This window comes from Portunus trituberculatus, chromosome 50 (genome assembly GCF_017591435.1).
Source record: "Portunus trituberculatus isolate SZX2019 chromosome 50, ASM1759143v1, whole genome shotgun sequence".
NCBI lineage: Eukaryota > Metazoa > Arthropoda > Malacostraca > Decapoda > Portunidae > Portunus > Portunus trituberculatus.
Window position 1 is genome coordinate 26,604,685 of NC_059304.1, and position 72,089 is coordinate 26,676,773.

The 72,089-nt window shown below is 45.9% G+C and overlaps 1 protein-coding gene and 1 long non-coding RNA gene across 2 annotated transcripts; both read left to right on the plus strand.

Annotated features, from left to right (window-relative positions):
- Positions 1-35,691: 35,691 nt before the first annotated feature.
- Positions 35,692-36,914, plus strand: LOC123500109. The gene is made up of 3 exons (XR_006673176.1): positions 35,692-35,924; positions 36,455-36,511; positions 36,844-36,914. It is a non-coding gene; the product is annotated as an uncharacterized LOC123500109 (long non-coding RNA).
- An 8,593-nt stretch (positions 36,915-45,507) lies between these two features.
- LOC123499930 lies at positions 45,508-45,963 on the plus strand. The gene has a single exon (XM_045248462.1). It carries the CDS (start codon positions 45,508-45,510, stop codon positions 45,961-45,963), a length of 456 nt encoding a protein of 151 aa, XP_045104397.1.
- The last annotated feature ends 26,126 nt before the right edge of the window (positions 45,964-72,089 follow it).

The following is a 72,089-nucleotide window of genomic DNA, read 5'->3' on the forward strand; positions in this document are numbered from 1 at the left end:
GTTAGCTGACTCCGCCTTTTCTTTTGTTGGGAGATTTTAACGGCCGTCACCCATTGTGGGATGAAGGTGCTAGTAATCCTTGTGGGGTTTTAATCGGTTCTTTTATTATGGATGAGGGATTGGAGATTTTAAATTCTGGAGATGTCACACATTTCCACAGTTCTACTGGGACTTTTACAGTTATCGATCTTTCTATTTGTACATCTAATTCTTTCCTTGATTTTAATTAGCGGGTTCTACCGGATTTACACGGTAGTGACAACTACTGTGAACTCTGAGCCACAGTCCCGGCCCCCACGCTGGGTTTTAGATAAGGCAGATTGGCCTCGATTCACAGACCTTAGCTCTTTTATCCGTCCGCTGCCTGACTTTTCTACTTGTGTTATGGCTGTTGATTATTTTACCGATTTTTTAAATTTCAGTAGCGCTTCAGACAATCCCTAGGACGTCAGTTCGCTTTACTAAGCGTCCCGTTCCTTGGTGGAACGCAGCATGCACTAAAACTGTGCAAGAGAAACGAGCGGCTTTCTCTCGTCCACGGCGACATCGTGGGGACCCGCAGTGCCTGGAAGCTTTTCGGCGCTGCCGAGCTCGAGCCCGCCGCGTTTTGAAAGAGGCACAAAGAGCCTCTTGGAAAGCTTACGTGTCTTCCATTAATGCCTACACCCCTCTTACGGATGTCTTTAATAAAGTCCGCCGAATTACTGGAAAGTATTCTGCTCCTCCCCCCACCAGTTTTGTTGTCTGCTGGGCGAATGGTGGCTGACCCTAAGACTGTCGCCGACCTCTTCGCGGAGCATTTTGCTAGTGTTTCCCGGAGGCATCCTGGAGCCCCCGGCGCACGTTACCGCCAGAGAATGGAATATCTCGGCATAAATTTTTCTTCTTCTGGAGGGGAGTCCTATAATGTCCCCTTCTCTGCCTCAGAGTTGCGGACTGCTTTGTCCCAGTGTCATGACTCTTCTCCTGGTCCTGACGACATTCCTCATGCCTTTTTGCGTCACAAGTCTGACCGGGCTTTTAGCTTTAATATGATTTGGCATACCGGTGCCTTTCCATCTTCTTGGGCTGTGGCAGTGGTTTTCCCATTTCCGAAGCCTGGGAAAGATCATCTCCAGGCTACGAATTACTGTCCTATAACTTTGACGTCTTGTATTTGTAAAGTGTTAGAAAAGATGGTAAATGTAAGACTCATGTGGTACTTGGAGAGGGGGAAGTACTTGTCATCGGTACAGTATGGCTTCCGTAAGATGAGGTCTACTAATGATGCTCTTTTATCCCTGAAGTCTTCTATTTGTGAGGCCTTTGCTAATCACCACCACCAGGTTACTGTATTTTTTTACCAGGAGAAGGCCTACGACACAGCTTGGTGTCATGGGATTTTACGTTCCTTGTTTAATTTTGGTCTCCGTGGCCACCTTCCTATTTTTATCCAGCAGTTTTTATCCAGACGTCTTTTACGGGTTCGAATGAGGAGTGTTCTCTCCGATGCTACTGCTGTAAATGACGGTGTCCCACAGGGAAGTATTCTTAGTGTTACGCTATTTGCAATTGCAATAAATGGTGTTATAGATACTCTACCAGATGGCGTTCACAGCACTATATATGTGGACGACTTGTGCATTTCTTTTGCTGCTGCTAGGATGTCACCGATTGAGTGAAAGCTCCAACTGGCAATCAATCGAGTGTCCAGTTGGGCCAACATAAATGGTTTTCGTTTCTCCACCTCAAAGACCGTCTCTATGCATTTTTGTCGTAATCGTGGCGTTCATCCAGATCCCGATTTATATTTTGCTAATAGACGCATCTCATGTGTGAAGGCCACTCGATATCTTGGCCTATTGTTTGACAACCGTCTTACTTGGGTTCTCTTAAAGCGTCTTGCAGGACGGCACTATCCCTTCTTCGGGTTTTAAGTCACACCTCTTGGGGTGCGGACAGGGACACGTTGCTGCTGCTTCACCGTACACTCATACTTCCGAAGCTGGAATACGGCTCTGAGATCTACTCATCCGCAATGGATGCACGACTACGCACGCTTGACCCCGTGCATCATGCTGGGGTCCGCTTGGCTACGGGTGCATTACGGACATCTCCAATACCTAGCCTTCTAGTGGCTGCTGGTTTCTGGCCGCTCGACCTCCGGCGCCAGTCTTTGATGCTCCGGTGTTGGTTTCGCACTCACCGTCTTCCCGATTCTGTCCTTTGTCTGTCAATATTGCGGGACTCGCGTTCGCAGGCGTATGCCACTCGACCGAATCTACCTAAACCTCCGAGTGGCAAATCTTATGGCGGACTTATCTATCGACCCCACTCCTGTCCTCTCTTTCCGGCTCCCACGAGTTGGTTATTGGCAGCTTCCTGTTGTGTCATTATGCCCTCCTACCATTGATGGTAAGAAGGTTTTACTGCCAGCTCTGTCCCACACACGGTTTTTAGAAGACTTTTTTATCCATTCTAATGATATTCCTGTTTTTACTGATGGTTCAAAATCCGACGCAGGCGTCGGGTTTAGTGTAGTTTTTCCCTCTTTTTATCGGTGTGGCAGCCTTCCTACATTGGTGTCCGTTTCTACGGCTGAGCTCTCTGCCATAGTCCTAGCTTTACAGATCATTTTTACTCTCCCTGTTTCGTCTTTTACAATTTTTAGTGACTGTCGCAGTGCTCTTACTGCTCTCTCTTGCACAGTCTCTCTTAATCCTTTGGTTTTATCAGCCCTGGAGTGGCAATATCTTCTTATTAAACGAGGATATCGTGTTGGGTTCTGTTGGGTCCCTGGTCACGTTGGTGTTCCACGGAATGAACACGCAGACCGCCTCGCTAAAGAGGCAGCAAGTCGCGCTCCATCTCCTGCCCCTGTTCCGTTTCGAGATGTATTTCCTTAAATCCGTGAGGTAAGTGCAGCAATTTGGCAGAGGAGATGGCTAACGGGGGTCACAAATTCGAAAATGGGAGAGATCACTTCCTTTATCCCTCAATGACACCCATGTCCGGGATCGCCGATTACAGACTTTATTGTCGCGACTGCGTATAGGTCACACGTACCTTACAAATAAGTACCTGTTAACCAGGGACCCTCAACCTTACTGTGATGACTGCCTCGTGCCGCTTACGGTGCGGCATCTACTCGTGGACTTCCCCAGTTTGACTGACTTAAGACACCGCTACCCCTACCGCTGTCGCGGTAGAGATAGCGGTGTCTATTATATCTCAAGGGTCCTTGGACCAGAGTGCCTGGCCAAGGGTCATGATGTTTTTAGGTTTTTGGGAGAAGCATGTCTTCTACCAAACCTGTGAATTTTATTTTATTTTATTAAATGTATTTTAATGTTTAATATAATTTTATTTTATTTATTTATTTATTTATTTATTTATTTTAATTTTTTTGTTTTTTTAGTTAACCTTAAAATCGTTTTTACCTGCTTTTAGTTATAAAAATAAGTTTTTTTTTAATCCCCTTTTGGTCTACTACGCAATTTTTGCTGTCGCGCCAGATGACCTACGCTGTTGCGGCGCCTACCTTTAAATCCCGCCCCATCCCCGCCAAACACGTGTCTAGCTGAGCACTTACCCTCTTAATTCCTGCCTCCGGTAGGCACACTCTGGTCCTCCTCATGTCCTTATCACAAAACGCCGCGTTCAAATGCCTCACCTGACTGTCACCTATTAGCATTATCTTACCTGCGGGTAGGGACCCCTTTACCCTCCTCACCTCGTCGCTTCCCGCCTCCTCTTTCTCCTCCTCCACTCCTCAACTCCCTCCAACACAGCGAAGGAATTTTCCGTTTCCACTCGCTGTGTCGCCCTGAGGACCTTTCTCCTCTTTGCACCTAAGGACACCACTCGCCACTCCTCCTGGCCCTTCATCTCATTACTTGGTAATGAGACTGCAGGAACCTCCACTCCCTCCGTAGCTGAGTTCACTCGGCAGAACTCAGCCTGCAGGTCAGAGATTCGGCCTCGAAACTCCTTCCGCACCTCCCAGATCCTTCGATGGAACTCAGCCTCCACCTCTGAGACCTTCATGACGAAGGCCTCGAGAATAGGAGAATTAACACAACCAGCCGAAACCGTAGGGAAAGCAGGGAAAGAAGCCAGCAGATCACTACTAACGGAGACTCGTCGCCACTATCAGAGACACGTCTGACCACTAGGAAGGTTGACCTGAGACTGAGGAAGGTTGACCTGAGACTGGGAAGGTTGACCTAAGACTGAGGAAGGTTGACCTGAGACTGAGGAAGGTTGACCTGAGACTGAGAAAGGTTGACCTGTGACTGAGGAAGGTTGACCTGAGACTTTCGTTTCTCGTTTGCAAGAGATTTCTGCCACTTTGGCTGTTTTCTTTGTTAGGGGTCTGTTTTCACAGGGTTGTGTGTTTGGTGTGGTTCCTTTTTCCTTTTTGTTTTTTTTCTTGTGGTGCGTGAATCGGTGATTCTGCTGAGGGCAAAGTCCCAAGGTGTTTTGATATTTAGTGGGCAAGGACAGCTAAGAGCAACCATGTCAACCATTAAGGAACTTGTTGATCTTGGCCGGATAATGGGTTGGAAGGTGATGATTTACGAACCTTTATTTCAAATCATAACACCATTTAAAGGGACGAACGTCCACTTCAAAGGAAGATAGAAAAAGAAGAAATGGAGAGAGAACGAGAAGAAAAGGAGGATGGATATATGGATGGATTATAAAAAAGGCGCCGCAACAGCCAAGGTCATATGGCGCAGCTTCAAAAATTTTAAATGTCTAAAAACAGTTAAAAACAATACAGTAGTTTAAAAACTAAAAAAGGACAATAAAGCTAAATAAAATATTAAAATACATAATAAAATAAGAATAAAATTCATAGCTTTGGGATAAGGCCAGCTTCTCCCAAAAACCTAAAAACGTCATGGCCCTGGGCCAGACACTCTGATACAAGGACCTTTGATACATAGTAGACACCGCTATCTCTACCGCGATACCGGTAGACTCGCATGGGTTCTCAATCTGGGGTTCGCGAACCCCCAGGGGTTCACAAGAAGATTTCCAGGGGTACTTAGGTGGCTGATTTAATGATACAATCTTTCCAGAATACCTTTGCCTATTGATTTAGTGTTAGTCACTAAATTAACATTTTGCTCGATGTCAAATCACTGAGGGTTCGGGTAGATGGTCTTATAACTCAGAGGGTTCTTGACGAGAAAAAGGTTGAGAACCCATGCGGTAAAGGTAGCAGTGTCGTAACTCAATCAAACTAGGGCACTCCACCAGCAGGTGCCGCACGGTGAGCGGCACCAGGCAGTCTTCACAGTAAAGCTGAGGGTCCCTGGTCAACAGGTGCCTTTGTGTAAGGTACGTGTGACCTATGCGCAGTCGCGCCAATAAAGTCTGTCCACGGCGATCCCGGACATGGGAGTATGTCCACTGAGGGATAGTGGAAGTAGTAATCTCTCCCATTTTCGAGGTTGCGACCCCCGTTAGCCATCTCCTCTGCCATAATGCTGCAACCGCCACACGAATAGAGTAAAATACATTTCGAAACGGAACAGGGGCAGGAGATTGAGCGCGACTTGCTGCCTCTTTAGCTAGGCGGTCTGCGTGTTCATTCCCTAGACCACCAACGTGACCAGGGACCCAACAGAACCCAACACGATATCCTCGTTTAGTAAGAAGATATAGCCACTCCAGGGCTGATAAAACCAGCGGGTGAAGTGAAATAAAAGAAGATAGAGCAGTGAGAGCACTGCGAGTCACTAAAAATTGTAAAAGGCGAAACCGGGAGAGTAAAAATGATCTGTAAAGCTAGGACTATGGCAGACAGCTCCGTGGTAAAAACGGATGCCACTGAAGGAAGACTGCCAGACCGATAAAAAGAAGGGAAAACCACACTAAATCCAACGCCTGCGTCGGATTTGGAACCATCAAGAAAAACGGGAGTATCATCAGAATGGGTAAAAAAACAGTGAGTGGGACAGAGCTGGTGGAAAATCTTTCTTGCCATCAATGATATGGGGCATAATGACACAACAAGAAGCTGCCAATAACCAACTCCTGGGAGCCGGAAAGAGAGGACAGGAGTGGGGTCGATAGATAAGTCTGCCATGAGATTTGCCACTCGAAGGCCAAAAGCTTTAGGTAGGCTCGGTCGAGTGACATACGCCTGCGAACGGGAGTCCCGCAATAATGACATACAAGGGACAGAATTGTGAGGACGGTGGGTGCGAAACCAACACCGAAGTATTGAAGACTGGCGCCTGAGGTCGACCGGCCAGAAACCAGCATCCACTAGAAGGCTAGGTATTGGAGATGTCCGAAATGCACCCGTGGCCAAGCGGACCCCAGCATGATGTACGGGGTCAAGCGTGCGTAGTAGTGCATCCGTTGCGGATGAGTAGATCTCACAGCCGTATTCCAGCTTGGGAAGTATAAGTGTACGGTGAAGCAGCAGCAACGTGTCCCTGTCCGCACCCCAAGAGGTGTGACTTAAAACCCGAAGAAAGGATAATGCCTGCCGACAAGACACCTTAAGAGAACGGAAATAGGGAACCCAGGTGAGACGGTTGTCAAACAAAAGGCCAAGATATCGAGTCGCCTCCACGCATGAGAGCGTCTATTGGCGAGGTATAAATCCGGGTCTGGATGGACACCACGGTTGCGACAAAAATGCATGGCTACGGTCTTCGAGGTGGAGAATCGAAAACCGTTCATGTTGGCCCAACTGGACACGCTATTGATCGCTAATTGGAGCCTTCGCTCAATCAGTGACATCCTAGTAGCAGCAAAATAAATACATAAATCATCAACATTTAAAAGCTGAGAATGCCATCTGGAAGAGTATCTATCACACCATTAATGGCGACTGCGAATAGTGTAACACTTAGAATACTTCCCTGTAGAACGCCATCATTTAGAGCAGTAGCCTCAGAGAGAACACTCCCAACTCGAACCCGTAAAAAACATCTGGATAAAAACTGTTGGATAAAAAGAGGAAGGTGGCCGGCCACGAAGGCCAAAATTAAACAAAGACTGTAAAATGCCATGACACCAAGCCGTGTCGTAGGCCTTCTCCAAGTCAAAAAACACTTACTTGATGGTGGTGATTAGCAAAGGCCTCACAAATGGAAGACTGAATGGATAAAAGAGCATCAGTAGTAGACCTCATCTTTCGGAAGCCGTACTGTACCGATGACAAGTACTTCCCCCTCTCCAAGTACCACATGAGTCTTACATTTACCATCTTTCCTAACACTTTACAAATGCAGGATGTCTTTCCCAGGCTTCGGAAATGGGAGAACAACTGCCACAGCCCAAGAAGATGGAAAGTCATCGGTATGCCAAATCATATTATAAAGATTTTAAAAGATAAAAGCACGGTCAGACATGTGACGCAGAAAGGCATAAAGAATGTCGTCTGGACCAAGAGAAGAGTCATGACACAGAGACAAAGCAGTCCGCAACTCGGAAGCAGAGAAAGGGACATTATAAGACTCCTCTAGCAAAAAAAAAATTTATGCCGAGAGATTCCATTCTCTGGCGGAGACGTGCGCCCGGGGCTGCAGGATGCCTACGGGAAACACTGGCAAAGTGCTCCGCGAAGAGGTCGGCGACAGTCCTAGGGTCTGCCACCGTTCGCCCAGCAGACAACAAAACTGGTGGGGGAGGAACAGAATACTTCCCAGCAATTCGGCGGACTTTGCTAAAGACATCCGTAAGAGGGGTGCGGGCATTAATGGAAGACACATAAGCTTTCCAAGAGGCTCTTTGTGCCTCTTTCAAAACGCGGCGGGCCCGAGCTCGGCAGCGTCGAAAATCTTCCAGGCACTGCGGATCCCCACGATGTCGCCGGAGACGAGACGAAGCTGCCCGTTTCGCTTTCACAGCGTTTGTGCAAGCTGCATTCCACCAAGGAACAGGACGCTTAGTAAAGCGACCGAACATCCTAGGGATTGTCTGAAACGCTGTGGAATGTAAAAAATCAGTAAAATAATCAACAGCCTCAGCACAAGTAGAAAAGTCACCCAGCGGACAGATACAAGAGCTAAGCTAAAATCTGTGAATCGAGGCCAATCTGCCTTGTCTAAAAACCCAGCGTGGGGGCTCGGGACTGTGGCTCAGAGTTCACAGATTGTAATAAAATTGAAAAGTGGTCACTACCGTGTAAATCCGGTAGGACTGTGGAAATGTGTAACATCCCAGAATTTAAAACCTCCAATCCCTCATCCTCAATAAAAGACCCGATTAAAACCCCACGAGGATTACTAGCACCTTCATCCCACAATGGGTGACGGCCGTTAAAATCACCCAATAAAAGAAAAGGCGGAGTCAGCTGACGCACCAGGCCGTCAAGCTCACCCCTGGAGACAGGAAGCCGGGGAGGGATATATAAATTGCAAATAGTGTAGGATCGCCCCATAAAAACCTTAACAGCAACCACCTGAAGAGGAGAGTTGAGGGAAAGGAGTACTAAAAAAGGCACGATAGCCAGGAGGACTAGAATAAGTACTGTCACCTAGCATAGTCTCTTGTAAAGCTACACAGGCTGGAGAGAACTCCGACAATAAAGCTCGGAGTTCCCCCCACGAGGCGCGAAGGCCTCTACAGTTCCACTGTAGAAGCTTAAAGATGACTATTTAGGTGCAGTGGACGGGCGAGCCTTTTGAATGGGCTGCGCGTGACTCACCTGATTAATCAACCGACGAGAAGACACCGGGAGTTGAGATGTACCGGGTCGTTGGACCGCAGCCTTTCGGCCTACCGGTGAGTGATGCGAACTAATATCACTCCTACCGGTCCTCGGAGGACGAGGATCAAGCAGGACTGCACTTTCCGATACAGTGGGTCCACGAAGGACGGCTGTGACAATGTCATTGGATGTTTCCATGCAAAGACCATCCTTATCATAAGAAGCCCGATCTGAGACAGAGGGTGTCACAGGAGGCTGAACAGAAACTACTGGAGCTATCCTAGTAGAGCGGTCCCTGGAGGACTCACGATTATGTGCACCGGGAGAAACCTTAGACTGCTTAAGCTGAGCTAAATCTAATGACTCCGCGGAGCCGCGGTGCCGTTTGGTCATGCTCTTTAAAAGCTTAGGCGATGCTGGAGGCAAATAGACATCCACTACATGGGTTAGTTTAGTCAAGTCCGTATTATTCTCGTCATTTCTTGCAGGTGACTCAACTGAGTCATCAGTCAAAAGAGCAAACCTATTGGCCAAGTGAACAGGACCACCCGCCCCAACAGAAAGAGAGGTAGCAGAAGGGGTTGTGTTTGGACCGGCAGACTCCACTGAAGTGCGTGCAGCCAATGAAGCATAAGATGTCGCATCAGTACCGGCCTTCTGGCGGTACAGGAGTTCACGGCGGGCGCTACCGAGACTAATGAACTGAGTGTTAGCAAGCTGTAGAATGTCCTGCTCCAGGCGATACCTAGGGTATTGCCTGGAACGTATCTGGTGAGCATCACGTTAATGGAAACAATAAGCTGCGGCATTGCAATGCTCCTCTGAATACGAGTCTAGTGCAGAGCAATTACCACATCGAGAAACTTCTTTACATGAACTTTTGCCGTGACCGTACAAACAACATGAGAAAACACAAAAGAGGGTGAGAAACAAAACGCCTCACCCTAAGATTAATAGGCCCGACATTAACACGGTCAGGGAGGGTGGACCCAAAAAAGGTGAGAACGACCATGTTGGAGGAGTTCCTTATCTTAGTTGCCTTCTGGACTGAGGTAAGATACATAGCCAGTATTTCCTCGTCAGGAAAATCATAAAGATCCTGACTGTACACACAACCTTTACTGTAATTAAAGGTGGGATGTGCCTTAATAGTCTCAAACATGCTGTCAGGAGGACATGGTAGATGTTGCAACATCCTTGCCTGCGTGATATCTTTCGCTCGCACGAGCACCCCCTTGCCGTATTACTTGAGGTTTCCCTCAGGAATCGTGCCGATTTCTTTGGACAAGTACCGGGAGGCGTGGATGAAATTCCCACACCCATTTCTGTAGTAGGCCAGAAACCAACGTGGAGGTGGGATCTGGCGGACTTCAGGAACTGAATTCTCTGAATAGTGGCCAAAAAGATTTGGGATGTAGTCCGTGTCATTGTCCGAAATATTGCGAGAGTGGAGAAGTTCTGTCTTAAAGCCAGAGCCAGCAAGGGGGAGGGATGCTACATGTTCATAAGCAAGACGGGCTTCATCACATGACAGAAAAGTTACATAGCAGCGGTTAGAAGGAAAGTCCTTATCATAAACAATGCGAACAACCGTGCCATACACCTTGAGAAGTGAGTGCAAGACGTGATAAGAAAACATTTACCATCACAAGAGAGTCATATGCAGCAGAAATACGTCCCTCAGAAAAACTCCCAGAACAGGAGAATGCTGCGAGAGGCTCTTGTGGAGGGGATGGATGGGTGGATTTTGTTTAAGGCACCGCAACGGCTGAGGTCATTTGGCGTCGCTTCAATAATTTAAAAAGACAGAGCAGTTAAAAAACTATATAAAGGCAGTTAAAAACAGTAGAGTATTTAAAAACTAAAAAAGACAATAAAACTAAATAAAATATTAAAATGCATATAATGAAATAAGTATAAAATTCAAAGCTTTGGGAGAAGTCCAGCTTCTCCCAAAAACCTAAAAACGTCGTGGCCCTGGGCCAGACACTCTGGTCCAAGGACCTTTGAGATATAAGAGACACCGTTATCTCTACCGCGACAGCGGTAGAGATAGCGGTGTCTTAAGCCAGGGTCCCTGGTCATGAGGTACCTTTGTGTAAGGTATGTCTGACCTATACGAAGTCGCGCCAATAAAGTCTGTGCACAGCGATCCCGGACATGGGTATAAGTCCACTGAGGGAGTGTGGAAATAGTAACCTCTCCCATTTTCAAAGTTGCGACCCCCGTTAGCCATCTCTTCTGCCAAAGTGCTGCAATCGCCACACGAATTGCATGAAATATATCTCGAAACGGAACAGGGGAAGGAGACGGAGCGCGACTTGCTGCCTCTTTAGCGAGGCGTTCTGCGTGTTCATTCCCTGGAACACCAACATAACCAGGGACCCAACAGAACCCAACACGATATCCTCGTTGGGTAAGAAGATATAGCCACTCCAGGGCTGATAAAATCAAAGGATTAAGGGAGACAGTGCAAGAGAGAGCAGTAAGAGCACTGCGACAGTCACTAAAAAGTGTAAAAGACGAAACCGGGAGAGTAAAAATAATCCGTAAAGCTAGAACTATGGCAGACAGCTCCAGTGTAAAGACGGAGGCTACCGAAGGAAGGCTGCCACACCGATTAAAAGAGGGGAAAACCACACTAAATCCAACGCCTGCGTCAGATTTGGAACCATCAGTAAAAACGGGGATATCATCAGAATGGATAAAAAAAAAGTGTTCTAAAAACCGTGTGTGGGACAGAGCTGGCAAAAAATCCTTCATGCCATCTATAGCAGGAGGGCATAATGAAACAACCTGAAGCTGCCAATAACCAACTCGTGGGAGCCAGAAAGAATAGACGGGAGTGAGGTCGATGGACAAATCCATCATCAGGTTTGCCACTCGAAGGCCAAAAGGTTTAGGTAGACTCGGTCGAGTGTCATACGCCTGCGGACGCGAGTCCCGCAACATTGACATACAAGGGACAGAATCGGGAAGACGGCGGGTGCGAAACCAACACCGGAGCATCGAAGACTGGCGCCGGAGGTCGAGCGGCAAGAAACCAGCATCCACTAGAAGGCTAGGTATTGGAGATGTCCGAAATGCACCCGTAGCCAAGCGGACCCCAGCATGGTGTACGAGGTCAACGTGCGTAGGCGTGCATCCGTTGCGGATGAATAGATCTCACAGATGTACTCCAGCTTTGGAAGTATAAGTGTACGGTGAAGAAGCAGCAAAGTGTCCCTGTCTGCACCCCAAGAGGTGTGACTTAATACGCGAAGAAGGGACAGTGCCGTCCTGCAAGACGCTTTGAGAGAACGGAAATGTGGAACCCAAGTAAGACGGCTGTCAAACACTAGGCCAAGATATCGAGTGGCCTCCACACACGAGATGCGTCTATTGGCTAAATATTATATATCAGGATCTGGATGGACACCACGATTTCGACAAAAATGCATAGACACGGTCTTTGAGGTGGAGAATCGAAAACCGTTTATGTTGACCCGACTGGACACCCGATTTATTGCCAGTTGGAGCTTTCGCTCAATCAGTGACATCCTAGCAGCAGCAAAAGAGATGCAAAAGTCGTCCACATATAAAGAGTTGTGAACGCCATCCGGTACAGTATCTATAACACCATTTATTGCAACAGCGAATAGCGTAACACTAAGAATACTTCCCTGTGGGACACTGTCATTTAAAGCTGTAGCATCGGAGAGAACACTCCCCACACGAACCCGTAAAAGACGTCTGGATGAAAACTGCTGGATAAAAATAGGAAGTTGGCCACGGAGACCAAAATTAAACAAGGAACGTAAAACGCCATGACACCAAGCTGTGTCGTAGGCCTTCTCCATGTCAAAAAATACAGTAACCTGGTGGTGGTGATAAGCGAAGGCCTCACAATAGAAGACTCTAGGGATAAAAGAGCATCCGTAGTAGACCTCATTTTTTGGAAGCCGTACTGTACCGATGACAAGTACTTCCCCCTCTCCAAGTACCACATGAGCCTTACATTTACCATTTTTTCTAACACTTTACAAATACAAGACGTCAAAGATATAGAACGGTAATTCGTAGCCTGGAGATGATCCTTCCCAGGCTTCGGAAATGAGAGAACCACTGCCACAGCCCAAGAGAGATTCCATTCTCTGGCGATGACGTGCGCCTGGAGCTGCAGGATGCCTCCGGGAAACATTGGCAAAGTGCTCCGCGAAGAGGTCGGCGACAGTCCTAGGGTCTGCCACCGTTCGCCCCGCAGAACACAAAACTGGTGGGGGAGGAGCAGAATACTTCACAGCAATTCGCCGGACTTTGTTAAAGACATCCGTAAGAGGAGTGTGGGCATTAATGGAAGACACATCAGCTTTCCAAGAGGCTCTTTGTGCCTCTTTCAAAATGCGGCGGGCCCGAGCTCGGCAGCGCCGAAAAGCTTCCAGACACTGCGGGTTCCCACGATGTCGCCGGAGACGAGAGAAAGCTGCCCATTTCTCTTTCACCGCTGCAGTGCATGCTGCGTTCCACCAAGGAATGGGGCGCTTAATAAAGCGACCTGACGATCTAGGGATTGTCTGAAGCGCTACTGAAAAAAAAAAAATCGGTAAAATAATCAACAGCTTCAGCACAAGTAGAAAAGTCAGCCAGCGGGATAAAAGAGCTACGGTCTGTGAATCGAGGCCAATCTGCCTTGTCCAAAACCCAGCGTGGGGGCCGGGACTGTGGCTCAGATTTCACAGTTTCTAATAAAATCGAAAAGTGGTCACTACCGTGTAAATCTGGTAGGACCCGCCTATTAAAATCGAGTAAATCGAGATGTACAAATAGAAAGATCGATAGCCGTAAAAATCCCAGTAGGACTATGGAAATGTGTAACATCCCCAGAATTTAAAACCTCCAATCCCTCATCCTCAATAAAAGAACCGATTAAAACCCCACGAGGTTTACTAGCACCTTCATCCCACAATGGGTGACGGCCGTTAAAATCTCCCAACAAGAGGAATGGCGAAGGTAGCTGACGCACCAGGCCGTCAAGCTCACCCCTGGAGAAAGGAAGCCGAGGAGGGAGATATAAACTGCAGATGGTGTACAGTCGTCCCATAAAGACCTTAACAGCAACCACCTGAAGGGGAGAGTTAAGTTGTACCGGGATAACAGGTATATCCTGACGGACTAGAATAGCTGTGCCACCGTGGTGACCCTGGTCAGGGAAAGAAGTGTTAAAAAAGGAACGATAGCCAGGAGGACTAGAATAAGTACTATCACCTATCATAGTCTCTTGTAGAGCTACACAGGCTGGAGAGAACTCCAACAGCAAAGCTCGGAGTTTCCCCCACGAGACGCGAAGGCCTCTACTGTTCCACTGTAGAAGCTTGAAGACGACTATTTGGGCGCAGTGGACAAGCGAGTCTTTTGAGGCAGCCCGTGACTGACCTGACTGGACCGCAGCCTTTCGGCTTATCGGTGCTTGATGCGAACTATCATCACTTTTACCGGTCCTCGGAGGACGAAGATCAGGCTGGACTACACTTTCCGATACAGGGGGTCCACGAGGGACGGCTGTGACAATATCATCGGACGTCTCCATGTTCAGACCGTCCTCATCACAAGAAGCCCGATCTGAGACAGAGGGCATCACAGGAGGCTGGACAGAAATTACTGGAGCTACCATTGCAGAACGGTCCCTCGAGGACTCACGATCACGTACACCGGGAGAAACTTTAGACTGTTTAGGCTGAGCTAAATCACCGTTTGGTGAGGCCCTTCAAAGGTGGCAAATGGACATCCACTACATGGGTGACTTTGGTCAAGTCCGTATTTGTCTCGTCACTTCTAAGAGTTGACTCAACCTTTTGTCACCTTTTGCACAGAGGTAGGACACATTGGTAGTATTTCCTCCTCTAGAAATTCATAAAGGTCTTGACTATAAACACAAGCTTTACTATAATTAAAGGTTGGATGAGCCTTAACAGTCTCAAACATGCTGTCAGTAGAGCATTGGAGATGTTGCAACATCCTCGCTTGTGTAATATCTTTAGCTCGCACTAGCACCCCTTTACCATATTTCTTGAGGTTTCCCTCAGGAATAGTGCCGATTTTTTGGCAAGATACCGGGAGGCATGAATGAAGTTCCCACGCCCATTTCTATAGTACGCCACAAACCAACGAGGAGGCGGGATCTGGCGGACCTCAGGAACTGAATTCTCTAAATAGTTTTCAAAAATATTTGGGATGTAATCCATGTCACTGTCTGAAATATTACGTGACTGGAGAAAATCAGTTTTAAAGCCATGGCCGGCGAGGGGTAGAGATGCTAGAAGGAAAGTCCTTATGATAAACCAGTCGAATGCGAACAACCGTACCATACGCCTTGAGAAGTGAGTGCAAGGCATGATAGAAAAATGATGGATTAACATTTACCATTACAAGAGAGTCATATGCAGCAGAAATGCGACCCTCAGAAGAACTTCCAGAACAGAAGACTGCTGTGGGAGGCCCTTGTGGAGGGGAATCCTCTTCCTTACTCATACCTGAAGATGACGTCTCGTGGGCCAGGTCAGCCACCTCACGAAAACCTGAATGTGATTTGTGTTTTCCCATAAAAAAACAGCTACACAAAAAATTGGCTCCAGGGGTAAGGGAAACCACCTACTGGGACTACAATGGGAGGGAGCGCTGGCTGCCGTGGACGGGGTACCTCGTCCCCATGCGGACCAGTCGTTTTAAAAAAAAGGCCCCACATGATACGAATGTTTGTCTACGATAGAGCTGAGACCCAAAGCATTCCAGCCTGGACACCCAACCATCTAGCACAGGACGGGCCCTATTGGGCGATCCCTCCAACGGGTGGCTCCGCTCGTCCACTGGCAGCCTACGTAGGAACCATTTAGTCTGGCCCCTCACTGGCGACCTTACTAGCATGGGTATCCCTCTCCCCCTCGAAAGGGCAGAGCAGGGGCGCACGCAAGCCCCCCCACCACGACAAGGCGGTTCCCATCTGGGAGGACCGCCAGAAGGATGGTACTGGTGCGACATCCTATGCTTTATTGGCCGCTCGCTCTTCAGCTGAGTCTGCCGGTCCGAAGACAACTCAACTCCTGCTACCTCTCGCTCTGTTGGAGCGGGTGGTCCTGTTCATTTGGCCAATAGGTTTGCCCTCAGTTGAGTCACCTGCAAGAAGCAACGAGAATAATACGGACTTGACTAAACTAACCCATATAGTGGATGTCATTTGCCTCCTGTATCGCATAAGCCTTTGAAGGGCATGACCAAACGGCACCGTGGCTCTGCGGAGTCGATAGATTTTGCTCAGCCTAAGCAATCTAAGGTTTCTCCCGGTGCACATGATCGTGAGTCCTCTAGGAACCGCTCTACAAAGGTAGCTCCAGTAGTTTCTTTCCAGCCTTCTGTGACGCCCTCCGTCTCAGATCGGGTTTCTTTATATGAGGACGGTCTTAGCATAGAGACGTCCGATGATACTGTCACATCCGTCCCTCGTGGACCCGCTGTGTCAAAAAGTGGAGTCATGCCTGATCCTCGTCCTCCGAGGACCGGTAGGAGTGATGATGGTTCGCATCACTCACCGGCAGGCCGAAAGCGGTCCAACGACCCGGCACATCACAACTCCCGGTGTCTTCTCGTCGTTTCATTATTTCTAGTCAGGTCAGTCACGGGCAGCCTCAAAAGACTCTGCCCGTCCATTGCACCCAAATAGTCATCTTCAAGCTTCTACAGTGGAACTGTAGAGGCCTTCGCGCCTCATGGGGGGGAACTCCGAGCTTTACTGTCAGAGTTCTCTCCAGCCTGTGTAGCTCTATAAGAGACTATGCTAGGTGATAGTACTTATTCTAGTCCTCCTGGCTATCATGCCTTTTTTAGCAATCCTTTCCCTGACCAGGGTCACCACGGTGGCACAGCTCTTCTAGTTCGTCAGGATATACCTGTTATCCCGTTACAACTTAACTCTCCCCTTCAGGTGGTTGCTGTTAAAGTCTATATGGGACGACTGTACACCATTTGCAGTTTATATCTCCCTCCTCGGCTTCCTGTCTCCAGGGGTGAGCTTGACAGCCTGGTGCGTCAGCTGACTCCGCTTTTTCTTTTGTTGGGACATTTTAACGGCCGTCACCCATTGTGGGATGAAGGTGCTAGTAATCCTCATGCGATTTTAATCGTTTCTTTTATTGAGGATGAGGGATTGGAGGTTTTAAATTCTGGGGATGTTACACATTTTCACAGTCCTACTGGGACTTTTACCGCTATCGATCTTTCTCTGTGTACATCTAATTCATTCCTTGATTTTAATTGGCGGGTCCTACCGGATTTACACGGTAGTGACTACTCTCCGATTTTATTGGAATCTGTGAACTCTGAGCCACAGTCCCGGCCCCCACGCTGGGTTTTAAAAAAGGCAGATTGGCCTCGATTCACAGATCTTAGCTCTTTTATCCGTCCTCTGGCTGACTTTTCTACTTGTGCTGAGGCTGTTGATTATTTTACTGATTGTTTAATTTTAGTAGCGCTTCAGACAATCCCTAGGTCGTCCAGTCGCTTTACTAAGCGTCCTGTTCCTTGGTGGAACGCAGCATGCAAAAACGCTGTGAAACAGAAACGGGCAGCTTTCTCTCGTTACCGGCGACATCGTGGAGACGTGTCTGGACGCTTTTCGGCGCTGCCGAGCTCGAGCCAGCCGCATCATGAAAGAGGCACAAAGAGCCTCTTGGAAAGCTTATGTGTCTTCCATTAACGCCCGCACTCCTCTTACGGATGTCTTTAACAAACTCCGCCGAATTGCTGGGAAGTATTCTGCTCCCCCCCCCGCCCACCGGTTTTGTTGTCGGCTGGGCGAACGGTGGCAGACCCTAGAACTTTCGCCGACCTTTTCGCAGAGCACTTTGATAGTGTTTCCCGGAGGCATCCTGTATCCCCGGGCGCACGTTACCGCCAGAGAATGGAATCTCTCGGCATAAACTTTTCTTCGGCTGGAGGGGAGTCTTATAATGTCCCTTTCTCTGCTTCCAAGTTGCGGACTGCTTTGTCTCAGTGTCATGACTCTTCCCCTGATCCAGACGACATTCCTTATGCCTTTTTGCGTCACATGTCTGACCGTGCTTTTAACTTTTTATTAAATCTTTATAATATGATTTGGCATACCGGTGACTTTCCATCTTCTTGGGCTGTGGCAGTGGTTCTTCCATTTCTGAAGCCTGGTTAAGATAATCTCCAGGCTACGAATTACCGTCCTATATCTTTGACATCCTGCATTTGTAAAGTGTTAGAAAAGATGGTAAATGTAAGACTCATGTGGTACTTGGAGAGGGGAAAGTACTTGTCATCGGTTCAGTACGGCTTCCGAAAGAAGAGGTCTACTACTGATGCTCTTTTATCCCTAGAGTCTTCCATTTGTGAGGCCTTCGCTAATCACCACCATCAAGTAACAGTGTTTTTTGACCTGGAGAAGGCCTACGACACGGCTTGGTGTCATGGCATTTTACAGTCTTTGTTTAATTTTGGCCTTCGTGGCCACCTTCCTATTTTTATCCAGCAGTTTTTATCCAGACGTTATTGATACTCTCCCAGATGGCATTCACACCTCCTTATATGTTGATAATTTATGTATTTCATTTGCTGCTGCTAGGATGTCACTGATTGAGCGCAAGCTCCAACTAGCGATCAATAGGGTGTCCAGTTGGGACAACGTGAACGGTTTTCGATTCTCCACCTCTAAGACCGTAGCCATGCATTTTTGTCGCAACCGTGGTGTCCATCCAGACCCGGATTTATACCTTGCCAATAGACGCCTCTCATGCGTGGAGGCGACTCGATATCTTGGCCTTTTATTTGACAACCGTCTCACCTGGGTTCCCCATTTCCGTTGTCTTAAGGCGTTTTGTCGGCAGGCATTATCCCTTCTTCGGGTTTTAAGTCACACCTCTTGGGGTGCGGACAGGGACACGTTGCTGCTGCTTCACCGTACACTCATACTTCCGAAGCTGGAGTACGGCTGTGAGATCTACTCATCCGCAACGGATGCACGACTACGCACGCTTAACCCCGTGCATCATGCTGGGGTCCGCTTGGCTATAGGTGCATTTCAGACATCTCCAGTACCTAGCCTTCTAGTGGATTCTGGTTTCTGACCGCTCGACCTCCGGCGCCAGTCTTCGATGCTCCGGTGTTGGTTTCGCACCCACCGTCTTCCCGATTCTGTCCCTTGTCTGTCAATGTTGCGGGACTCGCTTTCGCAGGCCTATGTCACTCGACCGAGTCTACCTAAACCTTATGGCCTTCGAGTGGCAAACCTCATGTTGGATTTGTCCATCGACCCCACTCCTGTCTACTCTTTCCGGCTCCCACGAGTTGGTTTTTGGCAGCTTCCGGTTGTTTCAATATTCCCTCCTGCCATGGATGGCAAGAAGGATTTTCTGCCAGCTCTGTCCCACGCACGGTTTTTAGAACACTTTTTTATCCATTCTGATGACATCCCCGTTTTTACTGATGGTTCCAAATCCGACGCAGGCGTTGGGTTTAGTGTGGTTTTCCTCTCTTTTTATCGGTCTGCCAGCCTTCCTTCGGTAGCCTCCGTCTTTACTGCGGAGCTGTCTGCCATAGTCCTAGCTTTACAGATAATTTTTACTCTCCCTGTTTCGTCTTTTACAATTTTTAGTGACTGTCGCAGTGCTCTTACTGCTCTTTCTTGCACAGTCTCTCTTAATCCTTTGGTTTTATCAGCCCTGGAGTGGATATATCTTCTTACTAAACGAGGATTTCGTGTTGGGTTCTGTTGGGTCCCTGGTCACGTTGGTGTTCTAGGGAATGAACACGCAGACCGCCTCGCTAAAGAGGAAGCAAGTTGCGCTCCATCTCCTGCCCCTGTTGCTTTTCGAGATGTATTTCACTCTATTCGTGTGGTGGTTGCAGCATTATGGCAGAGGAGATGGCTAACGGGGGTCGCAACCTCGAAAATAGGAGAGATCACTACTTCCACTATCCCTCAGTGGACATACTCCCATGTCCGGGATCGCCGTGCACAGACTTTATTGACGCGACTGCACATAGGTCACACGTACCTTACACAAAGGTACCTGTTGACCAGGGACCCTCAGCCTTACTGTGAAGACTGCCTGGTGCTACTCACCGTGCGGCACCTGCTGGTGGAGTGCCCTAGTTTTATCGAGTTGCGACACCGCTACCTCTACCGGTGTCGCGGTAGAGGTAGCGGTGTCTACTATCTCTCAAAGGTCCTTCGACCAGAGTGTCTGGCCCAGGGCCATGACGTTTTAAGTTTTTGAGAGAAGCTGGCCTTCTCCCAAAGCTATGAGTTTTATTCTTATTTTATGATGTATTTTAATATTTTATTTAGTTTTATTGTCCTTTTTTAGTTTTTAAACTACTGTATTGTTTTTAACTGTTTTTGAAGCGGCGCCATATGACCTTGGCTGTTGCGGCGCCTTTTTTAAAATCCATCCATTCATCCATCCGGGGCTCTCCCACTTGGTAGAGAGCTCGCCCTTGTGCAGTGCCTTTTTTGCCTTCTACTTTATTTCCTTTTCGGCCTCAGGTGGGCCAAAAAACTCGGTTAGGGTTAGCCGCGGGGCAGGGACAATTGCGACGGTTTTTAGAAACCGGGTGTTCACACTGCCTCGCATAGGTAGGCTGCTTCTGTTTTTCTATCTTAGCTGCGTCGTGTGTCGGGCTTTTGCCCCCTTGTAGGATTTATATTCTTTTTACCGTGTTGCTGCTATAAACTTTAATGCAGTATGCCTAGAGTCAAAATAAAGACTCCTTCCCCTTCGTGGAGTAACAAAGAAAAACTCCTAAGAACACTATCCGACCAACTCATTTACGCTACTTGGATTATCACGACACCAGACGCTTTCTTAGTACTCACCAGGACGGACGATGATGCTGATAAAATATTTTCTTCCACTACCTTAGAACTACTCTGAGCTGATAACTTTCAACCTCTTCTACCCCCGGAAATACGACCCAAACGAACCATAGTGCTTCGTAACACTGACGAGCACATATACAATAATACTGAAAAGGAAATAGAGGCAGAATTACTCAACAAAAATGACTTTCTCAATGAGGAGATTGAAAACATATTTAAGATCCCTAAAACAAAAATAATCAAAATAACCCTGAACAGTTCCACAGCAGCAAAGAAAGTTAGAGACAAGGGACTACTCGGCTTTCACATGAGTATCCCGCACTTCAATATCAGTATAGACGAACACATCCCTTTAATGACCTGTTTAAAATGTTATCTTATCGAGGACCACCCGACTAACAAATGCCCTAAAGGAAATTATTTCAAAATATGCTCTGAGTGCTCCAGCAGAGAACACAACTGGAAACAATGTAATGCCACTACCAAAAAATGCATAAACTGTTCAGGGGAACACCATTCCCTAACCAATAAATGTCCTCTAAGGATAAAAGCTATTTCCGAAAAAACAAAAAAACATACAAAATCACACACATACAGCCAAGCTACTAAACAAACGATGCATCAACCTATTGCCACTTGCCAGATCGATAGAGAAACAAACATTAAAATTCAAACTTGCTTAATGCACGCCCACTACCTGAACTCGATCAACCCAGGCAGCTTTAACACAGAATTAAACAAACTATATAAAGCAAACAATCTTCCTAGCATAATCATACCGGAAGACCCACCCTCAAGTGTTATACTCAACTTAATGCCTCAGCACAACCTAGACACTACAACCTCAGAACACTTTGAACCTACAACGAACACTAACACACTCACTTTCCAAACTATCACACGAAACCATGAGACGAACATAACTACACCACCTCCTACTAACACTCAGGATGAGGTCATGCCCACACTAGAAAACCTCCCTGGTGCACAATTAGGGATGCAAATAATCACAAAAAAGAGCATAGGATGGCCAAAAGAATCATTCAGCCTGAACTACCTAAAAACAGCTATTGACACTGGTAAATTTAAATGGAGATTCACAACCACAGCACATACTGAACAAAAAATTTATAACTGCCTAATAAACAACGAGATAGACCTGTCCAACTGCTGGTGCATAATTGAGGACACTCTCTTTAACAAAATTCGTAATGGGCTATCTGAAGAGAGAATACCACCACGAAGTAAATCGACAAAAACCTACCACAGACACTCCTACAAGTAATACTAATAGAAACTAAAGCCCCCTAATCCAACATCTCACACAACATGGCAGACACTCACACACCACACACACTTACTATTTTACAACACAACGTACAACACTGGAACAACAAGAAAACCTCCCTCAGTAACGTATACAAGGATATAAACCCAGATATAATACTCCTTAATAGTCACGGGATCAAAAAACACGAAAATATAAAAAATTTCAACTACACTACTTACCTCACTAACTCCAGCGATAAACTGCATGATGTATTCTTGTTAAACATAACCTGAAACACAAAATAAAAGATGATTATGACACTGACATATTGCAAATTACAATAGAAACAAGCACAGGTAAGATAGACATCGCAACAACATACCTCCCACCTCGTAGACCTTATCTACCAATCCCAGACTTCCACGCAATAGCATCCCAGTCAATACCAACCTACATCATAGGGGACTTAAATGCACATCATCCCATATTAGACAACAAAACAAATAATAACGTAGGTAAAGTCTTAATGATGCTTATTGATAATGACAAATTAACACGCATAGGACCAGATTTCCCAACATACATATCTCACAACGCCTTATCCACACCAGATATAATACTAACTAACAACAAAACATATCACAACATACTTTCTCAACCTCGACCAACAACAGAATCAGACCACATACCCATGATCATAAAAATAACCTCATCTCCCATTAGAATAAACACACCACCTATATACATAACAAACAAAACAAACTGGGAAGAATTCAAAGAAAACGCAAAACTTAAAACAAATAACATTAACACAGACCCATACATAAACCAACCAACTCTGGAAAAGTCATTGAAAGAATGGATGACTGCAATAACTACAACTATGGGAAAACATATACCAACCAGAACACACAAAAACAACACACAAACCTATATACAACCAACGTATAAAAGAACTGCAATGGTGGGTGAAACGATTAATGGAATATAGCCTCATATCAGGATGGACTTACACAAAATAGATATAAAACCTTAAAACACACCATTGTAGAGGAATGCTGAAAACAGAACACAACTAACTGGGAAAACAAAATAAGAAAAGTAGAGACTCTCTATAAAGACCCAAAGAAATTTTGGCAAAACGTAAAACAATTAAAAGGTAACACATCAAATAAAACACAGTATTTAATACAAAATAACCAAAAGATATATGAAGAAAAAGACAGAATTTTTTTTTAGAGATATCTGGAGCAATATCTTCAGAATAAACCCTACAGAAAATATATTGTTCGATCACGAGAACGATCAAATAGTTAACACTTACATTAATAACAACCATCAAGGAAACCCAGATAACCTAAATAACAATAATTACTTAACATCCAAAATCACAATACACAAAATTAAAAACATTTTAAAACAATTAAAAAATAACACACCAGGATACTCTAAAATAAATAAGACCATTCTTCAGAATGTACCAGATGAAGTCTTAGAAATATTCACAAAACTTCTCAACATATCGCTATCCATGGGATATTTTCCAAACATATTCAAACACTCTAAAATAAAATTGATTCCCAAACCAAACAAACCAACAACAGACCCCAATAACTTCCGCCCCATATCACTACTTGAAGTACCTGGCAAAATCTATGAAAAATTAATTAACGAGAGAGTCAGAACTTTTTTAGAACACAACAATATACTACCAGACACACAACATGGTTTCTGCAAACACAGATCAACAGACACAGCCCTAGCAACAATCACAGAAACCATTTCAAAATCCTCTCAGACAAAAACAGTGCTGTATAGTTTTAAGAGATGTCTCCAAGGCATTTGACAAGGTATGGATAAATGGTCTCAAATACAAGTTACAGCAGATACAACTTCCTAGAATAATAGCTAAACTACTTTGTAACTTTCTTGACAATAGATCAGCTTCTATTTCACTAAATAGTTTCGAAGGCCCAAGCTTTCAACTCCTCAGTGGTGTACCGGTACACAAGGGAGCAGCCTATCACCCACACTTTACACAGTATATACATACGACATGCCCCCACCAATTACAGATGGGATAAACATACAATACACAGACGACATCACACAAATTATAACCCAGGCAGGAAAATCAAGAAATATATTAACAAAAAAGATAGAGAAGGAAATTAAAAACATAAATGACTTTGAGAAACCAACACATCAAAATTCACTATCCTCCCCATAGCGTTATTAAAGACAACCCCGGTTTACATTGGAGGAAACTTAATACCCTACTCAAATGAAGCAAATGTATTAGGATTAAAACTCTGCCCACGTGGATACAGCAAACATGTCACACATATAATCAAAAAAGCTTCCCATGCACTCAAAGTAATAAAACGCTTTGAAACGCTAAACACCAACATAAAATTAATAAAGTACACGAGACTTACCTTGGTCAGTTGAAGTGTGCTTGTAATTTTACGAGGCAAGTCACCTCTGCTGGAGGGGAGCTTTCACATGGTATCCACCGCTCCCTCCCTGCTTATTGGGTTTTGATGACGCCTAATACTTTTAATTCTCTATCATGTAGGTGGTTGTTTACTTCGAAGTCTGACTGTGCGAGGTGGCAAAGCGTATATCATGTGAAAGCTCCCCTCCAGCAGAGGTGACTTGCCTCGTAAAATTACAAGCACACTTCAACTGACCAAGGTAAGTCTCGTGTACTTTATTAATTTTACTTCACCAAGTCACCTTCTGCGGAGTTGAGCTTTCCCATGAGGCTTTGAAGCCATGTGGGTGTTGTGTTCCGATGATGAATAGATGTAGAAGGGAAAAAAAAAATATACAAGTCCAACCATGAACAGAGTTTTAATGAAAGAAAAGTCACACACAGAACATGCACATGAAGACCATGTGACCAACAGGACCACAGAGAAACACAAACAAGAAAATGGACAGGTAGGACATACCACAGACCTACTAATGCTGCCTGGTAACAGAAGATCCCTTGAAATGCAAGGCTAAGACACATGTCACCAACCCTGCCTATTGAAGGACGAGGGGAGGAGGATTTGGTGTTACGCGCCGCAACAGCATAGGTCATATGGCGCCGCATGAAACTATTTAATTAAAACCAAAAGGGTTTAAAACAAATCGTAAAATAACTAAAACAAGTAAAAACGATAAAATTAATGGTAATTAAAAACAAAAAGCTACAATAATATACATAAAACATTAAATTACATAATAAAATTAAATAAAATTCACAGCTTTGGGAGAAGGCCAGCTTCTCCCAAAAATCTAAAAACGTCATGGCCTTGGGCCAAACACTTTGGTCCAAGGACCTTTGAGATATAATAGACACCACTATCTCTACCGCGGTAGAGGTAGCGGTGTCGTAACTCTATCAAACTAGGGCACTCTACCAATAGGTGTCGCACGGTAAGCGGCACCAGGCAGTCATCACAGTAAGGTTGAGGGTCCCTGGTCAACAGGTACCTCTGTGTAAGATACGTGTGACCTATACGCAGTCGCGCCAATAAAGTCTGTAAACGTCGATCTCGAACATGGGTGTATGTCCAGTGAGGGAGAGAGGAAATAGTGATCTCTCCCATTTTCGAGGTTGCGCCCCCCGTTAGCCATCTCCTCTGCCAGATTGCTGCAACTGCCTCACGAATTAGAGGAAAGACATCTCGAAACGGAACAGACGCAGGAGATGGAGCGCGACTTGCTGCCTCTTTAGCGAGGCGATCTGCGTGTTCATTCCCTGGAACACCAACGTGACCAAAAACCCAACAGAACCCAACACAATATCCTCGTTGTGTAAGAAGGTATAGCCACTCCAGGGCTGATAAAACCAAAGGGTTAAAGGATATAGTGCAAGAGAGAGAAGTAAGAGCACTGCGACAGTCACTAAAAATTGTAAAAGACGAAACCGGTAGAGTAAAAATTATTTGTAAAGCTAGGATTATGGCAGACAGCTCCGCAGTAAAAACGGATGCCACTGAAGGAAGGCTGCCAGACCGATAAAAAGAGGGGAAAACCACACTAAATCCAACGCCTGAGTCGGATTTGGAGCCATCAGTAAAAACAGGGATATCATCAGAATGCATAAAAAAGTGTTCTAAAAACCATGTGAGGGACAGAGCTGGCAGAAAATCCTTCTTGCCATCCATGGCAGGGCATAATGAGATAACAGGAAGCTGCCAATAACCAACTCGCGGGAGACGGAAAGAGTACACAGGAGTGGGGTCGATAGATAACTCTGCCATGAGATTTGCAACACGTAGGCCAAAAGGTTTAGGGAGACTCGGTCGAGTGACATACGCCTGCGAGCGCGAGTCCCGCAACATTGACACACAGGGACAAAATCAGGCAGACGGTGGGTGCGAAACCAACACCGGAGCATCGAAGATTGGCGCCGGAGGTCGACCGGCCAGAAACCAGCATCCACTAGAAGGCTAGGTATTGGAGATGTCCGAAATGCACCCGTAGCCAAGCGGACCCCAGCATGATGCACGGGGTCAAGCGAGCGTAGTCGTGCATCTGTTGCGGATGAGTAGATCTCACAGCCGTATTCCAGCTTCGGAAGTATGAGTGTACGGTGAAGCAACAGCAACGTGTCCCTGTCCGCACCCCAAGAGGTATGACTTAAAACCCGAAGAAGGGATAGTGCCTGCCGACAAGACGCCTTAAGAGAGCGAAAATGGGGAACCCAGGTGAGACGGTTGTCAAATAAAAGGCCAAGATATCGAGTCGCCTCCACGCATGAGAGGCGTCTATTGGCGAGGTATAAATCCGGGTCTGGATGGACACCACGGTTGCGACAAAATGCATGGCTACGGTCTTCGAGGTGGAGAATCGAAAACCGTTCATGTTGGCCCAACTGGACACCCTATTGATCGCCAGTTGGAGCTTGCGCTCAATCAGTGACATCCTAGAAGCAGCAAAGAGATGCACAAGTCGTCCACATATAAAGAACTGTGAACGCCATCCGGTAGAGTATCTATAACACCATTTATTGCAACTGCGAATAGCGTAACACTAAGAATACTTCCTGTGGGACACCGTCATTTAAAGCTGTAGCATCGGAGAGAACACTCCCAACTCGAACCCGTAAAAACGTCTGGATAAAACTGCTGGATAAAATAGGAAGGTGGCCCCGAAGGCCAAAATTAAACAAAGACTGTAAAATGCCATGACACCAAGCCGTGTCGTAGGCCTTCTCCAGGTCAAAAAAGACTGTTACTTGATGGTGGTGATTAGCGAAGGCCTCACAAATGGAAGACTCTAGGGATAAAAGAGCATCAGTAGTAGACCTCATCTTTCGGAAGCCGTACTGTACCGGTGACAAGTACTTCCCTCTCCAAATACCACATGAGTCTTATATTTACCATCTTTTCTAACACTTTGCAAATACAGGACGTTAAAGATATAGGACGGTAGTTCGTAGCCTGGAGATTATCTTTCCCAGGCTTCGGAAATGGGAGAACCACTGCCACAGCCGAAGAAGATGGAAAGTCACCGGTATGCCAAATCATATTATAAAGATTTAAAAGAAAGTTAAAAGCAGTGTCAGACATGTGGCACAAGAAGGCATAAGGTATATCATCTGGCCCAGGAGAAGAGTCGTGACACTGGGACAAAGCTGTCTGCAACTCGGAAGCAGAGAAAGGGACATTATAAGACCCCTCCAGCGGAAGAAAAGTTTATGCCGAGAGATTCCATTCTCTGGCGGTGACGTGCGCCCGGAGCTGCAGGATGCCTCTGGGAAACACTGGCAAAGTGCTCCGCGAAGAGGTCAGCGACATTCCTAGGGTCTGCCACCGTTTGCCCAGCAGACAACAAAATTGGTGGGGAAGGAGCAGAATACTTCCCAGCAATTCGGCGGACTTTGTTGAAGACATCCGTAAGAGGGGGTGCGGACGTTTATGGAAGAGACATAGGCTTTCCACGAGGCTTTTTGTGCCTCTTTCAAAATGCGGCGGGCCCGAGCTCGGCATCGCCGAAAAGCTTCCAGGCACTGCGGGTCCCCACGATGTCGCCGTTGACGAGAGAAAGCTGCCCGTTTCTCTTTTACCGCTGCAGTGCATGCTGCGTTCCACCAAGGAACGGGACGCTTAGTAAAGCGACCTGACGTCCTAGGGATTGTCTGAAGGGCTAAGGAAATAAAAAAAAATCAGTAAAATAATCAACAGCCTCAGCACAAGTAGAAAAGTCAGCCAGTGGACGAATAAAAGAGCTAAGGTCTGTGAATCGACGTCAATCTGCCTTGTCTAAAACCCAGCGTGGTGGGCAGGACTGTGGCTCAGATTTCACAGATTGCAATAAAATCGGAAAGTGGTCACTACCGTGTAAATCCGGTAGGACTCGCCAATTAAAATCAAGGAAAGAATTAGATGTACAAAGAGAAAGATCGATAGCTGTAAAAGTCCCAGTAGGAGTGTGGAAATGTGTAACATCCCCAGAATTTAAAATCTCCAATCCCTCATCCTCAATAAAAGAACCGATTAAAACCCCACGAGGATTACTAGCACCTTCATCCCACAATGGGTGACGGCTGTTAAAATCTCCCAACAAAAGAAAAGGCGGAGTCAGCTGACGCACCAGGCCGTCAAGCTCACCCCTGGAGACAGGAAGCCGAGGAGGGAGATATAAACTGCAGATGGTATACAGACCTTAACAGCAACCACCTGAAGGGGAGAGTTAAGTTGTACCGGGATAACAGGTATATCCTGACGGACTAGAATAGCTGTGCCACCGTGGTGGCCCTGGTCAAGGAAAGGAGTGTTAAAAAAAGCACTATAGCCAGGAGGACTAGAATAAGTACTATCACCTATCATAGTCTCTTGTAGAGCTACACAGGCTGGAGAGAACTCCGACAGCAAAGCTCGGAGTTCCCCCCACGAGGCGCGAAGGCCTCTACAGTTCCATTGTAGAAGCTTGAAGACGACTATTTGGGTGCAGTGGACGAGCGAGCCTTTTGAGGCTGCCTGTGACTGACCTGACTAGAAATAATCAAACGACGAGAAGACACCGGGAATTGAGGTGTGCCGGGTCGTTGGACCTCAGCCTTTCGGCTTATCGGTGGGTGATGCGAACTATCATCACTTTTACTGGTCCTCGGAGGACGAGGATCAGGCAGGACTGCACTTTCCGATACAGTTGGTCCACGAGGGACGGCTATGACAATATCATCGGACGTCTCCATGCTCAGACCGTCCTCATCATAAGAAGCCCGATCTGAGACGGAGGGCGTCACAGAAGGCTGGACAGAAACTACTGGAGCTACCCTAGCAGAGCGGTCCCTGGAGGACTCACGATTATAAGCACCGGGAGAAAACTTAGACTGCTTATGCTGAGCTAAATCTAACGACTCCGCAGAGCCGCGGTGCCGCTTAGTTAGACCCTTGAAAGGCTTAGGAGATACAGGTGGCAAATGGACATCTACTACATGGGTGACTTTGTTCAAGTCCGTATTTTCTCGTCACTTCTAAGAGATGACTCAACCGAGTCATCAGCCAAAATGGCAAACCTGTTAGCCAGATAAACAGTACCACCCGCCCCAACAGAGCGAGAGGTAGCAGGAGGAGTTGTCTTCGGACCGGCAGACTCAGCCGAAGAGCGAGCGGCCAATGAAGCATAGGATGTCGCACCAGTACCATCCTTCTGGCGGTACAGGAGTTCACGGCGGGCGCTACCGAGGCTGATAAACTGACTATTGGCAAGCTGTAGAATGTCCTGCTCCAGGCGATACCTGGGGCATTGCCTGGAACGTACCTGGTGAGCATCACGACAATGAAAACAATAAGCTGCACCATTGCAATGCTCCTCTGAATGCGAGTCGAGTGCAGAGCAATTACCACATCGGGAAGCTTCTTTACACGAGCTTTTCCCGTGACCGTACCCATAGCATGAGAAGCACTGAAGAGGGCGAGAAACAAAGCGCCTCACCCTAAGGTTGATAGGACCGATATTAACACGGTCAGGAAGGGTGGACCCAAAAAATGTGAGAAGGACCATGTTGGAGGAGTTCCTCATCTTAGTCACCTTTTGTACTGAGCTAGGGCACATTGCTAGTATTTCCTCTTCTGGGAATTCATAGAGGTCTTGGCTATAAACACAACCTTTGCTATAGTTAAAGGTGGGATGAGCCTTAACAGTCTCAAACATGCTGTCAGAAGGGCATGGGAGATGTTGCAACATCCTAGCTTGCGTAAGATCTTTTGCTCGCACAAGCACCCCCTTCCCATACTTTTTCAGATTCCCCTCAGGAATCGTGCCGATTTCTTTGGACAGGTACCGGGAGGCATGGATGAAATTCCCACGCCCATTTCTATAGTACGCCACAAACCAACGTGGAGGTGGGATCTGGCGGACTGCTGGAACTGAATTCTCTAAATAGTTTTCAAAAACATTTGGGATGTAATCCATGTCACTGTCTGAAATATTACGTGACTGGAGAAATTCAGTTTTAAAGCCATGGCCGGCGAGGGGCAGAGATGCTACATGTTCATAAGCTAAACGAGCTTCATCACATGACATAAACGTTACATAGCAGCGGTTAGAAGGAAAGTCCTTATCATAAACCAGTCGAGTGCGAACAACCGTACCATACGCCTTGAGAAGTGAGTGCAAGGCATGATAGGAAAATGATGGATTAACATTTACCATTACAAGAGAGTCATATGCAGCAGAAATGCATCCCTCAAAAGAACTTCCAGAACAGGAGACTGCAGTGGGAGGCCCTTGTGGAGGGGAATCCTCCTTCTTACTCAGACCTGAAGATGACGTCACGAGAACCTGAATGTTTTTTTGTGTTTTCCCATAAAAAAAAAACAGCTACACAAAAAATGGCTCCAGGGGCAAGGGAAACCACCTACTGGGACTACAATGGGAGGAAGCGCTGGCTGCCGTGGACGGGGTACCTCGTCCCCATGCGGACCAGTCGTTTTAAAAATAGGCCCCACATGATACGAATGTTTGTCCACGACAGAGCTGAGACTCCCCTCCCAAAGCATCCCAGCCTGGACACCCAACCATCCAGCACAGGACAGCCCCTATTGGGCGATCCCTCCAGCGGGTGGCTCCGCTGGTCCACTGGCAGCCTACGTAGGAACCATTTAGTCTGGCCTCTCACTGGCGACCGTACTAGCATGGGTAGCCCTCTCCCCCTCAAAAGGGCAGAGCAGGGGCCTAAGCCCCCTCTAGCCTAGCTCGCCAGGTCACAGGGGCACGCAAGCCCCCCCACCACGACAGGCGGTTCCCATCTGGGGGGGCCTATTGAAGGACCGCATCCTGAAATAGATCAGAATTCATTATAATGGGCTTATCATAAAATTTTGCAAACGTGGCAGCCCTAGCTCAACCAGCTTTTTGCATGATGCATGTCAGGGGCACTGCCATAGCCTTGGCTTTTGATGCCGCAGCTGGTCGTACACTACCCGCCTTGAAGACATTGGTGTCCACACCAGACATACTAAGCATGGACTTGACCCATCGGGCAATAGTGTCCTTAGATACAGCAGTGTGTGGTTTATGAAAACTGAGAAACAATTTGGAAGCACTATGCTTATCACCATGCCTAAATTCCTTGGTCCTTGCTATGTACTCTAACAATGTTTGACAAACACACAATCTATCATTCTGAGGGTAGGCCCGAAATGTCAGCCTGGCAATATTAAAGTTAGGTCTACATTGCTTAACAGTTCCCCCTAGCGAAATGGAAATATGATCCTCATTAACATCCATACCCTGAAGCATTAACAAATGTAACGTTTGGACTCTGGCCGCTTGAGTGATCGCCATCAACATGACAAGCTTTAGGGTGAGATCTTTCAATGATAAGTCCCGCAAAGGGTGCATAGATCGAAGCTTTTGCAAGACTGGCTTTACATCCCATGTCGCCGTGTACCTAGGTGTGGGTGGTCTGAGGTTGAAGATCCCTTACATGAATCTACAAATCAGAGGGTGATTTCCTGCCCTGCAGCCATCAATTACAGTTCCTAGTGAAGAAATAGTCCCCCTTGCAGTATTCACGCTGTCATATCCCACATTCCGATGAAACGTCTCGGTCAAGAAGTTGATGACGTAATGGGCAGAGGGACTAAGGTGATTGATGCCCCGTTGAGAACAAAACTGTTGCCACCTAGCGACATGCGGGCGGTATTGTTTAGCCGTGCTCGGCTTCCATGACGCAAGCAAGATGTCCATGCCTGCCGCAGAAACACCTTGTTCTCGGAAGACCTCCCGGATATTAAGCATGCTATGAGCTGAGTGTGTCGCATGACCGGATGTGCCCTGACTTGAGATGGATGTGTCAGGATATCGGCCCTGCTCGGAAGGAGCCTGGGGTAATCTATCAACAGCCCTAGAAGAGCTCCCATCCAGGGTTGAGATGGCCAAATGGGCACCACTATCCTGTTCTGCACGGATCTTCTGGAGGCACCTAGCAATTAGAGAGAATGGGGAAAAAGATAAGAGAGATCAAACTGTGCCCAGTTGAAAGTAAATGCATCATAAATTGCCTCTGGATCTGGTTTCCAGGAACAGAACGTAGCCACTTGCTTATTTAGTCTGGATGCAAATAAGTCAATGGAAGAGGCACCAAAAACCAGAGAAATTCTACGAAAAACATCAACATCAAGTTGCCACTCATGCCGATCATTAAAGGTGCGAGAGGCACAATCTGGTACAATATTCGCACTGCCTGGAATGTGTGAGCAAATAACCCATGCCTGATTCTTCACACACCAGTCCCAAATCAAAGTGGCAAGATAGTTACACATAAGTGATTTTGTACCACCCATCTCATTCACGTAGTTAAGAGCAGTAGTATTGTCACAAAACACTAACATTTTTCCCACAGAGCTCACCAGCGAATGCTTGGAAGAGTAAATAGAATAGCCTTGAGTTCTAAAGCATTAATATGCAGCAATTTCTCCTCGGAGGACCAACTGCCCCCGGCAGTCATGTGGTGGAATTGGCCACCCCAACCTGTATTGAAAGCATCTGTAAATAATTGAACGTCAGCAGCTGCCCGGAGAATCTTCCTATACTGTACAGACACGTTATTAAGCCACCAGTCAAGATCCAATTTCATGTCCTCCGTAATCTCCATAAATTTATCAAAGTCACCATGGGCATGACGCAATGCTGCAATTTTAGCTGCCTCCAATTTCCGGTAGTGAAGTTTCCCTAACTCAACAGCAGAGGTAGCCGCCACCAGCAGTCCCGTGACCCGTGCCAGATTTTTGCCTTACTCTTACACCTAATTGCCTGACAACTGTTGAGTAAGGTAACCACCCTGCGCTCTGGTAAGGAAATAGTCATAGTCTCTGTGACAAGGATGTTGCCCAAGTATTAAATTCGCTTAGAGGGGACCAAGACCGACTTTTCTACATTAATAATGAAGCCCAACAGACTCAGTGCAGCAAGAGTGTCGGTTATGACAGCGAGGCAACCCTGCTGAGAACTGTTGCAAATGAGAGAATCATCAATATAGCTAGTAATGGTAACACCCCTTTCTCTCAAAGCTGCAAAAACAGGTTTCATTAATTTTGTGAAAAGCCTAGGGCCCTCACCAATACCATTAGGCAGGCATGTAAACTGATAAACTTTACCTTACCAAGTGAAACACAAAAAACGTTGATGCTCATCTGCAATCCTGACAGAATAATAGGCATGCCTAAGGTCAATGGAAGCCAAAAAATCCCCTTCATTAATGAGCCAGATAGCCTGCTCAAAATTTTCCATTTTAAAATGTATGTGTGGTATGTGTTTGTTTAGTTTTTCCAAATTGAGTACCATTCTATGTTCACCATTTTACTTTTGTCTAAAAAATATAGGTGAAATAACCTGGCCCTCCATGCGCTGTGTAACTCTAATAACCTTAAGTTGAAGGAGCCTGTCATTTTCTGCAGAAATGATACCTGTCTCAGTGGAATTGAATTTATACTCTAAATTACCCGCAAATAAATGGTCAATGTCCTCCACCTTAATACTGAGGTGACAACCGGCAACAATATCTAGAATGGCCGGGTCATTGGTAATTTTCCGCCATTCATGAATAAAGTAGCTAAGCCTGCCAGCTTCAAAATCCTTACTAACCTCTACTGCAGCCGGGGCCTGTGCTGGCCCGGCTCCTGCCGTTTTTTGGAACGGAGTCCTGGCGTGTGTTGTAGGCCCGTGGAGCACCTCTCGTCCCATACCGCGGTTGACCATAAGGCTGGAACCTGCTGGAGAAACTTCGATGCGAAGCCGAGCCCCAGTAGCCTCTGGTCCTGGGGCCGTACTTATAAACACTAAGATGACGTCCTAACGGTAAGAAGTCGTCTTAAATCACAAAAATGGCGGAATTCGAGTCTTAAATCCTTAAGACGGCATCCTAAACCCCTAAAGATGCGTCTTACTACTGCTAAAACACCTCCCGAGGTGTTTTAGCAGTAAGACGCGCTCCTAAGATTTCATCCTAAAAGTAAACATGGCCGCCCGAGAGGGACCGCACCGCCACCACCTGCGACAGAGACGGTTGTTTCGTGAGAGGAAGGACGTCCTGAATGAGCTAGATGACCGTGAGCTGGTGAAGAGGTATTGGCAGGATCCTGCTGGTATCATTTTCGTGACAAATTTGGTGCGGGAAAGGCTGAAGAGAGTAACTGCAAGGAACAAGGCCTCTCTCCCCGAGATGCAAGTTATCTTCACTGCGGTACCTCGCTATAGGAAAGATTGGTGCCATTGAAGGAACGCACGTGATGATTGTGGCTCCTAGAGAGTATAAGGTAGAGTTTGTCAACAGGAAGCATCAACGTGCAGTTTGTGTTTGATGCTTGATACCACATTATTGATGTGGTTGCAAAGTGGCCGGGATCGGTTCGCGATGCAAGAATATTTCCTCAAAGTGGACTCTGCACGATATTTGACAGCGGCATCGTCCCAGCTGGGTGTCACTTACTGGGAGATAGTGGCTATCCCAGCAAAAAGTGGCTACTGACTCCATACCTCAGACCACAGCCTAGAGCACAGTCTTCTTATAACAGGTAAGTTACTGAGTAGTAAAATTTAGATAAAGAGTTATCTAATTGATTACCCCACATCACACTAAACACAAAACTAATCATTTATCTCCCATAGTTACACTTTTTCATATAAATTAATATAAAGTGCTAAATTAATGAATTAGGTAATTTGGAAGTATTATTGCAGTTTCACACAATCTTGACCCTCCCCCCCCTCCCTTACTGGATTCCTCCATAAGATGAAGTAACCTAACCTAACATTTTGCAACCTCCTCATTGGGTTAGCATCATCCTCCATTAAGGTAGAGTAACTTAACATTTTGAAACTTGACCAGAACAACCGATAAGGTAAATTAATTTAACATTGTGTACGCTTTGCCCCCTTTGGATCCCCCTTAAAGTAAATTTATCATTAATATCTGACAAGGTAAAATGGAGCTAGAAATGCTCCATAAAGTAAAATATAGACCCTGCAGAGGGCTATAATTATGTAAGGTGTTTTGGTTGAATCACCAATACAAGAAGTAAATTTCAAGAAAATTTCCAAATATTTAAGAGTTTCTTCTTTTTATTCTAAGTTTTCATGTGAATATATTAACCTAACCAATGTTATACTAGAGATTTTTTTTTTATATGTTTCATAATGTTTAAGCTGTCATGTCATAAATCATTATCAAACAATGAATCTTAACTTAACCTTATACATGACATAACCTAAATGTTTGCAGAAATTAAATTAATCCATCATACTACTTTCAAGTACTGCATTGTAAGATTGAAATCTATATTAATTTCAGGGCCCACAAGAAAACCTGCAGCGTTGTTGAGAGAGGCATCGGGCAGCTGAAGCAACATTTTCACATGCTACACAATGAAATCCTTTCACATGCTACACAGTGAAATCCAAGTTGGTCCTCCATCCAAGGTCTGCCAAATTGTAGAGGTTTGTGCATTGCTGCACAACATCTGCAAAGCAAGAAACATCATTCTTCCTGAGAAAGAAGAACATCTTGCCGCAGCCGAGGATGGAGGCAACGAGGAGCGACCCCCAGCACAGAAAGTTCAAAGTCGCCATGAAGGAATCCTTTACAGGGATGAATTTGTTGTGCTTCACTTCAAGTAAGTAATACAACCCATAATGCTGATTATAGTAGCATTCTTCAGTTTTTTTCTCCTCTGTCACTTTGTTACTTATTTTTATATGTCTTGTTTTGTTGTGTGTGCACTGTTATGTTGGTGATTTCATCTTCCTTGCCTCACTCTCTGCCAGTCACCCACTATTGCAAAGATAGAGTTCTTCACAGATACCACAGAATCACTGTTCAGCATTACAATATTTAAATGGGTTATGATGAATGTGTATCTCAGCAACATCTAAAAAAATAATTAACACACTTTCGCAACTAACTTAAATGATTCTTTCTTAATTATTTTTTCACTTATTTTTATGAGTGTGGCATTGACTACATTATCAATTGTTCTGTAGTTATCTCTCTCTCTCTCTCTCTCTCTCTCTCTCTCTCTCTCTCTATATATATATATATATATATATATATATATATATATATATATATATATATATATATATATATATATATATATATGTGTGATACAACATCAAGCAGTAAATCAATGTCTTTCTTTTACAGCATTGCTGAGTGATGAGACACCAGTGTCATGACTGCTGAGATTGGTGTTATTCTCATGTAAGTAGTTTTTTTTTCTCTCTCTCTCTCTCTCTCTCTCTCTCTCTCTCTCTCTCTCTCTCCCATACCTGAATTAAGTAGATTATAGTAGGTTGAGCATATAGAAACTGCAGTTAATTTTGTGTTAACACTAATATTTGGTTGAGTGGTTACAAACAAAAACAAATAGTTCATTATTTATATCTTTATTATTAATTTTTATTTGTTTGTTTCTGGTACTCTAGTTTTTGTGTGTAGTACATGTACTTAGCCTGTTCTGCTTCTTGCTTCCTTTCATGAGCCATTATAGATTCTTCAAGGAGTGCAAGCTCGAGCTTCCTTTTCTTCTGCAGGTGGATGATCTCCTCCTCATCCACATACACCAGTGATGTACCAGGCAAATCTGGCCCCTGTTGGTGCCCCATCACTGGTGCTGGAAGTGGTGTGGCAGGTGCCTCCTCCTCAACACCCACTGCCTCGGTCACCACTTCTCTCTGTTGGGCTGCCTCTGCCACTTCCCCAGCATCATCTACTGCCTGCACACTGGTGGCATCATTAGTTCTAACTTCAGAAACTAAGCTGATAATGTTTTTGGTTTTATTGCTAAGGACAAAAGTAACAGAAACCAGTAAATCTAGCTAAGGCTACAATGTGTTTGACTTAAATCTTATTCTGTTTGAAGTAAGCCCATGTCTAAGAAACTGTAAATACCTAAGACTCGTTATCATTAACACATTCACCCACTACAACACCATACTTATGAAGGGGGAGAAGGGATAGGAATTAAGTTAACTTTATTATTTTTTTTTTCTTTTCTTACTGTTTTAGCTGTTTGGTTAAAGAATAAAAAAAAATAAATAAATGAAATTTTCTCAACACTAGATAACAAATTTACCATTGTGTTTAACTGTAAGTTGTAAACTAACTGGGAACACGAGTATTTTGGATTGCAGACATTTGAGACAACATTATGGCCTAATACTGCTATATCTACAAGTGGCTTATCCTTTGTTAAGGAAGGTGCATTCAATGATGCTTGCCTTATTGGTACACCCATGAATAGAGACATTCTTGGGGTCCAAAATCTCAAAGATTAACTCATCGAGCTGAGAGAGAGGAGGGTTGGCAGGAGGTCCACCACCTGGAAACTATAATATAATTTTATTGCTAATGAATTGCAAATACAAATAAATAATTTATAAAGAATGTGTTTTCACATAACATCTGTAACTCAGATGTGTGGTTGGAGTAATGTTATTTGTCAGAGGTAAACATTGTATCATAGTTAGTGAGTGCAATAAATGCATCCACTTCACAAAAAAAAAAAAAAAAATGCAGGAAATGGCTGGCACTTTAATATATTAATCACTAGTACAAAACTTTCAATGTTGCTGCTTCCAAACTTAAAACAGGAACAGTTTACTGAAATTTATTCCTTAAGTGGTTAGGTTCCATGATCTAAATCTCAAGTGACCTTAACAGTAGACCTGCTGAAACTTAGTATTTACTCAAATACTAGTAAGCTTCCTTGCAAAAAATAAATAACCATAAACAAATACTTTTCTTTAAGTGAAATTGCCTTACCTATTCAGTGCTTAAAAGGAATAATAAGATAAATCACATCTTTTGTTAGGATGAAATTATGAAATTTCTATCAAGCTCAAAAATATGAAAATCGCTGCAACTCACACACAAATATCACACAAAAAATAGCTCCCAAATTAATAACTCTTACCTGTGGCAGTCATGGCTTCTCTCTGCTTGCGGGTGTTCCGTCTTGCCTCAGATTTTATAATATGCCAATGTTTCTGGCACTCCTCAGTGCGGAGAATGTCTGACACGGCAGACACCTCCGCATTATTGCTCCTCCAAGCAGCATTTCTGGATTCCTTAGAGCAGCCAGCTGTGGAGAAGTCGCTCCGGAGTATTTTTGCGAGAATTTTGTATAGGTGGGCCAGATGAAGGCGTCCAGTTCGTCTTCCTGTTCCTCTTCTTGTCTTGAGTCTCTTGAGTAGCCATGGTGCGCAGTCGAAGTTGGCGCCAAATGATTGTTGTTTTGACAAGATGACAACAGTGGTGGTAAATTTATACCTTCAATTATCAAGGTTAAAATGAAGAGATGATTGTTGAAAACTAACTAGATAAATATGTTTTTTATTTAAAATATAATTTCTACGTATTTTCACCCGTTTCTTGCGAAATTTCTATAAAAAACTACATAACGTCTGCTCATGTTAGCGGTTAGCGGTGTAAGCGCCTAAAGACGGTTACTTAACATAGCATCCTGCTAGGAAAGATTCTTAGCGCTTAAATCTCGTAGGTTAAGTAATTTTCCTAACTAAGACGGCATCTTTGTGGAGTTTTATAAGTACGGCCCCTGTGGTCCCCGTAAAAGACCACGAAGAGGAGAACTTCTTGGGAGTGATCTTGCTCTTCAGTTTCTCGGATTCTTCAATCTGTTTTGCAGATTGGAACACATCATCCCCAAAGAGGAAGCGAGTCACAGGCACCTTGCTGGAACAGAGGTGTACGTACTTGTGGTTATTTTCGCGTTTCATGGCGAAACGCCGCGCCATGTTGTTCTTACAAGTAGCATTTCCCAGCAATGCTAATGCTCCATTCAGCATGTCCACTTCCCGAGCGATCTCGGGCAGCTCAGTGTCTTGGGCAACCTTGTCCAGTGCCAGAAAGGACTTAACAATTGTTGCCGCGCGCAGCACATCCTTACTTACATCCTGCAAGCGATGATCCGTCTTCTTGGCATCACCGCTAAGCGCTTCCAATATCTCCGGATTGCAATCCACCGCAGCAAGTGCATGGCAATTCTTGGGACGCTTAGTAACGTCATCATCGCAGAGAAGCTTGTAGTCTTCGGTACGTAAGCCGTCGGTAAACAGGAAGTTTACCATGTCAGCAACCTTTTGGTCAATGTCAGCTGACACCGTATCCTGAGGCCCAAACATCTTGGCGTTGTGCATTAACACACTGTCACCAAGGTTCTGCTCCAAGAGAGCACTAGTGTCACTGGTCGGATCGGAAAAATCAGAGAAACTGTGAGCAGGTGAACCACCGTACCGCGTACCTTCAGAAGTACTCGCTCCCACATTCACTCCGCCCAGCCTGGGGGCCGGCGGCTGACGGTCCTTTTTCAACTTGTCCACCTCACCCTGTAACTCCGTCAAAGCTGTTAGAATCATGTGTCAAAGGGCTCCATCCTGTGAGGTGGGCAGGTGCGGCGAAGCGGGGGTGTTGTCGACAGCTGCAGGTCCACGCATCCCACGTCCCGGTGACCAGTGAGCCTCCCGCAAACTTCCAGAATTTCCAGGGCGAGGGGAGGTGCAGGCTGCAGCCCCTCCCTGAACGAGACTGTGGGCGTTCCTGTTGCTCCTGTAACCCGAGGGGGAACCCAAGGAAGGGCCAGCTGACTCCTCACCAGAGGAAGACATGTCCGCCACTCTGCGAGACAACAACACAGCCGTAAGCCCGGTATAACTGCCACACAGTGAGATTATATCGCCACTTGAATGGCTCTACCCGCTCCAAGGATTGGATAACGGGTAGAAGGCACTGTCCTCGCGTGACGAGCGACGTGGCCTTACCCGAATAGTGGAGAAACACCAAACCAATGTTCACCGCAACGAACGTCTGCCCAGCACGACGGCGCACAAGCTACTGACTGTGCGACGTGGCAAAGCGTATCTCATGGGAAAGCTCAACTCCGCAGAAGGTGACTTTGGTGAAGTAAAATTGCATTTAGTCAAAGCATGTGTCCTTCCTATCATTACATATCCAACATACACACTTAACGCACTCTCAAAACAATAAATGCTTTCACTACAACGAATACAAAACAGAGCATTAAGGTTTGCAGACCAAGAGAAATACCCATACACAAAAACAACACAGGAACTACACTCATTATCAAACCTTGACTCTTTAAACATCACACTCCATAAAAGAGGAAACACAATTAAAAAAAAATAGAGAACGTCCTTAAGGATACAACATACATTACAGCAATCGATGATTACGAACACGAAAATGAACACAATTGGTTTCGGAAACCTATAACATATCTTAACAAAATTAACCCAACCCCCATGTTCACAAAGTAGCAGACTGACCAGGAATAGATACCTTAGAGACATATGACATAAAACATACATCACACCAACCACACATGGCCTAGAACACAATATAACAACTAACAGACAAAATACAAGGATGGTTTTCTCTCTCCTTTGCTCTGCGCCCTGAGTTGCTGGGGAGGAGGTGTGGATTCTAACGGTCGTGTAGAGCTTGGTGGCTCCCGTTACCACTTTCCCTCTCCGGCAATGGGTGGTGTACACCGGCAATGTCTGCAGACAACCGGCATCGGAGGAAGGTTGAGGGGAAACATTACATCCACCAGTATCTCCATAAAAACTCCCACCAATTAATCTAACTTTTCCAAATACAAAAACATACACAAACAAAACACAGCACACTATGACAGTTTTCATGCGCCCTCTGCTCTGCGCCCTGAGTTGCTTGGGAGGTGTGGATTCTAGCGGTCGTGTAGAGCATGGTGGCTCCCGTTACCACTTTCCCTCCCTGGCAAGGGGTGGTGTACACCGGCAATGTCTGCAGACAACCGGCAGCAGGGAGTGGCAAACCAGGAAACTAATATATATATATATATATATATATATATATATATATATATATATATATATATATATATATATATATATATATATATATATATATATATATATATATATAAAATAAATAAATGAAAAAATAATAATAAATGAAAAAAATACATATATATATATATATATATATATATATATATATATATATATATATATATATATATATATCAGACCCTTATCAGTTTGATAAAGAACCACAGATTATTAATTATTGATTATGAATTATTGACTAAAGTAAGCCGCAAGGGTGAGCAAAAAATTAAAAAAATACTTAGCAAGACGGTTTGCCCGTCATCTTTACACTCCCACTTTATTTCCTTTCCCACTATTGCCCTGAACACTTCCCTTCCAACCAACTTTTACTCTTCATACTTTCACCCATCTTTTCTATCCCCCTTCAACGTTCAACGTTCGCACACAGAGACATCACAGACACGTCCAGACCTCGACAGCGTCAAGACGTCCACTGCTCTGCTCCTGACTACAGCGATAAGAGAGAAATGGGACTTAGTCTCAGGATCGTTTTTGGACTTAGTCTCAACGAGGCTAGTTGGACTTAGTCTCCATCCCACGTCCTTCTGGACTCTGCCTCCACACGTTCTTCTGGACTCTGTCTCCACCGATAGTGTGGAGTACAGACTGGACTCTGTCTCTATCCCTGCTGTTGGACTTAGTCTCAGAGCAACAAGTTGGACTCTGTCTCTAGACCGACGCCTGCACTTAGTCTCTGAGTGACAAATTGGACTCTGCTATTCCACCTGCGGAACTCAGTCTCTGTACTTACAAGGACTTTGACTGCACCTGCTTTTTGGCTAAAACCGGGGCCTTTCACCCCTTAAGACATATCCTGTTACTTAGGGTTTGGTGACACTACCCTGGGGCCCCACGGCGTTAGAGGGAGCTGCCCAGCTAGCTGAGGCCTTTGGGTAGTGTTCTCCATTCACTCAGTATTCGCAGGGCTTTTTTGTGCTTTCAATTTCCTTCCTTCTGCGGGTTCTCTTGCCCATTAGGTGGACTGTCTGTGGTACGAAGGTGAACCCCCTGGGCTTGCTTCAGGGGGGCCCCTTAGAGGGGTGCTTATAGGAAGCAGACAGTCTCGGGCCGTAGGGTGTTAGGCAAGTATCTCTGAGGCAATTTCTCCCTTCCCTTCGATGCCTTTTAGCAGGCAGGGGACGTTGGAGGAGGAATTGTAGGTAGAATCTTCCCTAGGTAGTTGTGGTCCTGCTCTAAGCAGCAGTCTTGTCGATAGGTCACTATAAGGCACCAGATTGTTCATTTGGCGGGTTTCTCCCGGGCTTAGGGGGTCGATTAGCGATCACCTGGGTTTGGGACGGCCTCACGCCTGTGAATAGCTTGGACCAAACAAAGAAACTGACACTCTACACATTTGCACACATTCATGTTTCTGAACCATGCCAAGAGTCAAAATAAAAGCAAAAGACTCTAAGGACACCAGGAAGCAGTCACTTTTGCTGGGAGTCCTCTCCAACAATGATATATTCATAAACAAACTGATTCCTGTGAACGATGGCTTTGTTGTTCTAACCTCCTCAGATGATGACCTTGATCAAAATTTTCCAACAACATACATCTTCAGAACTAGAGAAACATGACTTCTTCCCACAAATTCCACCTGAATTGAAAGCCAAAAGGTCCATAATTGTCTTTGGGGTGGATCCACACATCTTCAACAATCCAGAGGACGACATAGCACATGAACTGCAGAATCATAACAATTGGATCAACACAACTAGTAATGTATTTAAATTCCCAAATTCCAAGACTTTGAAAATAACTTTTGGAGATGCTGCAACTGCAATTAAGGCAACAGAAAGAGGGATCAAACTATTTCAGATGAGCATCCCAGGACATCAAATGCAACAGGAGAGATTCTATAATATCCTTACTTGTTTTAAATGCTACGCCTTAGAAGATCATTACACAAACTCATGCCCACTCCAGAAAGACTTAAAAATCTGCTCAGAATGTACTGACACATCCCACACCTGGAGAGAATGTACAAGCTCTACCAAAAAATGTATCAATTGCAATGGAGAACATAGAACTATGTCCATGAAATGCCCTCTTAGAAAGGACATAATTAAACAAAAAAGAGAAAGAAAAGGATGTGCAAACATACGCCAATGCAACAAAAAGTCAGTCATCCACTTGGAATATCTCCACACCAGCACAAGTGATCATCAATATGGAACAACACTTAAAGATATATACTTGTATGTTACACGCCCACATTTTGAATATAACAGAACCAGGATGCTATGAAAGAGAGTTAAATGCGACGTTAACAGCCAATAACCAATAACCCTACTGCTAGGGATTTCCCCTCCCTCGTTTCCTTCCTTGTATCGCCGTTTGCTCACGAGCCCTGTTAATGCTCGAAGCCTGCACTTGTGTACCAGGGCTCTCCCACTTGGTAGAGAGCTCGCCCTTGTGCAGTGCCTTTTTGCCTTCTACTTTATTTCTTTTCGGCCTTAGGTGGGCCAAAACTCGGACAGGGTTAGGCGCGGGGCAGGGACATTGCGACGGTTTTTAGATATCGGATGTTCAAACTGCCTCACTTAGGTAGGCTTCTTCTGTTTTTTTATCTTAGCTGCGTCGTGTGTCGGGCTTAGGCTCCCTTGTAGGATTTATTTTCTTTTTACCGTGTTGCTGCTATAAACTTTAATGCAGTATGCCTAGAGTCAAAATAAAGACTCCCTCCCCTTCGGGGACTAACACACAAAAACTTCTAAGAACACTTTCTGATCAACTCATTTACGCTACTCGGATTATCACGACACCAGAGGCTTTCTTAGTACTCACCAGGACGGACGATGATGCGGATAAAATCTTTTCTTCCACTACCTTAGACCAACTCAAAGCTGATAACTTTCAACCTTTTCTACCCCCGGAAATATGAGCCATAAGGACCATAGTTCTTCGAAACACCGACGAACACATATACAATAATACCGAAAAAGAAATAGAGGCAGAATTACTAAATGAAAATGACTTTCTCAATGAGGAGATTGAAAACATATTTAAGATCCCTAAAACAAAAATAATAAAAGTAACCCTGAACAGTTCAACAGCAGCAAAGAAAGCCACAGACAAGGGACTACTCGCCTTTCACATAAGTATCCCGCACTTCAACATCAGTATAGACGAACACATCCCTTTAATGACCTTTTTAAAATGCTATCTTATCGAGGACCACCCGACTAACAAATACCCCAAAGGAAATTATTTCAAAATATGCTCAGAATGCTCCTGCGCCAGCTCCGCCTGGGGTATCCGTTGGAGGGCTCCTACCCGAAAAAGCTCCACCACCATATGTGGTGTTCGTGGAGTTGACGGTTAGGCCGGGAGAAATATTATGCCTTAGGCATAGTAAGGGTTAACTATACCCCCTCCTAGCACCTTTGTGCTCCCTCCCCCTTCCCTGCTGCGCCTTCTGCGCCCACCTTACAGCACCTTCTGTGCCTCCTACAGCACCTTCTGTGCCACAGCGACACCTTCTGCGTCCCTCTGTCCCGCCCACCTTCCAATTTTCACCTTTGCACCCGCCACCTGGATTACGGCGTGATATTGTGCTTACCCGCCACCTGGATTACGGCGTGATATTGTGCTTACCCGCCACCTGGATTACGGCGTGTTACTGTGCTTACCCGCCACCTGGATTACGGCTTGAGTGTTACCCTTTTCTCGACCCGCCACGTGGATACGGCGTGAATCCCCATCCCCCTGTGCAAGCACACACCAGTGACACACGCCAGTGACACACACTAGTGACACACTCCAGTAACACACGCCAGTGACACACTCCAGTGACACACGCCAGTGACACACACTAGTGACACACTCCAGTGACACACGCCAGTGACAGTGACACTATTGTGTACAACAGCAGCTCCCTAAGACCTGCTGTGACCCATAGGATCTTCACGCCAGAGCCTAGTGCCCATCACCACCACCAGCCATGTCTCAGGAAGACCTTGCTGCGACGGCGGTGTCTTTTAAGGCACCTCCCTTCTACTCGCAGGACCCATCCTTGTGGTTCTGTCTCTTGGAGTGCAGCTTCAAGGCATCCAAGATCACTAACAGCCTCACCAAATTCAACCATGCTGTTAGCTTCTTGCCATCCGACGTGCTTACACATATCTCTGTCGTCATCTCCACTGCTGCCTCCTCTGACACTCCCTATGAAGATTTGAAGACTGCCCTACTAACGAGTCTACAATCTTCCGTCGCCACCGTCTCCGTGAGCTCCTCTCTAGTGAGGAATTAGGTGATGAGAAGCCGTCACAGTTGCTGAGTCGCATGAAGCAACTGCTTGGTGACAAGTACCAAGCCTTCGACGCTGATCTCTTCAAGCAACTGTTCTACCAGCGCCTTCCTCCTGCCATCCAGCGTAGCCTCTTCAGCGTCAAGGACACTTTGAAACCTGACGCCATCGCTAAGTTGGCAGACGACTTCCTGGCGATTCTTCCTGCAACACCTGCTTCTCCTGTGTCTTCTGTCACTACCACACAGAATGACACCCAGTTGTCTCACCTTACCAAGCTCATCTCTCAGCTTACCACCGAGGTTAACTACTTGAAGAAGCAACTGCATGATGGCCGTCGCTCACGTTCCTCCACTCCTCGCCGCCTCCAGCGCCGCTCCCGTTCTAGGAGCCCAGGTCTGTGTTGGTACCACAACAAGTTTGGTGCCAAGGCCAACAAGTGCGTTTCCCCATGCACCTACAACACGTCAAACACCAACGGCGAGCAGTGATGCAGCCAATTGCCCGCCAGTGTTTCTCAGCGCTGCTCCACCTACGAGACTGCCGCTCCAACACAAGGTTTCTCATAGACACCGGCGCCGATGTCAGTATTATCCCCGCGCCCGCCAGTCTACGCACCTTGCCGCCTCTCTTGCATCTCTACGCCGCCAATGGGACCAAGATTCCCGTCTACTCACGGCGCACCATGCAAGTGAATCTCTACCTCCGACGTCGCTTCGAATGGACCTTCTACGTCGGGGATGTCAGCCAGGCAATTCTCGGAGCAGACTTCCTCAAGCACTTCAACCTGCTGGTCGACGTTAAAGGCCGCAGGTTAGTCGACCCTCTGACCTCTGTCTCCTCCTTTGCTCGACCAGCACCAGGAGACAGCACTCTCCTCTCTGTCATCAAAGGGGACCACCAGTTCGCTGTTTTACTCAAGTCCTTCCCCACGCTGACTCAACCCTACTCAGCCAGCGTGCCCGCTAAACACCATGTGCAGCATCACATAGAGACTTCAGGACCGCCTGTACACGCCAAGGCCCGCCGTCTTGCTCCCGAACGCTACCGCCAGGCCAAGGCCGAGTTCGAGTCTCTGATGCGGCAAGGTATTGTGCGGCCCAGCAGCAGCAACTGGTCATCAGCTCTTCACGTCGTCCCGAAGAAAAACGGCGACATCCGACCCTGCGGAGACTACAGAGCTCTCAACTCTTGCACCAAGGAAGACCGTTATCCTGTGCCTAACTTGCAGGAGTTCTCGTCGCAACTCTCTGGTTCCACCATCTTCTCCCGCATCGACCTCATCAAGGCCTTCCACCAGATTCCTGTTCATCCTGACGACATACCGAAGACTGCCATCATCACTCCCTTCGGTCTGTTCGAATACGTTAGGATGCCCTTTGGCCTCAGGAATGCGGCACAGACGTTCCAGAGGTTCATCGACGAGGTCCTCCGCGGTCTTCCCTTCTGTTTCGCCTACATCGACGATCTTCTCATCGCGAGCCCCGACGAAGCCTCGCACAGACAGCACCTCGAACAAGTCTTCCGCCGCCTCCAGGACTACGGTGTCCAGATCAACGCCGACAAGTCAGAGTTCGGCGTGGCCTCGCTCACCTTCCTTGGTCATACCGTCACTCCAGCAGGCATCACTCCACTTGCCACTAAATGTGAAGCCATCCAGCAGTTCCCGAAGCCATCTACCCAGCGCCAGCTCAAAGAGTTCTTGGGCATGGTGAACTACTACAACCGCTTCATTCCACACTGCTCTCTCCTGCTGCAGCCTCTACACGCCATGATCAAGCCGTGCAAGCGTGGTCAGTCGGTCATGCTCACCTGGACACCGGACACTGACGCTGCCTTCCTCGCTGCCAAGAAGGCCCTCAGCGACGCAACTTTGCTGTCCTTCCCTGTCCCCGACGCAGAGGTGAGCATCGCAACTGACGCCTCTGGCAATGGGACTGGTGCTGTCCTCCAGCAGCTCGTGGACAGTGCCTGGAAGCCGCTCGCCTTCTTTTCCCAGAAGCTCAACACTGCCGAAGCCAACTACAGTGCCTACGACCGTGAGCTCCTCGCAATCTACAAGGCCGTCAAGCGCTTCCGGTACTACATAGAAGGCCGCCGCTTCCACATCTACACCGACCACAAGCCACTCACCACCATTTTCCTGAGAAACAAGGCAACCTACTCTCCTCGGCAACTTCGCCATATGGACTTCGTTTCTCAGTTCACCACCGACATCCGGTACATCAAAGGTGTCGACAACGCCCCAGCTGACGCTCTCTCCCGTGGTATCTCTGCTGTGTCCTCCATCGACTACACTGCCATAGCTGCCGACCAGTCCGGCGACCCCGAGCTGGAAAACCTCCTGCAGAACTCGGCGCTCCAGATGAAGAAAGTCACACTCCCAGGTACCAAGGTCTCTCTGTATGCTGACGTCTCCACAGAGGCCGTCCGCCCTTACTTGCCTCAGCAGCATCGCGTCAAGGCCTTCCGTCAGCTACATGACCTCTCTCACCCTGGTATCCGTGCCTCCCAGCGCCTGCTGACTTCTCGCTTCATCTGGGAGGGCATCAACAGAGATGTCAGACTGTGGACCCGCACCTGTACCGCCTGCCAAGCCTCCAAGGTGACTCGTCACACACACTCTCCGCCTGGCACCTTTCCTCCAGTCTCCAGACGGTTCGACCATATCCACATTGACTTGGTCGGGCCGCTGCCGCCCTCTGCCGGCCACCGCTACATCCTTACGTGCGTGGACCGGTTTACACGCTGGCCTGAGGCTACACCTATTCCAGACATCACCACCGACACCGTCGCCAACGCCTTCATCGCCACTTGGGTCTCAAGGTTCGGTGTTCCTCTGAGCCTCACCTCAGACCGTGGTGGCCAGTTCGAGGCTAATGTCTGGAATAGGATCATGGTATTTCTCGGCATACGGCGCTACAGGACTTCGAGCTACCATCCCCAGTCAAATGGGATGGTTGAGAGATTCCATCGCCAGCTCAAGTCCTCCCTGATGGCCGCCTCACAGCGCGAACACTGGTCCCTGGCTCTTCCTCTTGTCCTCCTCGGCATCAGGTCCTCTCTCAAGGAAGACCTCCAGCATTCCTCGTCCGAGTTGGTGTATGGCGCCAACCTCAGGCTTCCCGGCGAGATGCTGGTGCCCTCACAAGAGCCAGACCTGTGCAGTGCCCGAGATTTCGCCACCCGCCTCCACAGTGCCATGCGCAACCTACAGCCAGTCCAGCCTCGCTCCTCTCCTAAGAAGATTTTTGTGAGCCAGGACCTGGACACCTGTACACACGTCTTCGTCCGCGTCGATGCTGTTCAGCGCCCCCTCTCACAACCATACCAAGGGCCCTATCGTGTCTTGCGGCGGACACGCAAGACTGTGACCATCGACCGGAACGGCACTCAGGACGCTGTGTCCATGGACCGGGTCAAACCGGCCTACCTGCTTGACCCTGCTCAACCTCAGGTGGTCGCCACAACGTCCCTGGACGGTCCTGACTCACCCAGCCGCACCAGGAAAATCTCGTTTCTCCTCCCTCGAAACTAGGGGGGGAGTATTGTAGCGGCCGTTTACTTAAGTCTGCCCTACAATCATTGCATTTTCTGTTATCACCATACATTTCCTGTCTCACCATTTCATGGCATACTAATTAATTATTTACTTTTTTTTATAGTATATTTGTCTTACTCTCGTATTATTATATTATTCATTTTATTTATATTTGTATAATATGCAACACAAAACACTACACATTCACACACATTCACTCATTCATACATACATTCATACATACACAATCGCATACAAACTTATTAAAATTATTATTGTAAATATTATTTATATGTGTACCCAACTATTTTTGTAATAAAAAAAAACCCTCCACTGAATGCTTTTAATTCAGTTTCCTCAATTAGCATTAGCTCCAATAGTTGGTACTCTTTCCATACCAACAATGCCACTACCAAAAAATGCATCAACTGTGCAGAGGAACACCATGCCCTAGCCAATAAATGTCCTCTAAGGAAAAAAGCTATTTCCGAAAAACGTAAAGTAAAAAACCAAACAAAAACACACACATACAGCCAAGCAACTAAACAAACCATGCATCAACCTACTGCCACTTGCCAGATCGATAGAGAAACAAATATTAAAATTCAAACTTGCTTAATGTACGCCCACTACCTGAACTCGATCAACCCAGGCAGCTTTAACACAGAATTAAACAACCTATATAAAGCAAACAATCATCCTAGGATAATCATACCTAAAGACCCACCCTCAAGCAATATTCTCAACTTAATGCCTCAGCACAACCTAGACACTACAACATCAGAACGCTTTGAATCTACAACGAACACTAACACACTCACCTCCCAAACTATCACACGAAACCATGAGACAAACATAACTACACCAACTCCTACTAACACTCAGACTGAGGTCATGCCCACATTAGAAAAGCTCCCTGGTGCACAATTAGGGATGCAAATTATCACAAAAAAGAGCGAAGGATGGCCAAAAGAATCATTCAGCCTGAACTACCTAAAAACAGCTATTGATACTGGTAAATTTAAATGGAGATTCACAACCACAGCACATACTGAACAAAAAAAATTTAACTGCCTTATAAACAACGAGATAGACCTGTCTAATTGCTAGTGCATAATTGAGGACACTCTCTTTAACAAAATTCGTAATGGGCTATCTGAAGAGAGAACACCACCACGAAGTAAATCGACAAAAACCTACCACAGACACTCCTACAAGTAATACTAATAGAAACTAAACCCCCCCTAATCCAACAACTCACACAACATGGCAGACACTCACACACCACACACACTTACTATTTTACAACACAACGTACAACACTGGAACAACAAGAAAACCTCCCTCAGTAACGTATACAAGGATATAAACCCAGATATAATACTCCTTAATAGTCATGAGATCAAAAAACACGAAAATATAAAAAAATTCAACTACACTACTTACCTCACTAACTCCAGCGATGAACTGCATGATGGTTCAGCTATTCTTGTTAAACATAACCTGAAACACAAAATAAAAAGATTATGACACAGACATATTGCAAATTACAATAGAAACAAGTACAGGTCCGATAAACATCGCAACAACATACCTCCCACCTCGTAGACCTTATCTACCAATCCCAGACTTCCACGCAATAGCATCCCAGTCAATACAAACCTACATCATAGGGGACTTAAATGCACATCATCCCATATTAGACAACAAAACAAATAATAACGTAGGTAAAGCCTTAATGATGCTTATTGATAATGACAAATTAACACGCATAGGACCAGATTTCCCAACATACATATCTCACAACGCCTTATCCACACCAGATATAATACTAACTAACAACAAAACATACCACAACATAATTTCTCAACCTCGACCAACAACAGAATCAGACCACATACCCATGATCATAAAAATAACCTCATCTCCCATTAGAATAAACACACCACCTATATACATAACAAACAAAACAAACTGGGAAGAATTCAAAGAAGATGCAAAACTTAAAACAAATATATATAACATTAACACAGACGCACACATCAACCAACCAACTCTGGAAAAGTCATTAAAAGAATGGATGACTGCAATAACTACAACTATGGGAAAACATATACCAACCAAAACATACAATACAACACACAAACCTATATACAATAAGCGTATAAAGAACTGCAATGGTGGGTGAAACGATTAATGGAATATAGTCTCATATCAGGATGGACTTACACAAAATATATCACATATAAAACCTTAAAACACACCATTGTAGAAGAATGCAGATAACAGAACACAACTAACTGGGAAAACGAAATAAGAAAAGCAGAGACTCGCTATAAAGATCCAAAGAAATTTTGGCAAAACGTAAAACAATTAAAAGGCAACGCATCAAATTAAACACAGCATATAATACAAAATAACCAAAAGATATATGAAGAAAAAGACAGAATTTTTTTTTAGAGATATCTGGAGCAATATCTTCAGAATAAACCCTACAGAAAATATATTGTTCGATCAAGAGAACGATCAAATAGTTAACACTTACATTAATAACAACATAGTAGAAATACTTCCCTACCATCAAGGAAACCCAGATAACCTAAATAACAATAATTACTTAACATCCAAAATCACAATACACAAAATTAAAAACATTTTAAAACAATTAAAAAAATAACACACCAGGATACTCTAAAATAAATAAGACCATTCTTCAGAATGTACCAGATGAAGTCTTAGATATATTCACAAAACTTCTCAACATATCGCTATCCATGGGATATTTTCCAAACATATTCAAACACTCTAAAATAAAATTGATTCCCAAACCAAACAAACCAACAACAGACCCCAATAACTTCCGCCCCATATCACTACTTGAAGTACCTGGCAAAATCTATGAAAAATTAATTAACGAGAGAGTCAGAACTTTTTTAGAACACAACAATATACTACCAGACACACAACATGGTTTCTGCAAACACAGATCAACAGACACAGCCCTAGCAACAATCACAGAAACCATTTCAAAATCCCTCTCAGACAAAAAACAGTGCTGTATAGTTTTAAGAGATGTCTCCAAGGCATTTGACAAGGTATGGATAAATGGTCTCAAATACAAGTTACAGCAGATACAACTTCCTAGAATAATAGCTAAACTACTTTGTAACTTTCTTGACAATAGATCAGCTTCTATTTCACTAAATAGTTTCGAAGGCCCAAGCTTTCAACTCCTCAGTGGTGTACCGGTACACAAGGGAGCAGCCTATCACCCACACTTTACACAGTATATACATACGACATGCCCCCACCAATTACAGATGGGATAAACATACAATACACAGACGACATCACACAAATTATAACCCAGGCAGGAAAATCAAGAAATATATTAACAAAAAAGATAGAGAAGGAAATTAAAAACATAAATGACTTTGAGAAACCAACACATCAAAATTCACTATCCTCCCCATAGCGTTATTAAAGACAACCCCGGTTTACATTGGAGGAAACTTAATACCCTACTCAAATGAAGCAAATGTATTAGGATTAAAACTCTGCCCACGTGGATACAGCAAACATGTCACACATATAATCAAAAAAGCTTCCCATGCACTCAAAGTAATAAAACGCTTTGAAACGCTAAACACCAACATAAAATTAATAAAGAACATGAGACTTACCTTGGTCAGTTGAAGTGTGCTTGTAATTTTACGAGGCAAGTCACCTCTGCTGGAGGGGAGCTTTCACATGCCCACCGCTCCCTCCCTGCTTATTGGGTTTTGATGACGCCTAATACTTTTAATTCTCTATCATGTAGGTGGTTGTTTACTTCGAAGTCTGACTGTGCGAGGTGGCAAAGCGTATATCATGTGAAAGCTCCCCTCCAGCAGAGGTGACTTGCCTCGTAAAATTACAAGCACACTTCAACTGACCAAGGTAAGTCTCGTGTACTTTATTAATTTTACTTCACCAAGTCACCTTCTGCGGAGTTGAGCTTTCCCATGAGGCTTTGAAGCCATCCATATCGCTATCCATGGATATTTCCCAAACATATTCAAACACTAAAATAAAATTTATTCTCAAACCAAGCAAACCAACAACAGACCCCAATAAATTCCGCCCCATATCAATACTTGAAGTACCTGGCAAAATCTATGAAAAAATAAATAACGAGAGAGTCAGAAAATTTTTAGAGAACAATATACTACCAGACACACAAAATGGTTTCCGCAAACACAGATCAACAGACACAGCCCTAGCAACAATCACAGAAACCATTTCAAAATCCCTCTCAGACAAAAACAGTATTGTATAATTTTGAGAGATGTCTCCAAGGCATTTGACAAGATATGGATAAATGGTTTCAAATACAAGTTACAGCAGATACAACTTTCTAGAATGATAGCCAAACTACTTTATAACTTTCTCGACAATAGATCAGCCTCTATTTCACTAAATAGTTTCGAAGGCCCAAGCTTTCAACTCCTCAGTGGTGTACCACAAGGGAGCAGCCTATCACCCACACTTTACACAATATATACATACGACATACCCCCACCAATTATAGATGGGATAAACATACAATACGCAGACGACATCACACAAATTATAACCCAGGCAGGAAAATCAATAAATATGCTAACAAAAAAGATAGAGAAGGAAATTAAAAACATAAATGACTTCGAAAACAAATGGAAAATAAAAACCAACACATCAAAATTCACTATCCTCCCCATAGCGTTATTAAAGACAACCCCGGTTTACATCGGAGGAAACTTAATACCCTACTCAAATGAAGCAAATGTATTAGGATTAAAACTCTGCCCACTTGGATACAGCAAACATGTCACACATATAATCAAAAAAGCTTCCCATGCACTCAAAGTAATAAAACGCTTTGAAACGCTAAACACCAACATAAAATTGCATTTAGTCAAAGCATGTGTCCTTCCTATCCTTACATATCCAACATACATACTTAACGCACTCTCAAAAAAACAAATGCTCTCACTACAACGAATACAAAATAGAGCATTAAGGTTTGCACACCAAGAGAAATACCCATACACAAAAACAACACAGGAACTACACTCATTATCAAACCTTGACCCTTTAAACATCACACTCCATAAAAGAGGAAACTAATACAATTAAACAAAAAATAGAGAACGTCCTTAAGGATACAACATACATTCCAGCAATCGATGATTACGAACACGAAAATGAACACAATTGGTTTCGAAAACCTATAACATATCTTAACAAAATTAACCCATCTCCCATGTTCACAAAATACCAGACTGACCAGGAATACATACCTTGGAGACATATGACATAAAACGTACATCACACCAACCACACATGGCCTAGAACACAATACAACAACTAACAGACAAACTACAAGGATGGTTTTCTCTCTCCTTTGCTCTGCGCCCTGAGTTGCTAGGGAGGAGGTGTGGATTATAACGGTCGTGTAGAGCATGGTGACTCCCGTTACCACTTTCCCTCCCCGGCAAGGAGTGGTGTACACCGGCAATATCTGCAGACAACCGGCAGCGGAGGGAAGTTGAGGGGAAACATTACATCCACCAGTGTTTCCATAAAAACTCCCACCAATTAATCTAACTTTTCCAAATACAAAAACATACACAAACAAAACACAACACACTATGACAGTTTTCGTGCGCCCTCTGCTCTGCACCCTGAGTTGCTGGGGAGGAAGTGTGGATTCTAGCTGTCGTGTAGAGCATGGTGGCTCCCGTTACCACTTCCCCTCCCAGGCAAGGGGTGGTGCACACCGGCAATATCTGCAGACAACCGGCAGCAGAGAGAGGCAAAGCAGGAAAAAAAATAAATAAATAAAAAATAAAAGGGAATAAAAGGAAGGAAAAAAAAAGACCCTTATCAGTTTGATAGAGCCACAGATTATTAATTATTGATTATGAATTTTTGATTAGAGTAAGCCGTAAGGGTGAGCAAAAATAAAAAATTACTTAGCAAGACGGTTTGCCCGTCATCTTTACACTCCCACTTTATTTCCTCTCCCACTATTGCCCTCAACACTTCCCTTCCCATCAACTTTTACTCTTCATATTTTCACCCATCTTTTCTATCCATCCCTTCAACGTGTTCAACGTGTTCGCTAGTGTTCAAGAGTAACTGAGGTGTGCGCCTTGTGGTTGCCAGTTAGCTTACTTATTTCACACCAACGCCACCTATGACCTAACAAACCGCGTGCTTTGAAACTCGTCTCAGTGCTACCACTGCCTGGTTGTGGTATTTCATATCGTATGGTTATCTGAACTACTGATTGTTACTGATTGATGACATACTCACTACATTATTGACTTCCAACTCTGCTTAATTAGGTACCGCTACTCCTATTAACTCTTCTTTCTGCTATTAGAGTTTACTGTAGGCATGTATATATTATATATTTAACAAATAGTAGGAGAAAAAATAACCAGCAAGACTATGAGGGAATAATAAATTCTTAGCTTCATATGATAGTATATAGAGATCCTATTCTTACTTTATAAACAATTGCTCATTGTTCCAAGTAAAGAAAATGTTCACTTCATACAAAAGCTTATAACATCAGTAAAGAAGTAAAAAATATATAATATACACATGGCCAAAGGTACATACACAGTATGTGTGTATGTACCTTTCTTTTATGTGTTGAATCAAGACATAATAAAGGTAGCAGAAAAAAAAACATCGGTTTATTATTGTTTTTATTTCATGTTTAGTATCTAAATATGATATTCAAACAATAATGAATACTAAAATGTAATAATCATGCTGTCTCATCATAATTGTTGTTATCATTGTTCTTAAAATGTTGAAGAGAAAACTATAAGTCAGGGTACTCCAGAGTCTCTATCCTAATGATGAAAACTGTAATGTAAACTGTGTCTTTCATGATAAAGGTGTTAACCTGAGGAAAGACACAAACAAAAAGGCTCTGAGAAAATAATAACAAGGTGGGAGAGCCAACTGAAATGTGTCTTAACCCTTCTCTTGAAAGGAATTACTTTGAAAAAGTAAGACATGTAGAGTTAAAAGTATATATATATATATATATATATATATATATATATATATATATATATATATATATATATATGTGTGTGTGTGTGTGTGTGTGTGTGTGTGTGTGTGTGTGTGTGTGTGTGTGTGTGTGTGTGGTGTAATTCACCTCGGTTGCCTGCTGGTCACCCAGCCAGTCTTCCCCATTACGGAGCGAGATCAGAGCTCATAGACCGATCTTCGGTTAGGACTGAGACCACGACACACTCCACACACCGGGAAAGCGAGGCCACAACCCCTCAAGTTACATCCCGTACCTATTTACTGCTAAGTGAACAGGGGCCACACATTAAGAGGCTTGCCCGTTTGCCTCGCCGCCTCCGGGAATCGAACCCGGACCCTCTCGAGTGTGAGTCAATCGTGCTAACCACTACACTACGCGGTGTGTGTGGGTGTTTCACTGTTTGATATGCTGCAGTCTCTGACGAGACAGCCAGACGTTACCCTACGGAACGAGCTCAGAGCTCATTATTTCCGATCTTCGGATAGGCCTGAGATCAGGCACACACCACACACCGGGACAACAAGGTCACAACTCCTCGATTTACATCCCGTACCTACTCACTGCTAGGTGAACAGGGGCCACACGTGAAAGGAGACACACCCAAATATCTCCACCCGGCCGGGGAATCGAACCCCGGTCCTCTGGCTTGTGAAATGTGTTTCACTGTTTGATCTGCTGCAGTCTCTGACGAGACAGCCAGACGTTACCCTATGGAACGAGCTCAGAGCTCATTTTTTCCGATCTTCGGATAGGCCTGAGACCAGGCACACACCACACACCGGGACAACAAGGTCACAACTCCTCGATTTACATCCCGTACCTACTCACTGCTAGGTGAACAGGGGCTACACGTGGAAGGAGACACACTCAAATATCTCCACCCGGCCGGGGAATCAAACCCCAGTCCTCTGGCTTGTGAAGCCAGCGCTCTAACCACTGAACTACCGGGCGTGTGTGTGTGTGTGTGTGTGTGTGTGTGTGTGTGTGTGTGTGACATGAGTCACACACTTTTCATTTCAAACTAGACCAAATGTCATGAATTGAAGATAATTAATAACATTAATAATGAAATACAAGTAAAGTATGAATAAATACCTGTTCAATAAAATTAAGTTCCTTAGTTAAGCATCTCTTTAGTTCTGCATTTTATTTTTTTAACATCTTCTGTACTCAAAAGACACTCAAGGCAGTTAAACCCCATGGAAATTAACATTCATCAAAAATATAGGCAGAGTGTGTGTGTGCAACACCTAAGCTTACCTTTGTGTTCGCTACTTCCTTTCTGAATGTTATTAGTTACCTATACACTCAAACACTCAATCATACAGGTGAAAGCATTACATAAAAAGAAAAGTATTTTTTTTTTCTAATCTTACACCAGTCTCACAATATTTTTGTTTACCTCATCTGGTAAAACTGCTGATCACTAGCAATTGGAACACCCACTATAGCTGGCAAAAAATAATCAATAACTTGATAGAATTTTTTTTTTATATATTTATCTATTTTTTGGCGGGTGAAAGAAGCCCCATGTAGATAGTTTATAAGGCAATACTGTGAATTTCCCTCTAAACGTGACACCTTTCCCTCCTCAGAGTCGTTCTTTCCCATTCTCCTCACATGAACAATGAGATACTGGTACACACTTCACAAAACAAATAACGGATTTAAGTTTATTTTTATATCACTTTGCAGAATAGTACAGTACCTCTGTTCCTCCTTTGGTAAATGATGGAGTGATAGGTGTGGATGTGTGCCTTTGTTTGAGTGGCACAGGATACACGTCAGCCCTCGTGAGTTCTTCATTTTTTATAATTGCTGCAATATGTTGTTAAGGACTTGAAAGGGATGTTGTTGTTGTTGTTGTTGTCAGGACCGCGAAGATCTTTCAATCCTTATGAGCCGTGGAGTAGTCCTGTGTGGATATCACAGGCGCGATAGCTGGCCGGTCTTCCTCAAGAAGGCACAGGTAAGGCGAAGGACAGCAGATTGCCAGGAAGGATGGACACCTAAGGCCGCCAGGAGGGTAAGCAGGTCGAGTGTTGTGATGCCCCGGGCAGAGAGCCAAGAACGTAATGCAGTGCGGTGGGAGTGGAAGCGTGGACAGTAGAGCAGGAAATGCTCAATGGTCTCAGGGATAGTCCTACACCAAGGGCAGATGGGATCAGGAGACAGACGTAGGCAGTACCTGTGTGCGGCGAGTGTTATGTGTCCCACGCGGATGCGGACGATGGCGACCACTGTTGTTGTTGTTGTTTTTGGGCTTCGACGATCCCATAAATCCTATGAGCCCTGGAGGAGGCCTGTGAGGTGATTACAGGCGGGGTAGTTGTCCACACTTCTTCAGGAAGACGCAGGTGAGGCGCAGAACCGCAGCTTGGTGTGAGGAGAGGACGCCCGCCGCCGCCAGCAGGGTGGGCAGGTCAAAGGTAGACACACCCTAGGCAGCAAGGTGATCACGAAGCACAACACGGTGGGAGTGGAAGCGGGGGCAGTGTAAGAGGAAGTGTTCGATGGTTTCCTCGACCGTCCTGCACCAGGGGCAGTAAGAGTCCGGTGATAGACCAAGGCGATGCAGGTGTGCTGTGAGTCTTGTGTGGCCCAGACGGAGGCGGGTGAGTGCTACATCTAGGATGCAGGACTGTTTCCTGACCCAAGGCTGTGGAGATGAGTCGCTACGGTAAAGGCCCATAGAGGTGACTCGGAGTGCGTTGTTGAGTGAAGAGTCCCAGGATGAGTGGCAGAGGCGAGATATGAGCCGTTTGGCAGAATGAAGCTGGAGGGGTAGGGGGGTAATGTTTACATGGGTTAAGGCCATCCTGGCAGCAGCATCCACCACCTCATTCCCCCGGATGCCGCTGTGGGAAGGCACCCACTGGAAGGTGATATCTCAGCCAGTGTTCAGGAGATGGAGGAAGGTGTTCTGGATGGAGTGGACGAGGGTTGTGGCGGAGGATGGCTGCCGGGACAGGAGGAGAGCGGTCGTGTAGAGCATGGTGGCTCCCGTTACCACTTCCCCTCCCAGGCAAGGGGTGGTGCACACCGGCAATATCTGCAGACAACCGGCAGCAGAGAGAGGCAAAGCAGGAAAAAAAATAAATGAATAAAAAATAAAAGGGAATAAAAGGAAGGAAAAAAAAAGACCCTTATCAGTTTGATAGAGCCACAGATTATTAATTATTGATTATGAATTTTTGATTAGAGTAAGCCGTAAGGGTGAGCAAAAATAAAAAAAAATTACTTAGCAAGACGGTTTGCCCGTCATCTTTACACTCCCACTTTATTTCCTCTCCCACTATTGCCCTCAACACTTCCCTTCCCATCAACTTTTACTCTTCATATTTTCACCCATCTTTTCTATCCATCCCTTCAACGTGTTCAACGTGTTCGCTAGTGTTCAAGAGTAACTGAGGTGTGCGCCTTGTGGTTGCCAGTTAGCTTATTTCACACCAACGCCACCTATGACCTAACAAACCGCGTGCTTTGAAACTCGTCTCAGTGCTACCACTGCCTGGTTGTGGTATTTCATATCGTATGGTTATCTGAACTACTGATTGTTACTGATTGATGACATACTCACTACATTATTGACTTCAACTCTGCTTAATTAGGTACCGCTACTCCTATTAACTCTTCTTTCTGCTATTAGAGTTTACTGTAGGCATGTATATATTATATATTTAACAAATAGTAGGAGAAAAAATAACCAGCAAGACTATGAGGAATAATAAATTCTTAGCTTCATATGATAGTATATAGAGATCCTATTCTTACTTTATAAACAATTGCTCATTGTTCCAAGTAAAGAAAATGTTCACTTCATACAAAAGCTTATAACATCAGTAAAGAAGTAAAAATATATAATATACATGGCCAAAGGTACATACACAGTATGTGTGTATGTACCTTTCTTTTATGTGTTGAATCAAGGCATAATAAAGGTAGCAGAAAAAAAAACACCGGTTTATTATTGTTTTTATTTCATGTTTAGTATCTAAATATGATATTCAAACAATAATGAATACTAAAATGTAATAATCATGCTGTCTCATCATAATTGTTGTTATCATTGTTCTTAAAATGTTGAAGAGAAAACTATAAGTCAGGGTACTCCAGAGTCTCTATCCTAATGATGAAAACTGTAATGTAAACTGTGTCTTTCATGATAAAGGTGTTAACCTGAGGAAAGACACAAACAAAAAGGCTCTGAGAAAATAATAACAAGGTAGGAGAGCCAACTGAAATGTGTCTTAACCCTTCTCTTCCTCAGGAATTACTTTTTAAAAAAATAAGACATGTAGAGTTAAAATATATATATATATATATATATATATATATATATATATATATATATATATATATATATATATATATATATATATATATATATATGTGTGTGTGTGTGTGTGTGTGTGTGTGTGTGTGTGTGTGTGTGTAATTCACCTCGGTTGCCTGCTGGTCACCCAGCCAGTCTTCCCCATTACGGAGCGAGATCAGAGCTCATAGACCGATCTTCGGTTAGGACTGAGACCACGACACACTCCACACACCGGGAAAGCGAGGCCACAACCCCTCAAGTTACATCCCGTACCTATTTACTGCTAGGTGAACAGGGGCCACACATTAAGAGGCTTGCCCGTTTGCCTCGCCGCCTCCGGGAATCGAACCCGGACCCTCTCGAGTGTTAGTCAATCGTGCTAACCACTACACTACGCGGTGTGTGTGGGTGTTTCACTGTTTGATATGCTGCAGTCTCTGACGAGACAGCCAGACTTTACCTTACGGAACGAGCTCAGAGCTCATTATTTCCGATCTTCGGATAGGCCTGAGATCAGGCACACACCACACACCGGGACAACAAGGTCACAACTCCTCGATTTACATCCCGTACCTACTCACTGCTAGGTGAACAGGGGCCACACCTGAAAGGAGACACACCCAAATATCTCCACCCGGCCGGGGAATCGAACCCCGGTCCTCTGGCTTGTGAAGTGTGTTTCACTGTTTGATCTGCTGCAGTCTCTGACGAGACAGCCAGACGTTACCCTATGGAACGAGCTCAGAGCTCATTTTTTCCGATCTTCGGATAGGCCTGAGACCAGGCACACACCACACACCGGGACAACAAGGTCACAACTCCTCGATTTACATCCCGTACCTACTCACTGCTAGGTGAACAGGGGCTACACGTGGAAGGAGACACACTCAAATATCTCCACCCGGCCGGGGAATCAAACCCCAGTCCTCTGGCTTGTGAAGCCAGCGCTCTAACCACTGAACTACCGGGTGTGTGTGTGTGTGTGTGTGTGTGTGTGTGTGTGTGTGTGTGTGTGTGTGTGTGACATGAGTCACACACTTTTCATTTCAAACTAGACCAAATGTCATGAATTGAAGATAATTAATAACATTAATAATGAAATACAAGTAAAGTATGAATAAATACCTGTTCAATAAAATTAAGTTCCTTAGTTAAGCATCTCTTTAGTTTTGCATTTTCTTTTTTTAACATCTTCTGTACTCAAAAGACACTCAAGGCAGTTAAACCCCATGGAAATTAACATTCATCAAAAATATAGGCAGAGTGTGTTTGTGTAACACCTAAGCTTACCTTTGTGTTCGCTACTTCCTTTAGTTACCTATACACTCAAACACTCAATCTTACAGGTGAAAGCACTACATAAAAAGAAAAGTATTTTTTTTTTTCTAGTCTTACACCAGTCTCACAATATTTTTGTTTACCTCATCTGATAAAACTGCTGATCACTAGCAATTGGAACACCCACTATAGCTGGCAAAAATAATCAATAACTTGATAGAATTTTTTTTTTATATATTTATCTATTTTTTGGCGGGTGAAAGAAGCCCCATGTAGATAGTTTATAAGGCAATACTGTGAATTTCCTCTAAACGTGACACCTTCCCTCCTCAGAGTCGTTCTTTCCCATTCTCCTCACATGAACAATGAGATACTGGTACACACTTCACAAAACAAATAACGGATTTAAGTTTATTTTTATATCACTTTGCAGAATAGTACAGTACCTCTGTTCCTCCTTTGGTAAATGATGGAGTGATAGGTGTGGATGTGTGCCTTTGTTTGAGTGGCACAGGATACACGTCAGCCCTCGTGAATTCTTCATTTTTTATAATTGCTGCAATATGTTGTTAAGGACTTGAAAGGGATGTTGTTGTTGTTGTTGTTGTCAGGACCGCGAAGATCTTTAAATCCTTATGAGCCGTGGAGTAGTCCTGTGTGGATATCACAGGCGCGATAGCTGGCCGGTCTTCCTCAAGAAGGCACAGGTAAGGCGAAGGACAGCAGATTGCCGGGAGGGATGGACACCTGAGGCCGCCAGGAGGGTAAGCAGGTCGAGCGTTGTGATGCCCAGGGCAGAGAGCCAAAAACGTAATGCAGTGCGGTGGGAGTGGAAGCGTGGACAGTAGAGCAGGAAATGCTCAATGGTCTCAGGGATAGTCCTACACCAAGGGCAGATGGGATCAGGAGACAGACGTAGGCAGTACCTGTGTGCGGCGAGTGTTATGTGTCCCACGCGGATGCGGACGATGGCGACCACTGTTGTTGTTGTTGTTTTTGGGCTTCGACGATCCCATAAATCCTATGAGCCCTGGAGGAGGCCTGTGAGGTGATTACAGGCGGGGTAGTTGTCCACACTTCTTCAGGAAGACGCAGGTGAGGCGCAGAACCGCAGCTTGGTGTGAGGAGTGGACGCCCGCCGCCGCCAGCAGGGTGGGCAGGTCAAAGGTAGACACACCCTAGGCAGCAAGGTGATCACGAAGCACAACACGGTGGGAGTGGAAGCGGGGGCAATATAAGAGGAAGTGTTCGATGGTTTCCTCGACCGTCCTGCACCAGGGGCAGTAGGAGTCCGGTGATAAACCAAGGCGATGCAGGTGTGCTGTGAGTCTTGTGTGGCCCAGACGGAGGCGGGTGAGTGCTACATCTAGGATGCGGGACTGTTTCCTGACCCAAGGCTGTGGAGATGAGTCGCTACGGTAAAGGCCCATAGAGGTGACTCGGAGTGCGTTGTTGAGTGAAGAGTCCCAGGATGAGTGGCAGAGGCGAGATATGAGCCGTTTGGCAGAATGAAGCTGGAGGGTAGGGGGTAATGTTTACATGGGTTAAGGCCATCTTGGCAGCAGCATCCACCACCTCATTCCCCCGGATGCCGCTGTGGGAAGGCACCCACTGGAAGGTGATATCCCAGCCAGTGTTCAGGAGATGGAGGAAGGTGTTCTGGATGGAGTGGACGAGGGTTGTGGCGGAGGATGGCTGCCGGGACAGGAGGAGAGAGAGATGAGCGGGAGTCGGTGTAAATTACCACCATGGACTTCGGGTGAGAGGTGCGGAGGTAGATGAGGGCCTGGAGAAGGGCAAAGAGCTCCGTGGTAAGGACATCTGTGTACTCAGGAAGCCTCCATGTCTTACAGATAGCTGTACTGGCGTCATATATAGCTGCTGCCGAGGAGGGCAGGGAAGCATCTCTGGAGCCGTCCGTGTAGATCTTGAGGTGGTGGTGATAAATGGACCGGTCCAGCTGTTGGAAGTGGGCTGCTGCTAATCCACTCACAGATGGTTTGGGAGGAAGCCCAGGAACGTGGAGAGCAAAATTATGGGTGACGTCCAGCCATGAAGGAAAAGGTGAGTAGGGGTTGACAGGCTGTGGAGGTGGTGGTGGTAAGTGGAGAATGGTTAGGCTGAGCAGGGCACGCACTATTAGTGGCTGACGGGCAGCGGGGAGCCATACAGGAGCTTGCTGATCCACCCCTGAGTTGGAGTGGAGGGTAGAGAGGGGTGGGAAGCAGGCAGGCCCAGTATCCTGTAGTATTGTTGGCACAAGGTCATCCGTCTGTGGGTGGACAGTGGAGGAATACCACTCTCTGCTTGTAGAGAAACAACTGGGAGGATCTCATGGCCCCATAGAGATCCTCAAGGCAGCGTTCTGAATGGGGTCAAGCTTGAGGAGGTTGGAGTAGGCAGCTGACCCATAGAAGCAGCTGGCATACTGCATTTTGGCCCTGATGGTGGTCTTATAGTAGTGGAGGAGCAGGTCACGACTGGCTCCCCAGCGGATGCCAGCTATTCGCTTCATCACATCCAGGCGTTTGTTGCAGGAGGTGCGGAGATAACTGATGTGATTTACCCAGGAGAGGCGAGGGCCATCCAGCCGCAGTCCGAGGAGGGTGTGTGAGGTTGAGTATGGAACAGCCTCCCCACTTAAGTTGACGGTAGGTGGAGTTTAAAGCTATTTCATGGTAAAACACATGAGAGAGCTCTTTGAGGCACTGACTTGTAGCCGCCAGGTTGTCATCCATGCACTCAAGGCGGTGGCAGCCTCCTGCAGGTGGTCCTGAACCTCGGAAAGTGTGAGTGCTTGACTGACGATGGTAATGTCATCAGCATAGAGGAGAAGGTGAGAGTGGGTAGGAACCTGTAGGTCAGAGAGAAGAACTTTGAACAGCAGGGGGCTAAGAATAGATCCCTGAGGTACGCCACGATAAATTCCTTCGGAAGGTGACAGTGATGCACCAACAGCCACTTGGAATGAGCGACCGGTGAGGAAGTCGCACACCCAGGCAAGGGTGGTCCTAGTGATGCCCATGAGTGCCAGCTTGTACAGGATGCCCTCATGTGGTGCCGAATCAAATGCTCCCTCCAGGTCAAGGAAGAGGGCCGTCATGACTTGACGCTGGCGGTAAGTGTCACAGATGTGATACTCAATTTGCCCCAGCACATCCAGGGTACTCCGGTGAGGGCGGAAGCCACATTGCTCCTCTGCTAGCTTGTTCTTAGCTTCTAACCACCAGGTGAGGCGGGTGTTGACTAACCTCTCCAGCAGCTTCCCAATGCAGGAGAGGAGGCTGATGGGCCTGTATGCTGAAGGGAGTGTAGGGTCCTTTCCAGGCTTGTGGATGGGGATGAGGATGGCGGGTTTCCAGGTGGATGGAAACTGCCCCGATTGCCAGCTGCTGTTGTATAGTTGAAGGAGGCAGGCACGTAGGGGTGGGGTGAGGTGGCGGATGAAGTCGTATGGGACTTTATCAAGGCCTGGCGCCTTACCGGGTTTTAATGTAGCTAAGGCTGAGGAGAGTTCATGAGGCTTGAATGGTTGAGCAAGGGATGGGAGAGCTGGAGAGGAGACGGCAGTTTCAATAACTGAAGTAAGGGTTGGAGGCGGACGAAGAGGAGGAGGTAAACCAATCTTGAGGTGGAAGTGTTCTGACAAGATTTTTGCTTTTTCAGGGTCAGCCAGTGGGGTAGAATCATCATCAGAAAATGGGATGTTCTGAGATACCAACTTGCCCTCCATGGAGCGGAGAAAGGACATGGTACTCTTGGGAGAGGAGCGGAAGGAGAGAGTGGAGCAGTGCAGGTCCCATGCATTTCGCTTTGCCTTGAGGATGGTCTTGGCACAGATGGCGTCCAGGCGGCGGTAAGCACGGCCAGCCTGGATAGTGGGGGTCCTACGCCACTGATTCCAAGCCTGGCGACGGTCCTGTACTGCCTGCACACAGGCTGCATCCCACCAGGGCTTCCCAGGGCGGCGTGGACGACGATGGGTGATGAGTGGGAAGGCAGCTGTGCCAGCCTCGGACAGCACCCCAGCAATGGTTGTTGCGGCTTCATCCAGGGGAAGATGTTGGGTGTCCAGTGAGGAGGAAGCGCAGCCACGTACTGGGGCCAGCCAGAAGAATTGAGCCTCCAGCGGGGCATGCAGCCAGGTTGGGGCTGTGGGGAGACTTGTGGGAGGGAGGCGAGGAGAGGGAGGTGGTCGCTGCCCATATAAGGTCCAGTGCAGAAGGTGGAGTCCTTGAAGGTAGGGTCTCCAAGGAACAGGTCGAGCACCGAGGCGGCACCAGTATGGGGATGAAACCTGGTCGCTAGTCCAGTAGGGCTGAGGAGGGAGACATGTGTTAGATCTAACAAGGCTTGGAAGAGAGCGTTGCCAGAGGTGTTGTGGTGGTGAGGTGACAGGTCAGGCTCCCAACATGTATGATGGGCGTTAAAGTCCCCCATTATAAGCACTGGAGCCTACAGGGCAGAGAAGTAGCGCATAAACTCTCGGTGACCAGCTGTATCCTCAGGATTGTAGCAGACTGCCACCGTGAGCCAGCCACCACCAAGTCCAACCTTGGCCGCAACAACCTCCAGACGCCCATCTTGAGACTGAGGGATAGGGAGAGGCGATGAGACGAGGGAATCATGGATGGCGAGAAGGACACCTCCTCCACGTCCTTGACCACGATCTTTGCGGATGATGTTGTATCCCGGAAAGGAGAGAAAGATGAGGGGAAGCCAGGTCTCACATATGCCGACCACAGATGGGAGGGTGTCACCTAAATGGGTTTCTAGTTCCTGCGTTTTGCGGAGAAGGGATCGGGCGTTCCACAACATAAAGGAGAGGGCCATTACGGGAAGAGAGTAGTCAGGATTGTGGAGACAGAGGGCCAGAGGGTGGTGATAATGTCCGGGAAAGACACTCCTTTCTGGTAGAGGTGGCAGCCATGCCAAAGGAGGTCGAGGATGCTGGGGAGGAGCTCAGATACAGAGGGAGAAGTACTGACAGTGGCTGTAGGAATGGTGGAGTCCTGGGGTGGAGAGGAGGGTCGAGAAGGTGGAGGTGGGCTAGAATACTGGCCAGGTGCTTGATAAGGGTGATGGTGGGGTGTCTGTGGGTGACGATCATTCCTGGGAGGATGGTGGACCTTGGCCTCAACCGTGACAGGCAGGAGCCCAGGCTCAGCATCAGGTATCGAGGTGGGCGGAGGAGGCTGTACACCCGAACGCCTACCTGTCTTCCTCCGATGGTGGGCAACATGGGTAGCAGGTGGTGTAGGGATGTGAGGAGTGGGCATGATGTCCTCTTCCTGGGCGACAGTAGCAGCTTCAATGGGTAGATCTTGGAGAGCAGCATACCTGTTCCCTGTGGCAACGGAGGCGAAGGAACACCCTGGCTCAACAACCCGAGCAGCCGAGCGGGTTGGGATGGTAGGAGAAGGGGTGGCTGTTGTATGAGTCCGTCGCTGTGGTCGAGGCAACTGGAGGGCCCTCAGCTGCTTGTTAATTTCAGGGAGGGGTTTGCCTTCACTCGCCAGGCGGGTGTACAACTGCTGGGCATGGAGGTTGTGGGGGCAATGAAGTGACCAGGGCCCATGGGAACCCCAACACTGGAAACAGTGGAAGGGTTTGCAACATACCTCGTCCTTGTCGCCTTTCCGGGAGGGGTGGGGGCCACTGCAGCGGGCACACCGGACCGAGGACCTGCAGGTGTTGATGGAGTGCCCTAACATAAGGCACCCTGGGCAGCGGAGGAGGGGGAGGAAAATGGAGCGTGGGTAGAACACCAGCTGATCGATGGCTACCTTGCTGGGACACGGAAGCCATCCCAGACCTCCTCAAGGGTGGTGTCGTCCGCCAGGGGCCCCACCTTAGCATAGTGGTAAGTACCGCTGTCCCGGTCTGCTCTACGACAGGTAACAGGCCACTCACCTAGGGTGAAGGAGGGCGACTGTAGCATGGGGACCTTGGGGAGGGTGTGGGCCCACACCGCCACTATCAGGGACGAGCCATTCCCTAGGGATCGAGTCTCCCCCTCGAGGATGTATTTCCCGAAGGCGGAGTCGTGGAGGACACGAGAGACCTTGGCCGGGTTGGCGAAAAGACGCCCCCCTTCCGTACCTCGGAGCAGGAACGAGGCCTTAACGTACTCGTCCGGGGCTTGGGGATGATCCTGGGCAGTGCAGCAGCGGGACCTTTCCGGGCTGTCATCAGGGGGTGTGTCAGGTTGCCTACGCTTGCCCGGAGAGATGGAGTCCCGCATGTCGACGTCCGCTTCCATCGCGGGAACTCGTCGTGGCAACTCTTCTTTCTCCTATGTTACTTAGAGAGAGAGAGAGAGAGAGAGAGAGAGAGAGAGAGAGAGAGAGATTAGCCGTCTCACACCGGGACACAAAGGAAGGCAGAGCAGCTCAAGCAGAGGGCAAACCGGCGAGCTGTTGCCTTGTACAGGAGAGCGGGGAAGAGGTGTGGTCAGCGCGGTGTCCCGGGAGAGAGCTGAAGACGTTTACGAATATACCTTCACTCATGGCGACCACTTGCAAGGGATGGGCAGCAGGGAGAGCTGATATTTAAGTGCTCAGTAATACAAATATTTACTGAAAATTTAAAACATTACATTACATTTTCGATTTGAAAACATATGTTTACATTTACCAGTTTCGTATACTACCACATATGTCATTGTTAGGGCATGAATTGTATATAATTGTTTTTTTCTTTGTTTCTACACACAGCCGTGAGAAGCGAGGCTGATCTTAGCGAGGAGCACATCCTTTCATTTTCATATGCAAGCACTTCTTATGCTAAGTCAGTATACGTTCCCACAGGCTCAGTATGAGAACCTCTGGTTGCTGGATTATATATATGTAATTATAACAGCATAGACATATATTTAGTACTATCATACATTTTATTTCTTTCATTTATGATTAAGTAATACTTTAACTATTGTAACCAATGCATTTGTAACTGTTCTTTAATATATGAGTCGGTCACCGGTGTCAGTGAGTTTTTGCTGACGAGAGATTGACAAGACGGTGCTACGTTAGTTGGAGTCTGACGAACACACGAGCTGGCCGTTGTGGTCCCCCGGGCGTTTGCCAGGGAGCTGTGGACTGTGTGTGTGTGTGTACAAGACTATCCTTGTGTAGTGTAAATAACTGTATTGTTAATATAAGGAAAACCCAAGCTGTGTTTTCGTTAACTCCCCTGAGAAGACAGTGTGAGAGTTCCTGAACTAACGATACTCTTACTCTTGTGCCCTCTTCGTGGTAACATAACATTGACCACAACATCATGTAGGAAGAGAAAATTAAATATTTCAGGGATCTCAAGTCGAAAGTAAGCGACGACGAGTCTCTCTAGGAGGGTAAAAAAACACTACTATACTTGCCATCCACTACAATCTAACTTAATGACGCAGGATTTTCAAGCTTTCCTCTCATAGTTACCTATACTCGTTGGTCTCGTCGCGATGAGTTCCCGTGTGGCATGAAGAAGCATGGTATAAGTAGGCTACGCCAGGTATACTCAATGGGCGGAGTCTTATTCCTGAAGTGGTTCACGTTTGCGCAGCCACTGTGACGTCACGCAGAAGTTGGACAGGTGGGTAAGATGTGGAAGCGAACTCAGTTCCACTCAGGCTGTACCTGTGGAAGGCCAACACGGTTACACCGACCGTTTTCCTTGGGTAGAGAGAGAGAGAGAGAGAGAGAGAGAGAGAGAGACAGACAGACAGAGAGACAAAGACAGGGACAGAGACAGACAGACAGACAGATAGACAGACAGACAGACAGATAGACAGACAGACAGACAGACAGACAGAGACAGAGAGAGACATAGACAGAGAGAGAGAGAGAGAGAGAGAGAGAGAGAGAGAGAGAGAGAGAGAGAGAGAGAGAGAGAGAGAGAGAGAGAGAGAGAGAGAGAGAGAGAGAGAGAGAGAGAGAGAGAGAGAGAGAGAGAGAGAGAGAGAGAGAGAGAGAGAGAGAGAGAGAGAGAGAGAGAGAGAGAGAGAGAGAGAGAAATTATACATTAGTATATGGTGCTAATAGAATGCATTCCTCGTTTTCTTTTTTATCCTCCCACACAAAAAACACTCACCCCCCACCTCTCTCTCTAAACTCCTCGCTGACGTCATCTCCGCGCATGGGGTTGGAGGGATTGAGAATACATGGCGTAGCCTACTTATACCATGTGAAGAAGTGTCCCACCATGACGAGACGGGGGCCGTATGCTCGTCTCGCGATGTTTCCCTACCTTGCGGTGATGCCAGATCACACCCAACGTTGAAACTCACTTATCTGGTAACACTGTCATCTAGAACTTTCGGTTATTGAAAATTGGCGTCCTTGACATTTTGTATATGCCAGTATATATGTTTTTCCTTATTAAGAATAGCCACTATAGTAAATGCTATGATGCTTTTATTAACTTATTTGAATGAATAGACACATAAGTAGACATACTTTGCCGAATGCTTTGTTATGGTACCGGAGTAGCGTGCGACGTGCACGTTCTCGCTCCCGTGGAATTTGAGCCTTGAGGAGATAAAAGATTCCCCATTAGCTAGTGTTCTTTTAGCTGAAAACGAGAGAGTGACTGACTTTCCTCTCTCTCATTGAAGGGAGACCTGTCGTTGTGTCTAAATGACAAGCTCCCAGTATACAGAACAACAAGAAGGCCTGGTAGGAAATAACGCCAGCATTATGCAGAAATAGGTTTCCCCCCAGCTAAGAATATGATGTGATCTAGATTTAAACATCATGAAAACACAAAATGTAATAGTATTCTTTTCATAACTACCTTACTAATAGTCAACACCCATTCTCTTCCTCATTTCACCTCATTTATTTGTTTAGTGATGCACTAGTCAGACATTTCATCAGCCACACTTTATTCTGTGATCTATATTTTACCAACATGAAAAAAAAAAATGTAATACTACTCATGTATGGATCATGTTTTGATATAGATATTGTACATATGCACACTTATCTATGTATTTATCTTTTTTCCTTGGATTATTTCTTTTGCCTTCTGGGACACTTCTATATTTTTCACATGTAGAGGATATATTTTATTTGAAACAAATATATAATAAAAAGATAATTTATTGGCAATGAACAGAGACACACACATGATGAACCTACATGAACAAAAAAAAAAAAAAATGCACTGCACACATATACTATACATTGTTTTAGGAATTTACCTACAATGTTCGCCTTAGTGTGTGTGTGTGTGTGTGTGTGTGTGTGTGTGTGTGTGTGTGTGTGTGTGTGAGGGGCACTGCCTTGTTTCCCCTTTTAATTTATTATTTTATTATATGCGTAGTCTATGGCCTCAAGCGCGGGCTGTCACTGTTCCGCTGTGCGGCCAACCACCCTCTCTTTGTTTCCACTATTTTGTATGCCTGCGAGCCTCGCATCAGTCTCAAGGTAGCCTTCAGCGGAGATAGACACGCACTCTCGTCGGTCTGGCAAAGTGTATGGAGATTCGTGTTGCTGGGCTTCTCTTGTTGCTCATTAGTCATCGGTCTGGGAGTTGTGCCCTCCCTTGAATAGCTGGCTTGTTACTCGGTAGACCGTGGCCGTGTAGAACAACGGGCTTGTTGTTTTGAGAAAGTGTGGCCGGTTGGGGCTACACTTCTCGTGCGTTCGTCCACTCGGATGTGGCGACGCGGAGAGACACGCTTTGTCTCGTCCTGTTTGTTTTGTTGGTGGCCGTGGTCACCAGTGTGGTTTGGTGGGCGGCTGGGTGCCCCCACCATCTTTTTTGTAGTATCAGTAGTATACTGTTTATAGTCTCAAGGTAGCCTTCAGCGGAGATAGACACGCACTCTCGTCGGTCTGGCACAGTGTAGGGAGATTCGTGTTGCTTGGCTTCTCTTGTTGCTCATTAGTCATCGGTCTGGGAGTTGTGCCCTCCCTTGAGTAGCTGGCTTGTTACTCGGTAGACCGTGGCTGTGTAGAACAACGGGCTTGTTGTTCTGAGAAAGTGTGGCCGGTTGGGGCTACATTTCTCGTGCGTTCGTCCACTCGTGGGGTAGCGGCGCGGAGGAGAGACACGCTTTGTCTCGTCCTGTTTGTTTGTTAGTGGCCGTGGTCACCAGTGGGGTTTGGTGGGCGGCTGTGTGCCCCCATCATCTTTTGTGTAGTATCAGTAGTATACTGTATTGTAGTGGTAGTAGCCACGCACACACTATTGAATGCTGAGAGGCTTCATGTCAGCCAGTGGTGCGTAGTTGTCGTCCGCCAGACTTGTCTGTGATGATTATTTGGACTCCGTGTATAGCTGTTGTCACCCGTAGGTGGTGTCTGGGCTTGTGTGTACACCACCGGATGTGCTGTACACATCATATATTGTAGTAGTAGTAGTAGTAGGCTAGGGGTGTCAG

Bases quoted from the DNA above. Each gene is read 5' to 3' on its own strand.
- LOC123499930 (XM_045248462.1), top strand. From the start codon at position 45,508: ATGAAGCAACTGCTTGGTGACAAGTACCAAGCCTTCGACGCTGATCTC.